The sequence below is a fragment of the Actinia tenebrosa genome, unplaced genomic scaffold (genome assembly GCF_029948245.1).
Source record: "Actinia tenebrosa isolate PJP-AT-01 unplaced genomic scaffold, QUT_ActTen_1.0 PGA_scaffold2__45_contigs__length_23673736, whole genome shotgun sequence".
NCBI classification, from domain to species: Eukaryota; Metazoa; Cnidaria; class Anthozoa; order Actiniaria; family Actiniidae; genus Actinia; species Actinia tenebrosa.
Genome location: NW_028292579.1, coordinates 547,797 through 618,630, shown reverse-complemented (window position 1 = coordinate 618,630; position 70,834 = coordinate 547,797). Strand labels below are relative to the sequence as shown.

General features: G+C 38.0%; 9 protein-coding genes across 9 annotated transcripts in view; 8 read left to right on the top strand and 1 right to left on the bottom strand.

Annotated features, from left to right (window-relative positions):
* Positions 1-2,621, top strand: part of LOC116308209 (uncharacterized) — a 9,004-nt gene extending 6,383 nt beyond the window's left edge. Inside the window, exon 7 of the mRNA XM_031718591.2 lies at positions 1-2,621. This exon is cut by the window's left edge and continues 2,331 nt beyond it. Within this exon, the coding sequence (XP_031574451.2) occupies positions 1-2,084 (2,084 nt within the window). The 3' untranslated portion in view covers positions 2,085-2,621.
* A 9,942-nt stretch (positions 2,622-12,563) lies between these two features.
* On the top strand, positions 12,564-23,266 carry LOC116292568 (endonuclease/exonuclease/phosphatase family domain-containing protein 1-like). Its single transcript, XM_089034434.1, has 9 exons — positions 12,564-13,584; positions 16,167-16,218; positions 16,744-16,851; positions 17,267-17,395; positions 18,790-18,870; positions 20,363-20,421; positions 20,492-20,541; positions 20,957-21,109; positions 21,884-23,266. The coding sequence occupies exons 1-9, from the start codon at positions 12,674-12,676 to the stop codon at positions 22,057-22,059; spliced, it is 1,719 nt and encodes a 572-aa protein (XP_088890560.1). The 5' UTR covers positions 12,564-12,673; the 3' UTR covers positions 22,060-23,266.
* LOC116292548 (uncharacterized) lies at positions 23,075-24,639 on the top strand. The gene is made up of 2 exons (XM_089033642.1): positions 23,075-23,083; positions 23,378-24,639. Exons 1-2 carry the CDS (start codon positions 23,075-23,077, stop codon positions 24,626-24,628), a joined length of 1,260 nt encoding a protein of 419 aa, XP_088889768.1. The 3' UTR covers positions 24,629-24,639.
* A 10,227-nt stretch (positions 24,640-34,866) lies between these two features.
* On the bottom strand, positions 34,867-37,316 carry LOC148908936 (uncharacterized). Its single transcript, XM_089033641.1, has 3 exons — positions 36,881-37,316; positions 34,929-35,841; positions 34,867-34,876 (listed from the first exon to the last, which is right to left on the bottom strand). Exons 1-3 carry the CDS (start codon positions 37,314-37,316, stop codon positions 34,867-34,869), a joined length of 1,359 nt encoding a protein of 452 aa, XP_088889767.1.
* A 134-nt stretch (positions 37,317-37,450) lies between these two features.
* Positions 37,451-38,857, top strand: LOC148908935 (uncharacterized). The gene is made up of 4 exons (XM_089033640.1): positions 37,451-38,169; positions 38,531-38,604; positions 38,708-38,791; positions 38,854-38,857. The coding sequence occupies exons 1-4, from the start codon at positions 37,789-37,791 to the stop codon at positions 38,855-38,857; spliced, it is 543 nt and encodes a 180-aa protein (XP_088889766.1). The 5' UTR covers positions 37,451-37,788.
* Positions 38,858-39,042: 185 nt separating this feature from the next.
* LOC148908934 (uncharacterized) lies at positions 39,043-39,946 on the top strand. The gene is made up of 2 exons (XM_089034610.1): positions 39,043-39,256; positions 39,342-39,946. The coding sequence occupies exons 1-2, from the start codon at positions 39,053-39,055 to the stop codon at positions 39,720-39,722; spliced, it is 585 nt and encodes a 194-aa protein (XP_088890736.1). The 5' UTR covers positions 39,043-39,052; the 3' UTR covers positions 39,723-39,946.
* Positions 39,947-41,359: 1,413 nt separating this feature from the next.
* Positions 41,360-46,942, top strand: LOC148908933 (uncharacterized). The gene has a single exon (XM_089033636.1). The coding sequence runs from the start codon at positions 41,360-41,362 to the stop codon at positions 46,940-46,942; it is 5,583 nt and encodes a 1,860-aa protein (XP_088889762.1).
* A 424-nt stretch (positions 46,943-47,366) lies between these two features.
* Positions 47,367-56,245, top strand: LOC116292547 (uncharacterized). The gene is given in 8 exon segments (XM_089033634.1): positions 47,367-48,009; positions 48,736-48,905; positions 49,320-49,358; positions 50,107-50,179; positions 50,992-51,377; positions 51,617-52,353; positions 52,355-55,352; positions 55,354-56,245. Coding segments are annotated over 8 exon segments (5,064 nt in total). The 5' UTR covers positions 47,367-47,639; the 3' UTR covers positions 55,645-56,245.
* Positions 56,246-58,167: 1,922 nt separating this feature from the next.
* On the top strand, positions 58,168-67,407 carry LOC116292565 (endonuclease/exonuclease/phosphatase family domain-containing protein 1). Its single transcript, XM_031699909.2, has 9 exons — positions 58,168-59,215; positions 61,761-61,812; positions 62,325-62,432; positions 62,827-62,955; positions 63,874-63,954; positions 64,950-65,004; positions 65,074-65,127; positions 65,534-65,686; positions 66,458-67,407. Exons 1-9 carry the CDS (start codon positions 58,392-58,394, stop codon positions 66,631-66,633), a joined length of 1,632 nt encoding a protein of 543 aa, XP_031555769.2. The 5' UTR covers positions 58,168-58,391; the 3' UTR covers positions 66,634-67,407.
* The last annotated feature ends 3,427 nt before the right edge of the window (positions 67,408-70,834 follow it).

The following is a 70,834-nucleotide window of genomic DNA, read 5'->3' as shown; positions in this document are numbered from 1 at the left end:
TTCCTGTAATCATTCTTGCAGACATTAATGAATTTCCTGGGGCTGAAGACAGTGACATAACAGCATTGTATGGAAATCTTTCAACTGAAAAAGTATCTTGTCTTCTTATGCACGTTGTGCATCGCCATTATCAAGAAAGGAAACAAGAATCAAGTGAAAAAGACAACTTAGCAAAGCCCTTGATAGAGGATGAAAGAGGTCAATTTGTTAAAGTTTACAGTTTGCAAAGTCCAGCAAAAAAGGCAGAACTAAATAGAATGAGGCATGAGGACGAGGAATTGCAAATTCCTTTTTACTATGGTTTGGTCGCATTCGAAGAGCAGTTCAAAGGTCTCAGACCATTCGTCAGTGATTGTTTACAGGGGCTTAATGATTGTCAACGAAATGTTTTGTGCTTCCTCAGTATGGCTTATCATTATGCACAAATGGATCTTCCCTTAAGAGAATTTGCCACCATTTTCAACCTCAAGCCTCGACAATTAAATTCCATCCACGACATTTTAACACCTGAGTCAATCGAACTTCTCATTGAAGAAGATGGACGTTGGAGACCTCGACACTACACCATTGGAAAAGAAATTTTACGTCAATTGTTGACTGTTCCTTACAATATTCACGCAGAAAACTGGCAACGGAATTTAGCAGATAAAACAATAGAATTTGTTTCTTACATGGAAGAGGAAACTACAAAAGCTGTTCTTTTGAATCGCATTGCTGACGAAAAAACGTACAAAAGGTTTTCATCGCTAGTAGAAGATATTCCTGAGGGGGATGATGTCCTTAGAGTCTTTGAAAAGGCGATCAGTTTTTATCCAGGCGATCCCTTTCTTAAGGCCCACCTTGGTCGCTACTATAGCGTGCGAAAAGGAGTACTTGGATTTGAAACAGCTCTTCGCTATACTGATGAAAGTATACTTCTTGCCTATGACAAGCCCAAAAATATCCGTGGTCAACTTACACAGATGAAAGGGATGCTATACAGACGACAAGTTAGGAACCAGATTCATAGGAAAGCAGACTATAAAGACATATTTCACCTAGCTGACGAAGGAATGAAGGCCTTTACGAGTGCTGCCAGTCTTTGCCTAGAAACGCTTGAGAAATTCTACATTCCCCTGGTAAGAATGATGTGTGACGTTTTCTGGCACATCAATAAAACCTTTAAAGGTGGAATTTTTAATTACCTGCTGTCCTCGGATGCTGATAAGTTTATCTTAGACAGTATATCAGAAACTGGTGATATCCTGGAATCTGTATCAGATAGCCCCGACTATCCTGATTTGCGCCGAGATTTATTTAGACTCAGAGGGCAGAGCAAATCTGAGAGTAAGGCAGATCTTGTAAAGCACTTCCGAGAGCTGAAGAAAACATCTAAAACGAGCACGGCTTCAATAAATCGGCAGATTGTACTCCTACAGCTAGAACTCTTCAAAGAAAGAGGCAAGCCAATTTCCGAAATCACGGAAGAGTTAAGTCAGCTTTTAGAAGAGGCACTAAAGTATGACAACAAGGTCGATCTTACCATGCGCCTTTGGGTAAGAGTGGCGCCACACATTCCGGTGGAGCTGCAAGCTGCAGAGAGCAAGATAGCAGCCTGGTGCAATAAAGGAAAATCGGCTCTGGCATATCTCTACCGCTACATTATTACATGCATTCGCATTCTCGATGGTGGTAGGGATCAACGGTTTGAGGACGACAGAAAAATTGCTCGTGATGAGCTTATCAAATCTGTTCACTCAATGAAACGTCTTACCTTGCTTCATCCAGATCGTCCAGTAGTGTTCCTTGGAACTGGCAAAGGCATGGGTCAGCTTGTCACTGTAGAAGAAAGCGTGACAAATGTCAGAAAGCAGCGTTGGATTCCCGAAAGCTTAACGAAACGACTGCGAAGGTTCACGGGTATTATCATGAAGACTGGCAAAGTTGGGCAAATAAAAGCCGATGGTCTTACTGTCTTATTTCGTGCAGATTTATGCCAGCCTCCACTCACTGGGCAGTCTTACTTGAGTAAAAAGGTCGCCTTCTATATCGCCTTTACTTACTTTGAAGCAGATGCATATAATGTGAAGCTCATGGCCGAGTAAACATGAACTGAACTGTTTGAATTTTGCAAACTTATAAACTTATATTTTACAACCATCACTCCCCTTATGGGGGTTTCCGTGATGTTTGCTCCACTCGCACTTCCACTACATTCTATATTTACGACACACAACACACTCAATTCATATGTTGATTTTATGGAGGGAGGAAAACAAGCATGTTTACTACTGACAAAATGCGGAAATGGTTATGTACTGAGACCTTTTAACGCGCTTATTGCTATGCTCCCAGATGCAACTAAAGTCCCACTGTAAACTTGAAACTGTGAACACGAAATGTACGACTAAGCCTGTGCCTTATAGGTTGCTATCAATAGACGTCACTTCCGGCAATAAGCAATTACCGTGTCATATTTTGTAGGGCTATCTTATTTGATAAAGCCAACTTTATTTTGTAAAAAGTAGCTGTATTTTCATAAAGACTGAAATCGAGTATTTTTTCTGCATGAGACAAATGTCCTATGTATTTTTTGTTGTATTTAGCCGTTAGAAAGTTTATAAGTTAGAAAGTTTACTGAACACTGTAGTTGATTGTAAATTTTAATTTAGTAGGACATTCACATTTAAAGAATTTGGCTAAGGCTAGTTAGCTAATCTGATGATAATTACTACAATGTATGTCGTTTTTCAGTCAAGTTTTCTGGTATCTCGCGGCTTTTCTGCAAATGGTTGATCTTATGAAATTTTCGGAAATGTAATATTATTTTCATTTCCGTGTTGAGAATTCAAGATATTACTCAGTAAAAAGTAAAATAGGAACTAAAGTTGAATCTTTTTATCAACACGCATTCCTAGCCATGATTATTTGAACCTATGATATATCGAAGATAATGATCCTTATCAAATCTTTAATCATATGCAGGTTTCCTAAAAGAACGAACGTAGCGTTTTCACTCACCTGACAAGGGGGCTATATTGGTGTACCAAACAAAAGAGTTTCTGCACAATTTTTGCATTAAAATGGAGTTCAATTCCCCTAGGATAGAAAATGTATTGTTTTGGAACACCACTATAGCCGCTGTGACGTCAGTGAAATAGCACTAGACGATTTTCGAATTCGTAAACTACCGCTGTGTTCCTTGACTAACAGATTCATTAACGGAGGTGTTAGCCTCATTTTACAGCGCTTCTCAATCACGCGCGTTTTGCAGACATAACAGAGTTTTGGTGTTTCCCTGCATTATCAGAAAACATAAAACTTTTTAGGCCTATGGAATGTCATGGAAACATTGATTGACGTCCACCAAAACCTACTTCGTCACGATGGCAAATTGTACGATTACAAGCGTGTGATTGGGAAGCGCTGTAATGCCAAAATTTTCACCAATACCAGGGGCTTAGCATGGATTTTCCACAGGGGAAGGACCTAAAATTCATTTTTAAAAATGTTTTTAAATTAGTAGGTACTAGCTAGATCTATGTATACTTTGACTCGGCTGTCATTGGCTCCTGTGTTTGAATATATAAACTTACATTCTAGTCATAGATTTGCACATTGAAACTAAGGCCCCGTCCACACGTATCCCGAACTCCTTTGTATCCGCAAATTTTTTTTTTGCGGATACGAAAAATGTTCGCGTCCACACGCAGCGAAGTCGAATCGTTTCACTGTCCACACGTATCCGGAAATTTCTTGATGCATGCTAGTGCCTAGTCCATTTGACGGATAGTCTTTCTTATTGAGCATGCGCAAAATCGTGTTTACGTCATCGTATTCGAAAATTTGCGGATACGACCGTCCACACGTATCCGTATTCGGAGCGTATTCGAAAATTTCCACTCTGGAGACCGCTTCCGAAAATTTCCGAACACGTGTGGACGGGGCCTAACATAAAAAACATAGTGAATAACTATATAACATATTTTCAGTAAATGCATCATAACCATATTAACCATCATTTTTTGATGGTCAACATTTTTTGAGCTGAAATGTTCTGCAGCCTACAAGACTATTGCTTTTGTCTGTGTTACTATTACTATTCAAAACGTATAATCATCGTAAAATAAAGTGTTTAGCTTCACACATTGAGTTGCGAATGTAGTCAGTTTCCTCGGATAACTGATAAATAACGCAGGTGTTCATAAATAGAGGTTTGATTCCATTGCGTTTAAAAGTACCAGAAGTTCTATTGCTGGTTTTCAATCATTCCTAAGAGAATGAAATAACAAAAGACACGGCGGCCATGTTGGATGATATAACAAAAGAGACTGACGAATCTTTTGTTAAATTCATCCAACATGGCGGCTGTGAAAACCAGCAATAGGCTCAAACACAAGATGCAAGTGTTGTTTTAATAAAACGCACAACAAACAAAATATGAAAAAAAAGTGGAAGATATCTCTTTTTGAGTGTGGAACCGCAGCAACATGGATGCACTAAAGAACCTCGAGTTTGCCTAAGTTGCATTTCCGAGGGTCTCGATTTCAAAAAATGTCCGGAGGCTATACCTCTGAACAGAACCCCTAGTTAGTCCCGACTTCGGTGGCCGTTAGTCCCCCTCCCCTCCCCCCCCCTTCCCAATCCCCAATCAGAATTGCGAGCTGATTCGAGCTACGTTTTAAGGCTCTCCTATATATAACACATTAATTATTTCAAGATCCCCCTTTTTCAGGGCCACTACAGTTTCAAGGTCCCACCATTTTTCTTACCCATACTCTCCTTCAATAAATAATGAACGGTCCCTAATTATATTTTTTCTTAACGTGAAACTGAAATTTCTTTTGTGAGTTTTTGCACTTTGAAAACTCGGTAAAAGACGGAAAACTTTGGGCTGGAGATTGCGTCGTCTCTTATATCCAGTCTCCGCTCGGTCTTTACAGTTCTTTAACGGTCAGCGGCTAACTAAACTAGTAGCAGACCTTCCTTTTCTCTAATTTTATTTTTAACTTATGTAAACCATCTCTGTCACATTGTGTCGTAGCCAGTGGTGCATTGAAGTTATTGTTTTCAAGAGTGAAGAGGGATCCTTAATTACACTGGGGAATAAACAGTTTTCAAGGGAGACGCACAAAAGCGGACCATTATTCATAATCCAAACCAGGGCGGGAGGAGGGAGGGCGTTGAAACGGGCATACATCTATTGGCCGATCCGTGATGCGGAGAGGAGGACTGGGCACTACTCTGACTGTCAACAATGGCGGACCGTTCGTAGAGGAAGTTCGGCTGACAAGAAGATCTTTCAAAGGTAAATTTAGGCTTGTTTATCTATGTTTTTAGCCAATAAAACAATTTTATTGGTGTTAGAGAATACCCAAAACATAAAAAGAGTTTTTTATTACGAAGAATTCGCTGGTTTTTGTAGTCAAAGAACCATTTTAATAAGCGACTGCCTATGGTTTTTATGCTAGATTTTATATAGCAAATGCGGGCGCAGGGCATTTTTGGCTTTGTTACAATGTTTTCCAAAACCTAGTTTATATTTTTTTGAAATGTTCATATAGTGTTCTACTTATGTGAAAAAAATCAGACTGAGCAAATTTGAGCAAGATTGATTTTTTTACATCTCAAATTTTGATCAGCAAAGCGCTAGAGAATTTATATAGTATGTACACCTTCCAATGATGTAGACAAAATCAAAATTGACCTGAAATCGACATACAATTTGTGTCTATCATGCTTTCCCGCCATAATTACAGTGAGCTTGAGTTTGATTTTGGGTTCGTAACGGTGAGTTTTAAGCTTCAAGATGAGTTTCAATAAAGAATCAAATAAAAGACCCCTCTTGACTCCTAGAAAACCACCATCCAAGAAAGGAGCGTATTTTAGCACGCCTGTGAAAATAAAACAAAAATTGAAGGAATTACAGCTTCTTGGAAGCCTAAACGAAAGTTTTAAGATTGCAAATTATAATTCAACATCAAAAACATGTGGTGAAGCGTCAAGTTTAGTGGATACTGTAACAGTTTGTGATGAAGAACGAATACACGAACAGGTCAAACCGATAGATGTTGGAACTACAAATACTACTAGCACACTGCCTAATTTAGATGTTTCTGCCTCGGTGCATGATTTTAGGAATGGAAGTCCATTGCTTGAAGTAGAGTTGCTACTTTATGCACTTGTCAATGTAAGCTTTCCCGAAAATGCTTTCAATTTTAAAGCTAAATCTGCAGAAAAATATGACCCCATCATTCAAGTCATCGATAGAATTTATCAGGTGCAGTTCAAGAATCACGATTTAAGGAATTATTTTCATCGTGCCTATCATAATCTGGTGAAAAACTTTGGAAAAATGAAAGGAATTCTTAGATGGGTCTTTTTCAAAGAAACAATATCAAGAACTGTTGAAAAATTCAATCCCCTTCTAAAAAGTCTTTTGTCTGACAATGTTGGCACACACAATAGCATTGATGAATTTAAAAAGTTTTTGGAAATGGAGTGTTTGCAAATATTGAATACTGATCAGTCGAAAAATGAAGATATTTGTAAGGGTGATCATGATACCTCTCTGGAAATGTCTCAAAATGTATTTACAGTTGAAGAAATTCCTGAACTGCACATCTTTGAACATTTTCCTAAGTGGAAAGCAAACTACAGTCATGACAAAAAGACATGTCATCTGTTCTTTTTTTCTGGAAATGATGGTTATGCTAAAGTTGAAGTAATTATTAACAGAAGTCTAACCTGGCTTATAGCAATAGAAGGCCAAATTAAGTACACAGCAAACTTAGAATGGGCTGATGTCTCAAATTATATCACCAATGTTACTGAACTTCAAAAACTCATGTTAGTAATTGAAAGTTCGAAAGTTTGTAGAGGTTGTCCATTTGAGCCTTTTGAAGGAACTATACCAAAGGACATCAATCAACCAATTTTTTACACAAAAAGTAAAGAAGCTGCAGCATATGTTGAAACAAATCTCTCTCAATTTCATCAAAAAGTAATCAGATCAACAGGTTGTGTTATATTTCTCCCTGGAGCAGATGAAGTGGTTTGCAACAGTGTATGTGATTTGTGTATGAAAACAGAGCATTATTTAAGGACAAAAAAATCCAGGCTTAATAAAAAGGAAGACAAAGAGAATGTCTCACCTCAAAGTTCACATCTTAACTTCGTTTACATGAATAAAGAGGAATTACTTAGTGTTACTAGAAAGCAGGCAGCAGAGCTAAGAAAACTTCATAAACAAGTGCTACAACTTGAAAAATATAGAGAAAAGATGAGTGGCGTTGGAGAAAAGACTGACAATGACCTAAAATTTATGTTTAACAATCTTAACAAATGTTTAATTTCAAAAAGAGAAAAACTAAACAATCCGGTGTGTCAATGGGAAGGATGTTCTAGTAAAGAGTTTTCAGATGTAGAATGCTTATATAGCCATGTAAAGGAACATATTCCTGAGACTGACAGCACCATTGCTCCCATTGATCGTGTATATACTTGTTTGTGGAAAGAATGCCAAAAAAAATTTTCAAAGAAAAAGCTTCTATTAAATCATATTCGAGACCATACAGGCAGTGCACATGATCAGTTTTTTGAAATTTTGTTAAAGGATCAAGCAAAATCACTGACAATGCCATCAAAACAAATGCGCTGGCATCCTTTGGTAATCAAGTGGTGTTTGAGAATGTATAGTAAATCACATGCTTTGTATGATGATATTAGAGAATCTGGATTCATCAAATTACCAAGTGGCAGAACTTTAAGTGATTACAAGAATTTTTGTTCCCCTCAATCTGGGTGGAGTACAGGTAAAATTGCTGCAATGAAAGATAAGATTGAAAAACTCAAACTAAAGAAGTCTGCTAGGATTGGTGCACTAATATTCGACGAAGTGAAAATTAAAGAAGGGCTGGTATTTGACCCCTCCACATGGGAGCTGATTGGATTCACTAACCTTGATACTGATGATGCTATTGACAATGAACGTCCCCCAAATAGCCAGCCAGAAGAAAGACTTGCAACACATGTTTTACAATTTTATTTCAAGAGTTTATTTGCAAAGTTTGAGTTTCCTCTGAGCTATTTTTTAACAAAATCAATCACTGCCCAGAAGCTCAATAGGGTTTTCTGGCAAGGTGTAAGCTTGCTACATGGTTTTGATTTCACTATTTTGCTTTCAATTTGTGATGGAGCTTCTGAAAACAGAGCATTTATAGCAATGAATGGGAACAATGCTACAAAGAGTCAAGGCTGTAATCCCTTTTCAGGCAGGCCTATATTTTTCTTCTCTGACCCACCACATCTCATAAAAAAGCTAAGGAACAATATTTTCAATAGTGGATTTAAAGAAAATCACACACGGTATTCAAGAACACTCAAACTGAACAACAAATATATTTTATGGGACCACATATATTCAGTATATGAACGAGAAAAAAGAAGGTGTCTTTATGCAACACCATTGAGAAGGGCTCATGTTCAGCTTGACAACTGGAGTAAAATGAGAGTAAAACTGGCTGTTAACACACTATCTAAAAAGGTTGCTGAGGAAATGAGAGCTCATGAAAATAATGCAACAGGATCAACACAGGAATATATATCCATATGCCATGATCTCTGGGAAGTATTTGATAGTAGGCAACCACTTGCATCTATTCATGACAATCGAATTACTAGATTAGACAATATTTTATCCTTCTTTGATAACTGGAAAGCCAGTCTACAACAAGTGTTTCCCACCAGATCTGAAGTATCTAGTCATTTTATAACTTGGCAGACAATGTTTGATTTACAGGTAGATCAACAATGTTCTTCAGTTGTGTAAAATATAATTAACAGGAGATTAGAAGAAAAGCAAACACAAAAACATTGACAATCTTTGCTTTGGTAATAGTACAAACAGTTAATCCATGAAACACTAATTACGAAATAGTTGAAAATAGTACTAATTAAACAATAGAAAACAATGGAATTTGCATGAAATTGTGCTATTTAGTATTGCTAAAGAAAGTTCCACGATTTAATATATTGTTTGCACTCTAAAGTACTGAAGTGATGGATGTTTTTGTGGAATTTTTGAATAATTTTAATATGTCTTCTTGAAATAAGAAATTGGGTAAAAATATAACATTGAAACTGGACTTAATAACATGTAAGCAAGTAAATGTAAAATTGTCAGTTTGTTTTAGCACTGAATCATACTTGCAAAAACATTTACTCAGTGGTAAAGGGGAAACATGTTATTTTAGACTTAAACACTAATTATCTTCACAACTTTTAACATGCAACTATGCCTTCTTGATCTATTTAACTTATAATTACATTTTCAAAACTACATGTAAATATGTCAAATATACGGTTATCATAAATCCTTGATGTCACATACTTATGCACTTCATTTGTAGAAATAGTACTTTTATTACAAGTAGAAAAATTCCAGTTTCATTTTCTTTTTTTCTTTTTCTTTTTACAGGTAACCATTAATGCACTTAAAGATCTTCTTCAATATATCAACAGTGCTGCATTTAAAGATGAATTTGGAAATGACCTTTATCTAATTTTAAAAAGATTAAATCAAGATTGTGTTGAGTCATTCTTCTCTGTCCAACGTCAAATGTGTGGTGGTTCTCATAATATGACAGCGTACACTTATGGTTACAACCTGGCAGGCAATATCTCCTTCACAGGGTCAAAGTTAGTGTCAAGAAAGCAAACCAATGTCTTTGAAGTAGAAGAATGTATGAACGTTGCAGCCAATTCAGGCACCTTGCCTAAACGTCAGATGGGTGAAAGTATTTTCAGCAAGATTGTGTGGCCTGTTACATTAACCTGATGTTTGTACATGTAATCATCACTCCCAGGCACTCAGCTTCAGTTTAAAGCTGAAAAAAAAGGAAACACTGTTATGTTTTCATATAAAAAGCAGTGATACTGAATGGATGAAACTAACAGATGTGAAGAGAAACTATATGAAACATTGAAATCTGTAATTATTGACCATTCAAATCTTTACTTAATACGAAAAACAAAGAGTGTGACATGCCAATATGCCTAAATTTAGCTTATCAGAAGATGCTATTTATTGTTATGTATTGATTGGATGGGCATTCAGATTCACCAGTTGACAGTAAAAAGTTATTTAGTTTAGTACAGTTTTAAAACATACAATGTTGCATTTAAGACCAGATAGTTAATAACATAACTTATAGTACACTCAACAAAATTACTCGACTCTGATTGGTCGAGAGGAGTACAATTATAGCGTTAATTGTACTCCGTAGGAGTACCGAATTAAGTCGCTATGGAAACACGGCCAAACTAATGTCAACAGCAGCAAAAAAAGCTGTAAAAACTAATAACAACCAATCTTTTTTATGCATTTCAGTTGTGCCATGGACTGAAAATCGGCCCCCAAATAGACAAAGATGAACGGCGTCGCTTCGCATTTTTTACTGAAATTTTGTTGAGTGAACTATAAACGAAATATCGCCTAAAGGCTCGTGTATTAAAGAACTTTCAAAACATTACGAGTGTCTATTAATTTCCAAATTGTACGGGAAGATCATGCGATTTCCTATACAAATGCTTATAATAATAGTGACAAGCAGAGAATAACCTTATACCATGGACTGACACTATACCTTTTAGAAAATCATTTTGAAAATCATGTCTTAGAAAATAAAAGCTGTTCAACTAATCTCTCCTGAATTCCTTTTTAAATAATGTTGGGTCCCTGTGTCTCTCTACCCTTATTTCATTTAGCAGCTCTAGTACAACAATGCACAACAAATATATATACCTTCTCTGGATATGGAATGTTTAAAGGAAAAGTCTACCTTATCACTGGTAACAGCACAGAAATTTGTTTCTCTTTCCCTTTTCCATCAAATGCAGGTTTTCCTAATGCTTTCAAAAGTTTTGACAATTGTTTCCCAGTCAAATTGTTAAGCAGCTTATGTGGATCAGCAGATTTGCCAATTTCTTCCAAACAATGTGACACAGTGTCAGGGTTACTGAAACCTTCTCTTAATTTGATAATTATTTCGGGTGTTTTGTCAGCTGCACATGCTTCTTTTTGTTTGCATTTTCCAGATTTATTTCCTTTTGGCTTCTTGATTTCTTGCCTCAATGCCACACTTCCTTTCTGGGGTTTTAAATTCATCTTCTCTTGTACAATCTGCTGTTTCGACTTGACAAACATTGAACAAACTCTTTGCATGACAGACACTTGCACTGCCGCTGGGTAATCATTTTTGCAAATCTTCCCCCAAGCATCTCTCAAGGTCTTATTTTCAGACATGTTCTTTAAACAATCGATAATGCTTTGGTCATTAATTGCTGACACAGAGAAAAAGTTCTCAGTAAAATCATGTAAAAGAACAAAGAAAGGAATGACCTCATTGTTAATAACAAAATGGTATTCATCTCCTACTTTTTCATCAGTTCCAAGAGTCTTGATTAACTCTAAAGCTTTTTGTGGTTCAACATATACTTCTGTACTGTCATTATTACTTTGCTTCAAAACTAGGTTACAAGAAGATTTGACGAGGTCTCTTGCTCTCTTCACAGCCCACCCTCCGTGGTAACGAATTGCCTGCAATTCACTTTCATCAGTTGCACCGGACGTTGTAGTAATTATCAGAGGATTGTTAGATGTTTTACCTTTAACGGTCCAAAAGTGAAAAAGAATGTGCTGAAGAACAGTGTGTGTGTGTTTGTCTGGAGAAATGCCACAATTTCCGATTATTTCGTTCCATTTTTGTTCAACGTCTGCCCTTTCTGGTGAGTCACTTTTCAAAAAGTTTCGTTCGATCCTTACAGAACGTTCCTGTTTTTTCTTAAGCTGGACACCATAAAAAGATGTAAAAGCTGACCTAATGCTCTCAAGCAGCGAAGACACTGTAGGATGAGGTCCTGCATTTTTGATAAAGTTCAATACTTTCTCCGCAACAAATAATTCACGAGAAATGTTCGATTTTTCATCCGATAGTCGAGAACATATATCAACTAATTCGGCTAAAGAGACCTGATCGAAACGCTCTTCACAAAGTTCAGTCGAATCTTCCTCAATATTCACAAATTCTTCAAGATTATCCTCTGCTAAATCATCCGTCAAGTCAAGCGCAAGGAATTCTAAATCCTCTAGCACAGCTTCTGCCATCTTATAGAATCACAAACTCACCGATACTATTGTTGATACTGGCGGGAAAGGATGGCAGAAGCAATATTGTATGTAAATTTCGCTAGTCTAAATTTGAGATGTAAAAAAATCAATCTTGCTCAAATTTGCTCAGTCTGATTTTTTTCACATAAGTAGAACACTATATGAACATTTCAAAAAAATATAAACTAGGTTTTGGAAAACATTGTAACAAAGCCAAAAATGCCCTGCGCCCGCATTTGCTATATAAAATCTAGCATAAAAACCATAGGCAGTCGCTTATTAAAATGGTTCTTTGACTACAAAAACCAGCGAATTCTTCGTAATAAAAAACTCTTTTTATGTTTTGGGTATTCTCTAACACCAATAAAATTGTTTTATTGGCTAAAAACATAGATAAACAAGCCTAAATTTACCTTTGAAAGATCTTCTTGTCAGCCGAACTTCCTCTACGAACGGTCCGCCATTGTTGACAGTCAGAGTAGTGCCCAGTCCTCCTCTCCGCATCACGGATCGGCCAATAGATGTATGCCCGTTTCAACGCCCTCCCTCCTCCCGCCCTGTCCAAACGAGTTGTGTTTTAGTTCACGGAGGAATCAAGAAACGAGAAAAGCAATGGCTTTGAGTAAAGCTTCTGTGAGTGACCTGGAACACATTGGAATACGTCCTGAAATAGCTGAAAAACTAGTAGAAGGCAAAGAGAAAGGAAGATTAAAAAGCCTCAGCGACGTTGTGGCTACTTTGGAGAAGTCTGGAGCTCATTGTCAGGTCAAGTTTGAAGATAATTTTAAAGTAGCGCTTGACGAGAAGGGGGAGGTCGAGCTTCATGTTCGCAAGGACCCTGAACGAGAACAGAAAAAGGCGAAGGAAGAAAAATGGACTAGGCAATGGAGTCAGGAGAAAGACGAAGGGTTGACGTCTGATGGGAACAAACCGACTGCTGCAAAGAGGAAAGGTCTACAGACAAAAGCACATGGAATGAAGAGAAGAAAAGCCCTAGGAGATGAAGACTGGAATCCTGTTGAAGAAGAATTAAGTGAGGAAGAATGTGAAGAAAGCGAAGGGAAAACGAACGTAAACACTGCAAGTGAAGAAGAACTAGAAGAACTTAAAGGAATAGGTCCTTCTCTCGCTCGAAAAATTGTAAAATACCGCGAAGAAAATGGCGATTTTCGTCGAGTTGAAGAACTAGCAGCTGTCAGAGGAATAAGCAAAAGGCTAGTCAAGGAACTTGAGGAAGTGCTAACAGTTGGAGAAATACCAGAAGAAGAAAGAGGTTTTCATTCCAAGCTTAACCCTGTACCTATTGATGGATGCCTTAAGTATAAAGGTCGGGAGGTGATACGCGTCATGTCTTGGAATCTTCAATGCTTCAGTGATGAGAAGGCTGCAAATAGAGGTGTCTTGGAAGTCATTTGCAGAACGATATTAGAAAATGGGTATGTTATAGAACCTTTATTACTTATATAGTCATTAACATAGGTTGGTAAACAACAATTATCAGCATCTTCTTTATGAATAATTTGATTTGATATGAATATTTTGATTTAATTTGAACAAAGCCAAGGAGCTCTGGGTATGAGAATGTCATAATTTAAGGTAGTTCCAGACCTTTGCTACTGCGCATCTATTTTGTGCATCTCGTTTTTTACCATTTATTAGCGTTGTTTTGAAAATTATTTTGACTAAATTTCTATGATCTAACAAAAGACTTTGTAATTTGATGCAAATTTTGTGGTAAAATTGACAAATATATGACTTCGTAAAAGGTTTCAAGGTTTTTATTATTTCCCAGAATGAACATTTTATACTTTACATATCACTTTTAAGACATGAATGAACTAAAAATTATTTTGACCTCGTTAGTTCCAAAGTCTATTTATAATAGGTTTTATGGTCCTTGGAGATTACAAAGACAATTTCTGGAGTTTCAAGGGAATGTAGAAAGTACTAGAACCCAGGTCCATGCAGACAGGTATTGTGATTTTGGATAGAAAATTGGAATTATCCCCTATTACGATCACTGATAACTTGAGAACCAAGTCTGTGACCCCCACTTCCCCCCACTTTTTTGAATAATCAACTGACGATTTTTAAATGACTAGATTTTAAAATAAATTCATATATGAAATCTTTCTGTTCGGTACTACCTTAGAGTATCACAGACAGCCATAAGAAGGAAGTGAGGGTCACCTTATTTAAGAAATAACAGCTTTTTACATGCTACATTAGTAAATACAGCACACATGAATGAATGACAGGTCAAGTGACCCTACCCTCTTAAAACAAGTAGATGCATGTGTTAAAATGAACAAAAGAAATGAAATTAGTAAGAGGGCAAAGTTTCAGCTCATAATGTTGTCTATTGCTGGCTTTCAATCAGCTGACAAAAGCCTTTGAATCTCATTATCTGCTCCAAATGGTGATCAAACACTGACCACCATGTGCTGTCAACCAGAAAGAATTCTATTGCTAGGTTTCAATCAACTGATTAAAGTCCTTGCATCTCATTATCTGCTCCAAATGGTGATCAAACACTGACCACCATGTGCTGTCAACCAGAAAGAATTCTATTGCTAGGTTTCAATCAACTGATTAAAGTCCTTGCATCTCATTATCTGCTCCAAATGGTGATCAAACACTGACCACCATGTGCTGTCAACCAGAAAGAATTCTATTGCTAGGTTTCAATCAACTGATTAAAGTCCTTGCATCTCATTATCTGCTCCAAATGGTGATCAAACACTGACCACCATGTGCTGTCAGCCAGAAAGAATTATATTGAAAACTTGGGATTCAGCTGATGAACATTTCACATGAGACAGGAAATGACATCAAGTGAAACCCAGCAATAGGAGAAATGGTATAAAATATTATAAGGATTTGTATGTGAAAAGTGTTGGTTGGTAAGACCTTTTAATTTCTGTTGTTTATTTTGCTACAACTGCACGTTTTATTTAGGGGTATTGTCATGGGACCTGTTAGTGCAAGTCATCCATTGACAAAAGCTTAAAAGAAGTGTATTGAGAGTGTTTTCACATTGTGCTACTTGAAAGTTTCATTATATCAATATATTAATGTAAAATCTTGCATCAAAACATTTGAAGATTGAGCTTTCTTTATGAGCGCAGTAAAGATCTGGAACTCGCTTCTGGAATATATCAGACACATTGACTCTTTTGATAAATTTAAGACTGCAATAAATTTAAGACTGGTATATAATTCAATATAGAGTGCAAACAATTAATCCATGAAACACTTATTACTAAATAGCACAAAATAGTGCTAGTTAAACAATAGAAAACAATGGAATTTGCATGAAATTGTGCTATTTAGTATTACTAAAGTTTCACAGTTATATTGTTTGCACTCTAGTATATGATTGTTGTAATTTATTGTTCAAATTAATTTCATTGATTTTTTTACAAGTTTTCAAGAGCTTCAAGATTTTATAGGAAGCCCTAACATCTTTTTCTTATATGCATATTCTCAAGTATTACCAATAAACGTAATATCAATTCTGGGATAGACATATATTAGATTGATACATTTTCTTAAAATAGGAAACATTACTACCAGATAAAATTGTCTATGCCTCAGTCATTATGCCTCAAAGTGCGCAAAGGGTTGTTTGTCAATGCGAACAGTTACTGATACCCGTCTCCTATTTCATAATATCTCATGGTTATCAAAATGGCAGCTGGTGACCAAACGAGACAATGCCGATTTCACATACTTTTGTTGCATTTATACTTTGTTCTCATTAATTTCAATTGCTGATAGAGTAAGAGGAAGCTTTTGTGGTCAGTTTAATATAGAATTTTTCAATGTAAAGTTATATTTCAGGACATATTTTGAGAAAGTTGACTCGAGATATTACACCATTTTGAAATTCATCATGAAACTTTTGGTGATGCAACAAAAATGCTTCTGATTGGTTAATAAAACCTGGAAGTGCGTGCGCAAAATCACCTGGTTGTCTAGATCTTTAATCACTGATGAAATTTTTTATTTGTTGCAGAATAAGTGTTGCTGTATTTCAAGAAATTGGAGATGAGAAAGCATTACACTTGGTTTGTTTTAGTTTTCTTTCATATATAGCGCAACCCGGGGGGGGTACTCCCCTACATTTGCTATACAGGGTACATGCCACCAAACAGGGTATAGTTTCAGCGATTCTACTCTGGAACAGGGTATATAAAATCACGCTCACTCTGGGACAGGGTATATGAAATCACGCTTCTCTCCTCTCTGGAACAGGGTGTCTATTTTCGCAATACCGGAACAGGGTATGATTTTTCATTGGTCTTGCTCTGGAACAGGGTATGAATTTCAGTGATTTTACTCTGGAGCAGGGTCAGGGCTCAGCGGCACATCCCTACCCTAAACGGGCAAGAGTACCCCCCCAACAACCCGTCAACTTATCTTTTTACTAGTAAGCCACTCACATGAACTTACTCTGTGTGATCACACAGATTTAAATTTATTTCATACTTCTTGCAACAAAAACAAGCATATCTTAGCACATGACCTCCATATGACGTCCACAACATCCCAGAAATGAGCAATTGGTTGATGCGTGGTTGTTTTTTTTAAAGATTCAAGATGAGCTCAACCGTCCAACCCTGAAAAAGATAGAACAATTAAAGAGACCCAAGAGTTATTGGGAGTGTGTGACCTCCGACGTAGCTGGTCCAATGTATAGGGTAAGTTTTTTTTCCAATGTTTTTTATTAATTTTATTTCACCATTCATTTATTCCCATTTATTTTTGTTTTTTGTTTTGTTTTGCATTTGCCTCATTTTCCATCCCTTGCTTTGTTTATTACATAAATTTGCTTTTCCTTCTTCCTCTTCTTTTTCTTTCCTTCCTTCTATTCCCCCTCTTTTTCCTTTTTATTTTTTCAACCCTTGGCAAAGAGGATTTTCTCCAGGTTTTCCAGTTTTCCTTCCTCCGTAGAAATCAACATGTGAGTTGAGTGTTGTATGTTGTAAATATAGAATGTAGTGGTAGTGCGTGTGGAGAAAACCTCACAAAAAAGCCCTTTATGTGGAGTGATGGTTGTAAAATATAAGTTGTTTTTATGTTATTTATTGCTAATCTGTGTCTGCCTTCTTTTAGTCTAAAGAGTTCAATGGCTTCTTATTTGACTCAAGTCGTAACATTGAGCTGAAGAGTCATGATCTTCTGGAGAAACCTTTACAAGGCAAGAAACAATTTGCAAGAAGACCATTCATTGGCTTCTTCAAGGTGTGTGTATGTGGTTTTGAAGATATGTTTTATTACAGTGCAATGTTCAAAAGTATTACCATATTATGTACAGGCTTTTGGCTAACAAACAACCTTTTACATGCCTTATTTCATTCCAGCAAGCTTTACATCAAGATGGTGTAACGTTGGCTTAACATATGAAAGCCTGTGCATTGAAGTACAGTAAAACCCCTCTATACCGGACAGTGCTGGGACCGATAAAAATTTCGGGTTTAGCAGGGGTTCCGGTATACTGAGGTTTTTACAAATTAGTTTTGTTTTCGATTTGAATAGGTGCGATTTGGTGTCAGTATAAACAAACATGTAAATGAAAAGTTCAAGTATAAATATCAACAATAAGGTCAAAAACTAAGCAAATTTCTTAACTTTTTTTTTCAAAAGAACGCCAAGAAGAAACATTGTAAATACAATCTGAACAAAATCACCGGTAAAATGGACTGGGAATGACCCCAAAGCCATGTGACATGAAAAAACATGGCGGCCGCAACTTCGCGAACCATTCGATCTTTAGTGTTTCTCAACACTATTAAACCTTCCTTATGCATTCTGTTTGAACATTCATATATTGAAAACAATTAATTAGTCTTTATATGTCTATTTGTGAACAAGATTTACTATTTAAAGAAAATTTTCGATGATTTTGTGAGTTTAGAAGTTGTCCCTGTAAACTCAATTTATACACCCGCAAATACACTAGTGACGGTAGTTCCGAAACAAAGGTACGTTATTCTGGACTAGCGGGGTTGAATTCTATTGTCAAATAGCGTTTGGTACCGAAATTATTGTCCGGTTTCCGGAATAGAGAGGTTCCGGTTTACTGAGGTTTATTTTACAAAAGATATATGGGAAAAATTTCCGGACCAAAACTTTTGTCCGGTTTAGAGAGGATTCCGGTATAATGAGGGTCCGGTATAGAGGGGTTTCACTGTATGTGAATACATTAAATGTGGTCATACTTTTGCACTCTGAGCTGTAATTCAATCTAATCAATTCTATAGCAGTTAAAGAGGTTATTATATAGATATTGATGAAATACCAGGTTTTCTCTAGTGTCGAAAACTTTATATCCTTCACTAGTGGAAGATACCATATCTTTCACACCTGAAGATATCGCTGTTGAATTGGCTTGCTATTTTGATAAAGAAATTTTGAGCTTTTGTTTTATTTAAGTTCCATTGATATCTATATAATAAACAGAACATTACATGGCCACTTGGAGATATGAATTTTATATTCTCATGTTCAATTTAGATATCTTAAATATCAATTGAACACTCGAAGATAAAATTCGTATCTCCGCGCTCCTACGTAATATCCTCTATATATTACATATTAATTCTCCACCTTTTGTCTTGCATGTAATGTAACATCAGGCCAAAAGATTTGACTTTGTTGTGGTCAGTGTTCATCTCAAAGCAACAGGACTTGATAATGAAGATCTCAGCCGATTACAGGTACGACACTATCCTTGGTTTACAAGAACTCTTTTTGGGTTACCTGTGGTCTCACCCACAGGCAACCCATAAGAGAAATACTGTGTCCCCTTTAGTTCTCTTTCGTATCTCATCCAATATGTCCCATTTTTATAGCTCTATGGGTCACAGTAGTATACAATCATTACTGGTAATCATCTACACTGATCTGAGTCAGAGAAAACACAGCTCACCTTGTGCGTAATGTTTTCCTAGTTCAGACCATGCATTTTTCTCTTGAGAATAAGATTCTTTGATTGAGTTGTATTCACATTCATGTGTCTTCCCATGTGCAACTGTAAAACAAAGAAATTATACTCAAGAGAATGACATATGGTTTAAAATGGAAAAGCATTATGCCTAAGTTGAAGAAGTGTATTTAGCATGTTTGGTGAACAAACTAACTCAAGTCAAACTCTACCCGCTGAATCCAGGATTCAAACCTGACACTGGACTAGAAGTGTGAGGAAAGTTAACTGTCTCTTTGCAACCATAAACCCACCTAAAATTCTGCATTTTCATTTGGATTTTTCACTATTTCTGGGTTTCAATCAGTTGATAAAAGTCTTTGTATCTCAATATATATATGGAGATTTATTATATAATTACCGATGAAATATCTATTTTTCTCTATTTCAAAAAATTGATATCTTCACACGTGAAAATAACATGTTATTTTCACGTGTGAAAATAACACCATTGTGATGGCTATTCAAAATTACACGGAAAGAATTGCCTGAAAAAGCCAAAACATACTTCATTGATAATTATATAATAAACAGAATATTACATGGCCACTTGGATATACGAAATTTATCTTCTCGTGTTGAAAATCTCTCACTCGTTCGCTGCGCTCACTCATGAGAGATCTTTTCAACACTTGAAGATAAATTTCGTATCTCCGCGTGCCCATGTAATATCCTCTATTTATTTATTTTATCTCAGCCAGAAAGAAATCTATTAAGAACATTTTTTGTATTGTATATATCAAAATGTAATTACTGTTTATAATAATAATCATAATAATACTAGTTATTATAGTAAATTTACCCTCGTAATGACGTCCAACGATTTACATGCAGAAATATTCTTTGGGCATTGTTACTCAACTAGATTAGCTTTATACTTATTTTGAGTAGCATTTACTTTAGTTTTGTATTAATTTTCTATTGTGCAGTGTAAATATTTAAAGTACAAGTAATAAAAATGATTGATTGATTGATTCAGCTGATAAACATTCTGCACAAGACTAAATAACGTCAAGTGAGACCCAACAATTACTAGTGATCTCACCCCTGCTTTTCAGTTCACTTGCATTTTGCAGCTGCATAAGTTGCTTGGTATAATGCGAGGATCAGCTCAATTTGATACATTACAACTGCAGTACAAAAATGTATTTCATATTTATTCTCATACACATATATTTCAATTATATTGGTTATATCACTAACACTCTTCACCGATTGTTTTCCAGGAAGAATTGGTTCGCATTCCAGACATAGTGACAGCAGTCCAGGAACAAATTCCAGGTTTGTTGGATATTGAAGACTGAATCCCAAATGAAATCATTGTAAAATATTTATCTAATTTTGTTTCAGGGGAGAGAGGACTTGGCCATCGTTGGTGACTTTAATCTGGAACCTGATGAGAAAGGTCAAACATCTATTTCATTTTATATTGTATTTGTAAATATTTTAGCATTCAACCTGCCTAGACTATTAGGCTGCGTTCATAATGTATGGCAGAGGGGAAGGGGGGAGGGGGCGGGGCAGGTGAAATTGAGGGGGGATTGGAAAAATGTTGGTAGGAAAAAGGGGGGGATGGGCAAATTTTTATCAGAAAAATGGGGGATGCACAATTTTTGGAAGAAGCTACAAGCCTGGCTTTTTTTGCATGACTTTAGGGGGGGGGGGTGGTGTTAAGAATTATTCTGGACATTTCAAATTTTCACCTCCCTTTCTTCCATACATTAAGAATGCAGCCTTAGTAGGTTGGTTTACAGCCTAAATACAACTTATGATAAAAAATTTTCTACTAATTTTGATTGCTTTGTTTAATCTCTTTATAGACTTTGATTCATTCCGCAAGGCAGGTCTGAATAGCCTGATTCCCCATACATCATTCACCAACATCAGCACTCGTAATATGGATGGTTCTAAGTGCTATGATAATATATGGATCAGCAATCAGATTGTGGGTCATTACTCTACTGGACGTGCAGGTATCAATCTATGAATACAGAATAGTCCTTTTTTGAGTTCCAAATTACTGCTGTGTTCCTTGATCACAGACTCATTCACGCAGGGTTAGCCTCATATAAGTGTCGTGTCGAAATTACTGCTGTGTTCCTTGATCACAGACTCATTCACTCAGGGTTACCCTCATATAATCAGGGTCATGTCCAAATTACCACTGTGTTCCTTAATTGCAGACTCATTCACTCAGGGTTAGCCTCGTAAAATCAGGGTCGTGTCGAAATGATTGCTGTGTTCCTTGGTCACAGACTCATTAACTCAGGGTTAGGGTAAGGGTTCATATGGTTATTTTGATGGGAGCTAAATATCCATCTGTAATACAGTTTGAAGGTGTTTACTTAAATTCTTCCAAGGAATTTCATTTAATACAATAGTTTTACAAAGAATAATTAGTACTAGATTTCTTCTCTGAGCTTTTCATACTTTTCTAAACTCTCCCTACCCCATCCCGCTACCCCTTCCTCCTGAGCAGAGACAGAGAAAGTTATTACATGATCCATTTCTAAAACACAGTTCCCTGCAACATTTTGAAAGGTAACTTTGCATCAAAGCGAGAATAGAAGTGACCTTGTAATGATAGAGACATGAATAATTGTCCAAGGTGTTAAAAAAGGTCTTTATCATTCCAAGGTCACCTAGGTCCTTCTTCAATGCCCCAGCATAATTACCTTTCAAGACGACGCAGGGAACTATGAGGGAACTATTCAGCAGATGAGTATTGATTATGTTTTTTTCTGCAGGTGTTTTTCGTGACGGTATGTCACACCCATTTATTCCAGATGGTTGGAGGATGAATGGAGTGGTATCAGACCACTGTCCCGTGTGGGCAGAGTTTTACTGTGATCGTGATGTGGATAAGAGTGCTGATGATGCAGATGTCATAGACATCATCATCAACACCAAGTCAGAAATCTAGATGGGAAGGGATTGAAACATGGCCGCCCAATGATAGCCATGGTACATGCACCATCACGTGATGGCAGTCATGAAAGGAGGCACGACAATAGTCATTTCCTCTGGGAAACTGAATTCTTTCTCATGTAAATCGTATTAGACCAGATTAAATTCAGTGGTTGCTGGATCCTGTCATGGCTGCCATCATATGATGGTTCAAGCCATCTATACAGATATTTCAAAAAACGTCGGTTAAGGTCTTGTTGATGTTGCATACCAAGCCTGAAATGCACTATGGGTAATTTGAATGCAACCAGCAAAAGAACACAACGATATGAAAACATTTTCAGGACTTTTTCTGCACCTTTTCCCGGCATATTTTCTTCTGTGCTGACAATATTTACATATGAATATCATACATTGTAATCTTGGTATGAAACATGTAACAAAGCGTTCACCAACCTTTTTGAAATAGCTCTAAAACACCATTGATACATCTTAGTTTTTAACTTAATATTTTTCTATCATAAACACACCAAACTATCGTACCACATTCTAAAAAGCGCCTTCAAAAGGCTTCATTCACTCCAATCTTTCAAGTCTCGTAAGGAGTAACATAACGGTTGTCTCAACTAATAATGTCAATGATCCAAATATTTGTTTTTTAGGAATTTTAGGAATATTTTTATACCTTTACAACGGCGTGGGCAATTTTTTATTCAATAGCCATAAATTATAAACATATATTTTACAATTTTAGTTTCAATATTTAAGCTAACGTATTAAAAATCATGTACTCATGAGTCTCAGACTATAAAATGGCATTTGATTGATGTTAGGCTTTTGTCAAACGTCGAACTTCATATGAGCCGAACCTAATGATGACCGCCTTGTTATCCATTGTTTCAATTAGGTTTGGCTCATGTGAAGTCTATTGCCGGATTACCCTGTCGCGTCTTTTGTTTGAATCAGTGCGTTGAATGCGCAATGAAAAGAGAAATCTCTACTACTATAGATTTAACACTAAGACTACATACATGACTAACGTGAACTATTTACGTGTTGTTGTTACGTTACGTAAAATAGAAACAAACGATGGAATATTTATTCAATGAAATTATTTGCTGCAGGCGAGCATGGTTGTTTCAGGTCCCACACACGGCGTATAGAAAAAAAAGCGAGCGAAATGTGTTCGGCACCCCTGTTTTAATAAAACTTGCGATGCTGTTGGTGTTGTCAAAAAAAAGTAATAATATATAATAAATCACGATGGCTCTCATAGGGGAGGGGGGTTGCAACCCCCAAAACCCTAAGTTAACATTTAAGTTAAGTTATCTAAGTTAACATCCTGTTGTGATTGTAACTTTTCAGGAGCAACTACTTTTAAGCCAAGAGATATTTTGTCATTATGCAACCGATGGCAGAATTGGGGAGAAAGCATACCAGTAATTAATCGCGAACTTTGCCTGGCCTTAGCTCGTGCTGGACACCGCGTGACGTGTTTAGTTCTTACCTCTACGGATTTCGACAAGGAAGATGCTAGAAAGGGAAACGTGGAATTGATTCAGTGTTCTGATAAGCCAGGGATCAAGAGAGACGATCCACAGCTGTTGTATGGCCAGCAGATTAATTGCCATCCTGATCTGGTGATTGGACATGGAAAACTTACAGGACCAGCTTCAGTGTTTCATGCTGATAACGCATCGTGCCCAAGACTCCATGTCATCCACGACCTTCCTGCTGAATGTTTAAAGTTTGATAGTCTTACCGAACAGCAGTGTAACGAAGAACAACTTGCCAAGAATGCAGATTTTGTGGCAGTAATTGGTAGCCTTCTGAAGGAAAAATGGAGCACAGTAATAAATCGGAATGTGATTGAATTGATTCCGGGTCTTCCAGAACTAACAACAAGAAATCGTATTCCTTCTCCTCAGTGTCGTTGTTTTGTACCCGCCAAGTTTTCCGCTCCATTCGCAAGTGGACTAAGGCTTGCCATCAAGACTGTCGACTGTTCTAGTAAACGTGAAAGTTCACCGCGAAAAACCACTCTAATTGCTTGCAACACAGATTCAAATGGATCAGTGAAGCCTGCGAAGAAAGTTCTGAAAGATGTTAATAAAAGTTTGGTTGATCTAAACGAAAGGTCCAGCATTAGTAGTCAAGAGGTCCACTTTGACATTCAGGGAGCTACGGTGTATCTGTCACCTGCAAGAGTGGAGGCGTTTGGAGTGACTGCTTTAGATGCAATTGCGATCGGAATTCCAGTTATAATTAGCGCACACAGTGGACTTGCTTACACGATTCGTCAGTACTTTGATGAAAAGTTCCACTCCTGTATCAAAGATGTATTCCTTGATCGTGACGGAGCAAATGCTGAAGGTGAAGAGGATGACGATGCCCATGTATGGGCGATATCGATTGATAAGATATCTTTGTACCGAGAAGAAGCTTTTGATCTAGCAGGTGACCTCCGTTCAGAATGGAAAAAGAAGTTTACCTGGGATTCAGCAGTCCAGGAACTTATGCATCCCATTACTGAATCCGGCAAACTTCATTACGATCTCCAAGATCACTTCCAAATTCCACTATGATGGAAAGAGAAGTACCAGAAGCTTGTTTAAACTTGGTCAAAGGGCTCAATATATTCGATAGACGGCAAAAATTTGTCTTGTTCCTGTCGCCAGAAGATCCTCAATTCTTACAGAATGCTGTTCATCTGGGACTTGTTCAGTGGGCTGCAGTGTTCGACTTTGACAGTGAGAGTACTACAAAAGGCTATCTCAAAAGGTCGTGAAAGTTTTTTGGAAAACACTGGCAAACCAGCTTGTCGAATGCTACCTCCTCCAAAAGAAGACATAGGAAAGGAAAATCAGAACTTTACTCTGCCAAACGGCATTCCTTGGATCCTGCTTCAAGGTGTTCCAGACATGGAAAGGGATGTCGATCGTAACTTGGATTGGATTCAAGAAATATTTCATCACTTGAGGAAGAGACACTCGACCAACATCACACTTCTTATCATATGGAATAGTACAAATGACAACAAGCATCTTTGCAAAAAGCTCTATCAGATTCAACTACAAGTCCAAGCTTCTCCTTATTGGAAGAATGCAGTACAGCTAGTACTTCTTTCGACGTCAGATGAAGTTGACAGCAGACTCGATGACATTGCGGAAGAATGGGGCGTGAAGATAAAGGCAATTAATATCAACCATTTTTGTAATGCCCTATATAGCACAGCCACTGCTAACCCTCTGTACAAACTCGATCCAGATTTTTCGCTTCCAAAACGCAATGTTAATGGTATGCAACTGCGATATTGCACCAGCAACTCTTCCTTCATCCATGAGATGGGTAGATTCAGTACTTGAAGTCCTCTATACCTCCATTGGAAAAACTCCGGAATTTGGTAAAGATTGATGCACACTATTTCTATCGAGGTGGAAAAATCTCATGGTATGGTATAGAGATGGACTACGCTGTTGAAAGAGAGTCCTGGAAGCCTCTGCAAAAAGTCGTCGAGGAAGAAATGGAGTATCGTGGTGCCACCTTTCTCACACTTTTCCATCAGCGAGGAACTGGAGGAACAACCTCAGCAAGGAAGCTTCTTTATGACTTCCACCTTCGCTATCCATGTGTCTGCCTCAAGACAATAAATTACGAGACGTTCTTGGCAATCAAAGTGATCTGGGAGTTTTGTTCTCTTCCTGTCATCATACTTGCAGATATTAAAGAGTTCCCAGGGGCCGAAGACAATGACAGTTGAGGCGTTGTATGGAAACCTTTCAAATGAGAAAGTTTCTTGTCTTATTCTGCATATCGTGCACCGTCACTACCAAGTAGAGCCAAAGAGAGAAAAAGAGCCAAATCCGAAGGATATAATCTTAGCAAAATCTCTGACAGATAAAGAGAAAAAGAACTTTATAAAGGTTTACAGTTTGCAAAGCCCGACAAAAAAGTCCGAACTAGGAGCAATGAGACATGCCGATGAGCAGCTTCAAATCCCTTTTTACTATGGTCTGGTTGCATTTGGTGAACAGTTCAAAGGACTTGAGCCATTCGTCAGTGACTGCTTGCGAGGACTCAATGAACGTCAGAGAAGAGCATTGTGCTTCCTCAGTATGGCTCATCAGTATGGACGACTGGAGTTAAATTTGAGCACATTTGCAGGCGTCTTCAACCTCAAGACTCGGCAACTTCATTCAATGGAAGATGTTTTATCCCCAGAAGTCGATCGAGCTTCTTATTGAAGAGTATGGATGCTGGAGACCCCTGTCATTGTACTATTGGAAAGGAAATTCTGCGCCAGCTTCTGACAAGACCATACAACATTCATCCTGAAAATTGGCAGCAGGAATTTGGCAGATAAAACGATGGAATTCATCTCTTTATACGGAAGAAGAAACTTCAAAGGCTGTACTTTTGAATCGCATTTCTGATGAAAAAACCTATAAACGGTTTTCGTCCCTAGTGGAAGACATACCCGAGGATGAGGATGTAGTCAAAGTCTTCAAAAAGGCCATCACTGTCCATCCAAGCAATCCTTTCTTCAAAGCTCACTTGGGCCGCTATTACAGCGTGCGGAGAGGTCATGAGGGATTCGATTTAGCACTCAAGTATACTGATGATAGCATTCTACTTGCTACAGGGATGTCTAGAAATATTCGTAGCCAGCTAATGCAGATGAAAGGCATGATATTCAAGCGGCAGGTTAAAAGCCAAATCGAAAAAAGCGCAAACCTCGCTGATATCGTTTCTTTTGCCAAAGAAGGAGTGGCGGCCTTCACGCGTGCATGCTAGTATTTCCCCCGATAGACTTGAGAACTGCTACATTCCCCAAGTAAGGATGATGTGTGACATATTCAGGCATATCGATAAAGACTTCAAAGGTGGAATATTCAAGTATCTGCATTCAAACGATGTCGATCCTTTTATCCTTGATGGGATTTCAGAATCTTCAGATATTCTGGAATCAGTTTCGGAGAGCATCTACTATCCCGATTTGCGTCGAGATTTCTTCAGACTTGGCGGATTTGATCGACGAAATAAATCAAGTAGATAAAGCAGATCTGATCAAATACTTCAAGGAGCTCAAGAAGACATCCAGAACGAGTACAGCTTCATTAAATCGACAGATTGTTCTCCTCCAGCTGGAACTTTGTAAGGAAAATAATAAACCAATTTCTGAAGTTGCAGAAGAATTAAACCATCTTCTTGATGAAGCATTGAAGTATGACAAAAAGATTGATCTTACCATGCGCCTTTGGGTAAAAGTGGCCCCTCACATTCCAGTGGATCTACAAGCAGCAGAGAGCAAGATGGCAGCCTGGTGCAACCAAGGGAAGTCTGCAATGTCTTATCTTTACCGCTACATTTTTACTTGCATACGTATTCTTGAGGGTGGTAGGGACCAGCGGTTTGAGGACGACAGAAAGATTGCTCGGGATGACCTTCACAAATCTGTTCACTCGACCAAACGTCTTACCTTGCTTCATCCCGATCGTCCAGTAGTGTTCCTTGGAACTGCCAAAGGCATGGGTCAGCTTGTCACGGCAGAAGAAAGCGTGACAAATGTCAGAAAGCAACGCTTGATTCCCGAAAGTTTAACGAGACGACTGCGAAGGTTTACCGGTATCATCACGAAGACTGGCAAGGTTGCACAAATAAAAGCCGATGGTCTTACTGTCTCATTTCGTGCAGATTTATGCCAGCCTCCGCTTATTGGGGAGTCTTACCAAGCTAAGAAAGTCAGCTTCTTTCTTGCCTTTACTTACTTTGAAGCAGATGCATATAACGTGAAAATCGTCGCCGAGTAAACGTGAACTGAACTGTGTGAAATTTGCTACTAAGTGCATGCCTTAAGTTTACACAAACTTTTAAACTTATAATCTTATATTTTACAACTATCACTCTACGTTGGCTCTTCCGTGAGAGCTCGTGAGGTTCGCTCCACACGCACTGCAACTACATTCTATATTTACAACACACAACACACTCAACTCACATGTTGATTTTTATGGAGGGAGGAAAACCAACATGTTTTCTCACTGACAAAAAGTGAAGATGATGGTTATGTACTGCGTACCTAGTAAGCACGATTATTGCCATGCTCCCAGATACAACTGAAGTCCACTGTAAACTTGAAACTGTAAACGTGAACACGAAATGTACGACTAAGCCTGTGCCCGTATGGCAGGCTGTCAAAACAGTCAAAAATATAGTACAAGTGGAACTTATTAACGTATTATATTTTGTAGGGCTATCTTGTTTGATAAAACCAACTTTATTTCGTAAAAAGTAGCTTTAATTTCATAAAGACTGAAACCGAGTATTTTTTATGCATGAGACAATGATGTGCCCTAGTAATTTTTTGTTGTGTTTAGCCTTTAGAAAGTTTATAACACTGTAGTTGATTGTAACTTTTAGTAGCCATTCACATTTAAAGCAGTTGGCTAAGGCCTATTTAAAATCTGATGATAATTACTACAATATGTTGTTTCTCAGTCAAGTTCTCTGGTGCGGATGGTCATGGTTCAAGCTTCGGCCGGACCAATACTCAGGCTCTTAAAATAACTGAGAAGGTGCTGCCTTTATGATAATATCTGCAAAATGGTTAGGCCTTTAAGTCTTCTCGGATAAGGACTTAAAACCGTAGGCCCTGTCTCCCAACCCTTCCTGAACCTGCAGTAAAATGGGGGACATAAAAGAACCTGTTGAATTGTTCGTTAAGAGTAGGTGATTGTCTCCCGGTTCATCAACAGCCTATCCCATTCTACATTCTGGAGGCATAATACTGACATACTAACAAATCACTCATGATTGTAAGCTGCACGGCTGCTACTAGCGCCTTAATATGCAGCCCGTAAAGTCCTCCACTGATCTTGTAAAGCGCCATTGACCTCCTAGAAATGGCGCTATATAAATTCATCCCTTTACCTTAGGAGATCGAAACTGAAGCTCCCAAGTGCGGCACACATTCCACATATACCTATTTCAAGAAAGGTTGTCATCGTCAAAAGCGTTAGGCAATTGGCGATAGGCGAAAAGCATTAGGAGATAGGTCATGATAGAGACCTGTGAATAATTCTGCAAGGTGTTAAAAAGGTCTTTATCATTGCAAGGTAAGGCACGGCTACCTTTCAAGATGGCGCAGGGAACTGTTAAAGGGACTATTGACAATGTTCGCCGCTAAAACCAAGTCTCAATGCCCTTTGTGGCATAAAATTTAAATAATCAATTTACCAAAACAAATTAACAACTAAATAAATTCCGCAAGCTTCTCATAACCAACACATTTATTTCAAAGAAAGGGGGTGGGTCACAAAAAGAAAGATTTTGAAACATCGAGACTGGAAAACAAAACTATTTCCTAGTTCAAATCAACTTTGATTTTAAAATTTACAATCAAAAATACCAGCATTATCCTAGATATTTGACTAATCATAAAACATTGGCTTATATACTGTAAGCTAACAGCTCACCAATTTAAACGTCTCCAGATTATACTTCATCTATTACATAAACAGCGGTGAGGATGTAACATTTTGGGCCAAACTTTGGGAGGGGGGGTCATATTTTTTATGCATACTAAAAGGGGGTGGGCTAACTTGTAACTTGCAAGATTTAGGCTATGGGTAATTTCTATACTATCCGGGAGAAATCCCCCCCCCCCCCCCCTCATAAATAATGACCGGTCCCTAGTAGAGTGCATTCAGTCAAAATGTTGAATAGTTGACGTCACCTAAATTAAATAAGTTAGTTACTATTTTAGCTGACGTCACATAAATTTGAAACTACGAGTAAACCGCTACTGAGATCAGGGAGGAAACGCCGTTGATACAAATGAATGTCTATTCACTCATTCTCTGGTAAAACAACCCCCCGGATTAGCATGACTGTTATTTGGCGAGGTTTTACTATTTTAGGTGACGTCACTGCCACTAAATAGTTATCTAAGTTAGATTGTCGTGTCTTCGTTGTAATTTTCGCGCGCTTTATAATGTATGCGGATATCATGTATGCAAATTGTGTTGTAAGAGCGCCTCGTGGGACGAGACGGGCTAGGATACCGCAAATTTTTTGTTTCGGCCCTCAGGCCGAAACAGTCACTACATTCGGTTTGCCGGACCATAATAGTCTCCGTGCGTGTCATTTAGCTGTCAGAGTTTTTGACCTAATCCAATCATATGCCGTTTCCATCATAAGCAATGGGAAAATGTAAAACATTTCACCATGCGGAGTATTTGGGAGGGTTGCGTGAATCTTCTCTGAGGTAGTTGTGTAGACTAAAGTTATGCCCTTTCGCATGACGCCATTTTTTGGGAAAAAAATAAAATATTGATAAACCCTACGACAATGCGTATTTTATTCCTAAGTCAGTATCTAGGTCCAAGTCGCCAACTAGGTAAGTCATTGAAAAGTTATCCAAAAGCTTTTGTGATTGTGCGGCAACAGTCTCAGCTACCTGTGAGCATAAGCTGAGAAAGCTGGTGAGTTTATCTATGTAACTAACAGTTGATGCATATATATTTTGTGAAGCAAGATTCCGATATGTTGTAGCTTCGTGCGCATCTGAGGACATGATTTTGCTATCAGCTATTATTTAAATTAGGTCCTATAAACAAACAGTGCGTACTTTACAACTTTAAAGATAGATTTCTATAAAATCATCAGTTTTCATTTATTAATACTCTGATTTAAAGTATAATTTCTTGGATTCGGTAATATTTTTGAAGCACCAAAAGATGTAAATTTTGAGTTGATTGGTGACGGCGCACTGGTCAAAGACAAGCCTTGTATCTATTCGTTCGAATTGAGACTTTCGCATTTTCTTCAAGCTACGATATAAGAGCTAAATACATTTACCATAAATGTCAAAGAGCAGAATGAAGGTTTAAAAAGTATCCTACATTCAACATAGCGCGTACAGTAATGCTCATGTGCCAAAATATTTTGCACCAAGTACTCTGCTCTCTGCGATATACTCAATCATTGTTCATATCTATTGTCGGATCTCTCATTCGTTCGGCGAGACGTTATATGTACGTACGTTGCCCTGTTTTCCCCCAAAACACTACGATGTTTCAAAGCAAGAACCACTAAAATCTCCAAAAAACTTAATTACGATGTATTTCGTCCAAGAGAATTTTATAAAAAATGTTTCCATCGAAATTTGCGTAAGACTTTGCAACGTGAAAGCGTAGCGCGAGATCGCTCTTGTCTGCCATTTCCAAAATACAGGAGACCCAATCATTACCACAGCAAGACCAAAATTCTTTATTCAGCAATGCCACACAATAAATAGATAACGGGCCGAAACATCATCGCTTTCGAAGCGATATAGGCTTGTTAGTTTTATATTTTTTCTATTCTTTTCTTGGAATAAAGTTGATTACTGTAACCACATTTCCTAAAAAATTCGTATAAGTACTCAAGGATACCGTGGTCAAGATTCGTGTGGAATCAGGACAGGATTTTGCCGTGTTTTTGGTTGGAGATTTCTTCGTGCAAGGTTTATAATTTGTTGTGGATGTGAAATGTCAACACGTCGTTCGACGAAGAATATCAACGCCTCAGAGGTTTCTGAGAGGATTATCGCTCTTAAGAAGAGCAGAAGTGGCCATCTCGGTGAGATAACAAAGATTTATAGACGACTTGAGGAATATTTCAAGGATTATAAGTACACTAGCGAAGTTCGCAGTGAGAAAGACCGTCTTTCAGGTCAGTGGTATCGTTATTTAGAAATTCACTATGAAATACTCGAACAATTGACTGACGAAAAAGAAATATTGATCGAGACAAGCAAACACAAGGAACATAAGGAGAAATATCAGCATTTTATAAGGTCAATAGATGATTATTTGTTGAATACAGAAGCCAAAGAAAAAATTTCAATGCACGGGGCTTCAGGAATTTCAAGAATGTTATTGGACGAGACAGGAATCCCAATGCGTAAATTTAGAGAAGTGGACGACGATGAGCTTAGTGTTGGTTCTGGATTTTCAATACGATCTAATTTCTCAAGAGCTAGTTCAAATGCGAGAGAAAATTCAAGGCTAGAGAGGATTTTGGCTGAAAAGAAACTGAAGCAGTTGAAAGCAAGCAAGGTAAGGAGGATGAAGGAAGAACAGCTGAGGTTAGAAAACGAGATAGCTGACGCCGAAGATGCTGCTGAATTACACTCGACGAAATAATGGATTTGGTCATCATATGTCCGCTTGGCAAATGTTGGGCAAATATGGTGCTCTATATTTGCCCATACATTTGCCTATGCAGGCAAAGGTCGGGGTAAATTTCTAATAAATTTGCCATTGCTTTGCCATACATCTGAACACATGGGTAAATATGTTATATATTTGCCCTTAGTTTAGACGCATTTACCCAGTGGGGATATATGATAACCGTTTTTGCCCTATATTTGCCCTATTGTCAAATGAAGGGCACATATGAAATCAACTTTGCACTAGGCTTTGCCCCATATTTACCTGGGGAGCAAATACAATACCCCAAACTGAGTATATCCGATGTGAGGTTTCCGTTTCAATTTATTGCAATCAAAACTTTTCAAAACAACTCAATAATTTTTCAACTGAATTATGATGGATGTTGGCTTGTTTTTACGACTTACGAGGGGGGAGTGCATGCAGGTCCATCTCAGTCATATGTGTCAATTTTTTCTCCTAACGCATGACATCAATGTTGCGACCACATTAATTCAATCATTGTTTTGCTTTGATGTCATGAAAGTGAGGTTATATGCGTTGATACACACAGGAAAAAACGCGGACGATGTATTTTTAATATGCGTAAGTCGTACATGCGTTTTTTCCAGTGACAATAAGAAAACTCATTAGCCCATTAACCTCAGCTGCATTTCAAACCGCTAACATCTGTAATATTATTTGAAGCATCAATTTTGTTTAGTCTAAACATATGAATTCATCTTTTTTATTGGCAATATATGCAATTTCATTCATAATTATTTTAATTCATCTAATTTTAAACTCATCAAAGAATTCATTCAATTTTCATTTTGACTATCTAGTTACTGATGCACAGTTCAAACAGTTTATTTTTGATAGCTTTGAATATTTTTCCTGGATGATACTTTACTGTCATCTCCATCATCCGTACAATTTACGTTGTAAAGGACAAACAATTAATACTCTTTCTTTGTCAATAACATCGTAAGCAGCAACAAACTGGCTGTGTATCCTTTGTATGGGAATGAATGTAGAGGGCCCTTCCATTTCAAACAAGTTTCTGCACCAAATTTCATGTGGTCTGCCAATCCTGTGTCTTTCTGGATGTCGCTGATACCATCGAACCTTTGCCATACACAATGATTCCTGCTTGCCATCAATTATAATGGTTTGTTTAAGAAAGAAATCGACAACACCGGGGCGCAAGTCAAATGAATCGGTCTCAATACTGCCACTATATTGGCCACACCAACTTGCAAGAATGAAGGAAGAACGTTCCAGTCTAGAGTCAGAGGACCCTAGCTTTGTCCCCGAATATCCAATGGTACTAATTCTCTCAAACGTATCGGTAACACATTCAATGACCGAGTGTTGAGGTAAAATTGTTTTATAAGCTTTAAAGAGATATTCTGTATAGTCATCATCAAGAACATCAATGGATCGAGGTGAAAAACATGAGTATGCATTCATATTGCTCCACTCTAAGCAACGTAGTACTTGACCAACTGAAAGATTAAGTGTTGATGGTATTGATGGGATGCTTTCGCCAAGTGTTCCTACTTGTTGTGCCTCCTGAAGAAGTTGAAATACTGGTTGGAAAGTTTCTCGAAATCTCTCTGGTAAAGGGATATCTCTTAGTTCATGCTTTTGGAGAAATTTTCTCATGATTTGTATTTCAACAGATCTATTGTTAGTTCGAAACGCTCCTAAAATCCCATTGAAACGTTCGAAGCTGAAAAGCCAAAATGAATATACAGGCCCGTAATCTAAAATACATTGTTTGAGGTGCAGGTGTAGATGCATGTTTGGCGTAACACGTTCCTTTCCATATCTTTTTTCAAACGATTTACAAAATTCCACTAGGTAATCATGTCCTTCTTGTAGCTCTTCAGTTGTAATAAGTGGAGAGCAAAGGTGAAAGCAGGACAATACGAATAACCTCCACAGCTCCAAATCATCTGTTGGAACGATATTCCAAATGCAGAATACAGAATACAAGAGAGTCCATGTTTTCCACTGATCAGCAGTAAATCCTCCAAACGATGTTGATATCTTTTTCGGGAGACGCCCAATAAATGATGGTGCTTTGACGTCATCTACCTTTTCCTGGATTTTATTCAAATTTTCTTTAGAAATAATTGGCGTTTCAGCATTTAGCCATACATTTTTCATTAAATGTTTTGCTGTCCCTAAAAACAAATTGTGCATAGGATCAACAACATGGTAACGAGTACAATCGAAGTAAGGCAACTGTAAGAGTTCAGAATATCTTGTTCCAGTGGAAGTTTCAATTTGGTTTCGTTCATCAGCGGTTGTTGCATTGAGTATTTTCTGAGCCTCTCTTCGATGCTCTTCATTTGTCCTTGGTGTATCGTCATCTTCGAAACCTGAAAAATCCATGCTACTAAAATCTCCGGGAAAAAATCTTGTGCACTTTGAGCACCCTCGGTGAGCAGTACATCCTAAGAAACCGCAAACTTTTCTTAGTGCAGGAATGTCACAAGCAATACAAAGGAGGGCAGCTCGAAAACATCTTGCTGTTCTACTCCCATGAGGCCGAACTTGGATGCCTTCGTGCCACAATAAGTTCAATTCGGCTACAAGTGGTTGTAAGTACGTATTGATATTCAATTTGGGCTCGTGTGGACCAGGTATTACCCCAACTATTATTACGTTTTCCTCTTTGTACCTTTCTTTTCTCGGAAGATTTAGGAGGACCATATATATGACTCCAACGCTATAGACACTGTGCTTAAAAGGCTGAAACCAGTCAACATTCAGCATAAAAGCATAATTATTAGGCTGGGCAAGGAAAGGAGTGCCGTTAAAATATTGCCAATCTTTCCACACTTGGCCATCGTAAATATCAACTAAAATATCGTCCGGTACATTCCGATTTCTCCAAATCTCACATTTTTGTACAAAGTCTGGTCGCTTAATAAAGTGAGTTAGAGTGTCTCTGATGCTTTTATAACAATAAACTTTATGTGGGTACAATTTTGTCTGTCCATTTTTCAAACGAATTTCCTTAAGCAATTCCGCTCCACAAGGTGTGCGGCGAAACAATTGACGGTGATTCGGAAAAGCAATGTGAGAACATGGTTTAGCAATGACACGCCCGAATCTTGTTGTTATGCAGTCTTGAAAACGGTATAGGGTGTCGCATTTCGGACAAACAACATACTTTGAATGCTTATCTTTAAAAGAAAGATAATTTTTCAAGAGTTTGAAGGAGCTCGGGAAAACCAATACTGCGGTTGGGAAAATGATTGGCGAAAGCTCACACAAAACCTCAAAAATCGCTTTAAAAAAGGCGAGGAGAATATCAATGCCTCGGTCTGGTACAGAAAAGTATGCAGACCAAAAGCACACAAACAAGGCAATCCAGTTAATAAGGGTCACTCGGGAACTTGCTTCGACGGCAACGCTTATTTCTGCACTAGATTGTTCAAAATCTCTTTCTACGTCTTCGATATCAATATCCCAAGTTTCAACCAATCTCCTTCTTTCATTTCCTCTTATCTCTTCATGGTCAGATTCACTGTCCAACTTGTCATCCCAAAACACTTGATCTTCTTCCTCAAAGTTATTTATTCCGTCTCCTTTAAACATAAGCAAATACGATGTATTTTATTCATTCGGCATTGTATAACTGCAACATAGTATAAGATAAAGTCTGAAACCATTATAATACTAGAAAAAAAAATGTCAGTAAAAAAAACCTCATGGGCTAAGGGACCGGTCATTATTTAAGTTGGGGGGGGGGGGGGGGGGAGAAAAAATTGGGGGGGGGGCCTGAAATTTTTGCTAGTGAAAGTCTTGAAATTTAAAAATGACTTTTAGGGAAAATTTTTAAATTTTTTACTACAATCCATGGGGGGTTTTCGATAAACTTGGATGCCTTCAAAGGGGGGGCCTTGAAATTTTTTTGCGTCACTGACAATTTCTCCTCCACCCCCCCCCCCCCCTACCTCCAACTTAAATAATGACCGGTCCCTAAATGTATAATTTTGACCCAAATTTTGCTCTGAAAATAAATGATTTCCATTGAAAATAAAATATAAATTTCTAAGTCAGCAAAACAACAATTTATAATTCGTGAAAGAAAAATGATAAATCGAAAATAAAAAACCCAAGAGACATATTAAATAAATTACTTATAATTGTATTTCTCTAACTTGACAAACATGTTTTGCCGGATACCATGCTATCTCAGGATGACCACAGTCATGAATTGATTTGGAGACAAAAATGTACAGCAATATCCATTTGAACATAGTAAATTCTTTTTGGCGTTTTAAATGAGTTATCTCTAGCTATGATTTTATAAACTCTTTGAATGAACCTTTCTGAATGAACACTGAGGTTTTAATGGCAACCATAAGCCGATTACTTAATAATGCACCCTTCTTAAAAGTAACGGTGAAAACGAGGCTAAGATAGAAATAGAAAAGAATCATTTGTACCTCTAACTTAATCTCGCTTCAATAACACTAATGCTTGGTAGTAAATCCAATAGGGGAGCTAGATCATGTGCAAATCAGCCGCTTGTTAAAGATTCAGTCTTTTATCTATGCAGTTTGACTTTAACATTTAAAGATTATATAATCTAATCATCAAATAAACGTATAACATCAATACCTTTTTGTGAAGTAGCTGGTAAGAATTCGTCACTTGATGGTTGGTTTGTATTTGGCACATCAGAGGAGTCTTGATCAGTTTGGTCCAAAACGTTTATCTCGCTGTAGTCATTAGAAGAAGTGTCGTTCTGGCCGTCAATCTCGTGAGTGAAAATACTATCATTTGAGTCTTCGTCGTCATTCCGCTGTAATTGCCATTGATTTGTTAAAGGATCATAAAATTCTTCTTTGTGACGGCAAAATACTCTGTAATGTAAATCTTCGTTACAATGAAAGCAATGATAACGCTTTGACATCGCAGAAGACATTTTGTTTTCCAGAACTATATAATTAAAAAGACGGTGTGTATCATTGGGATAATTACTCAAAATCCAAGCATTTTGAATGGCTAACAGCCATATTCCAGCGTAATAAAGTTCCACGTCCATCAACCACATGCCACTGGACAAAAGCACGCCGGATCTTTATTACCGCGCCCTTTTCCTTAGAGCTGTCACTGTTGGCGGCAGATAATGGTACGATGGTTTTAGAGCTAGAAGCTAATCAAGTTTATTGCAATGATATTTCGTGAATCTAGGCTTTAGAAAAAATTTCATAACTTTATAAAATGGAGCAAATAGCTTTAAGATAATAAATATATTACTTAACATGAATCCTGGATACAACTTCAGCATTTTTATAAGACAGTTATTCCTTTTTTTATTATTAGACTTCATTATATGAACGTATATGTCATCACAAGTCACGTGATACGCCGTGATAGATAGGGGGTAGATTTGTTCGGTGGATGTGCTTATTCGTTCATTCGCCTTTTGGTCACAAACAGGTAACAAACTCTGTCGGTCATCTAGTTTCCCGCACATTCTATATCTTTGCTTATAAATTGCGTTCATTCGTCGCGATCAAAAAATGGGAAGAACATCTACACCTTTACCAGGACGCCCAATGCCAATCCATTCTGTTACTGCAACTACCAGTACAAGCAGTACCAGTAGACATACTGAAAATGGCGCCAATTCTCAAAGGCTTAACATACTTATTCCCTCTGTCCCTGGTGGTAACGAGGATGTGCTAAGAGAACACAGAAATCGCCTATTGCAAGCAACAAGCGAGAATGAGAACGTTGACCCCGACAGCGAAAAAGAAGAAATTTCTTCAAATTTCGAAACGATTGTGAAACAGTTTAAAGAACTGCAAGCACAAAACCGCCAAATACTAGCCGCCTTAAAAGAAAGCCAGCAGAACAAGGACAACAGCAAGACCAAGATTACTGTCTCAAAGGCTGTTGCAGTAAGTAAAGTGGCAATATTTAAAAAAGCAAGCTATTTTTATTGATAATTTTACTGGGAATTCTTGGCGCGAAGAGTAGTTGGTATAATTATGCAGCGGTATAATTTATGCAATGCTAAAATTGGCGGGAAACCCGCCATGGTAGTGGTTAATGCTACCAAACTTTATTATTGATTTCCAATAACAAGACACTGAATGATAATGATAATTTCCTTTTTTGTAAAGGAATTGATTTGATTTCGATTTTTTTCCCAATATTATACAATCACAGCCATACAAATAATGAAAACATTATTACTATGTCTAAGAATAACTTAAGGTACATCTTATGATTTTAATGAATTATATTATGTTATTACAGTCTGAAGTACGCTTGGTAGCAAAGAAATTACGGGACAGGGAAGAAAACCCTCTTATATGGGATTTTACTAAAGCGTAAGTATGAAAATTTAATAAAAATGATCTTGTCTGAATCATCCATAGTTTCTTTCCATATTAAGTTTCCACTTACCACTCAAATATGCCATTTCCTAATTAGTTTCAGAGATGACGTCAACGAACATATTAATAACGCAATAAGGGATAGAGTTCTGAATGTTCATAAGGATGTCTCTGCCGTCGAGTTAGAAAGTATTTATGAATTTTATATTACGAAGTGCGAAAGGCCTTATGCACCTATCAAAGTTAACCCGGGGGGGAGGGGTGAGGACAAAGGGTGGTGGTGGTCGGGGGGGGGGGGGAGGGGGGTAACGAAATCCTTTTAGAAATATTCAAATGCCGAAGGGAGGGGAAGCAGTTTGAAATAAAATAACATGAAAAAAAAAAAAAAAAAAAAAAAAAAAAAAAAAAAAAACCGAAACAAAACAAAACAAAGCAAAAACAAATGGATGCTAAAGGAGTAATTGTCGGCCAAATGCCAAAATTTCTAACAAATTTTGTCTCAAGTTTTAATATATGGGTACTTGATATAATTTCAGCTGCCCTTAAAAGTCACTTTCTGACGAGAAGAAAGAGAAACAAAAGAGAGCGTTCAGGGGCCCTTGGAAGGCATCAAAAGATGCAGCGGAAAACACAAAGAAAACAAAATGTGAGTAAACTGAATTTGCAACGATTATGACTTTGTTTAATAAGAAACTTTGACTGACGGTGGTTTTTTTTCTTTTTTCTTTTAGCTCCTAAAATCCAGATCCAAGGCAGCGGACTTGTCAACCTCGCTATCACCAGGGGACAAAGAGAAAGTCAAGGCAATTATGAAACTGGAGTATATGTCATCAGAGGAGTCGATGTCAGAGGCGGATGACCAGGCTGATGACGATACAGCGGACAGTGGCTCTAATAACGAAGGGGGCCCTACTAAGCAGAGTAAAGTTTTAATAAAACACCCTCTGCCATGGAGAAGCCCCCTAGCTAATCAGTTCATGGAAAGCATGGACCGAAAGGCAAAAAGGAGGCTGTCAGAGCGCAGTCTCACCATGCTTTTGAAGCGGAAAATCGGGGAGCCGTCAAGACGCCCAAGGCCATCTGGAGGTCCCGAATGGGCATTGAGAGCCTAAAGGTTTTTATCAAATCAAGGGCACTGGGACACCGAACGTGGTTGGGGTTTCTACGAGTTTTATGAATTAAATCTTGTGTCACTGTTCCTCCGTTCCTTTGGCCTGATTTCTAGGGTTTTCGTTCTTCTTTCGATTACTTGAACGTTATACTCGTTTACTTGAAGAAATCCAAAGGTCAAACGGTATAGCAGCGGCTATTTAAGCCTATTGACCTTTGGATTTCTTAAAGTAAACAAGTATAATGTTCAAATAATCGAAAGAAGAAGGAAAACCCTAGAAATCAGGCCAAAGGAACGGAGGAACAGTGACACAAGATTTAATTCATAAAACTCGTAGAAACCCAACCACGTTCGGTGTCCTTAATTAAGTTTTTGCAGTTATAAATGAAGTGTACTACTACAGAATATCTAAAAAGAATCGTACATAAGCCACAGATCGATTGACAACTAAATATATTATGATCTCCTTTCACAAATTCTGTCACAAGATGAAACAAACACCTGTAATTAATTTACAGAACTAGCATTTTCAATTAGTTGTAGTTAACAAATTGTTCATAGTTAATCAGTCGTCAAGAAAAGGAAATTCACAATAAAAATGTTTCAGTATGATTTATGTCTTTTTTCCTGCTTCTTAGTATAGGTTAGCTATGTTTAAAGTATGAGGTGGTTGTCACGACATATATCGTTTCTATTTTTTTTGGCCTGCCATAAGTGACAATAGCTGAAGACTGATAATATAGTTAAATTTAGCAAATATGATGAGCATAATTCAACTGAGCAAATATGGCTAAGACGCGCTGGTACATCTGAGGCATTAAGGGGGCATTAATCACATATACGGTCAGAGCATATCGCATGGTATATGTAAGGCATAAATCACATATACGGCCTGGAAAAATACAGGGTATATGTAAGGCATTAATCACATATACCGCCTGGGCAAAGACAGGGTATATGTAAGGCATTAATCACATATACGACCTGGGCAAAGACAGGGTATACGTAAGGCATAAATCACATATACGGCCTGGGCAAACACAGGTTATATGTAAGGCATAAATCACATATACGGCCTGGGGAAACACAGGGTATATGTAAGGCATAAATCACATATACGGCCTGGGCAAAGACAGGTTATATGTAAGGCATAAATCACATATACGGCCTGGGCAAAGACAGGGTATATGTAAGGCATAAATCACATATACGGCCTGGGAAAATACAGGGTATATGTAAGGCATTAATCACATATACGGCCTGGGCAAAGACAGGGTAAATGTAAGGCATTAATCACATATACGGCCTGGGAAAATACAGGGTATATGTAAGGCATGAATCACATATACGGCCTGGGGAAACACAGGGTATACGTAAGACATAAAACACATATACGGGCTGGGCAAATACGTGCACATATCAAATGAGCATTCACATTTACTACCGGGTAAATGTATGGATGATATGATATCTGCTATATATTTGCCGTTTGGGATTTTACTGGGCCATACGGACTTTGCCATCTGTGCCCATGGGATAAATGTGTAGGTACATATCATATACAGTCATTGGGCAAATATTGTTTACTATTAGTCAAATATGATATTTGCCCATATATTTGTCTATATGTTTGCCTACATGACAAATCCATTTTTTCGTCGAGTGTTAGCGAGAACTAAAGAAGACTTCTACACGTCAGAGAGTGACGACGAAGAAAGGCACCAGCAGGGCAGTAAGAGCGCAGTGAAGACCGGACCGGAACAAGACGAGTCACGTGACACGACTACAAACATCAACGAAACCAAGCAAGAAGAGCAATCACCCGATAATAAAGCCGAGTACGAGTTGGAAACACTGCAAACTAAGAGAGTTGAGCACTCAGCATCAAACGCAGGAAGTGCATCGAAGCAGACCGTTCAAGTTTCCGGACAAACAGAGCCGCAGAATCCCGAGCCGAAGATTAACGAACCAAGTTCGACGTTAAACACAAGGAGTGTATCAATCCAAGCATCACCAATTTACTCATCTACTCCTGCGCGAACGCAACCAGAGAACACTGAGTCTAACTTAAACGTCAGCGCCACCCCATATACCCCGACATGGTTTAGCACCACACCCGCCAAGGTGACCTATCAATCTATGCCACCAAGCGCTACAGAAACCGTGATAGAAAGAATTACCTCAGGAATTGATTCTATCGTGACACGCTCCAACTTACCGCCACTAGATGTTGTCAAGTTTTCTGGTGAACCGCAGGAATATTTCAGATTCAAGGCACGCTTTCACGAAATGGTCGAATCCCAAAATATCTCTGAGGTACAGAAGATGTCGAGATTGCTGCAGTACCTGGATGGCCCAGCAAGGCTTGCGGCTGCAGGGTTTGAAGGAGTGCCAGGCGGTTTGAGGAGCGCGCTGAAGTTATTAGAACAACGGTTTGGACAGCCCCACATAGTAGCCAAATCTTGTGTCGATACGTTAATAAACGGACCGAACATGTCAAGCACGGACAGACAAGGGCTTCAAGAATTTGCCGATCGTTCGAGAACGCTGTATGAAACTCTAAAGTCAATGGATGCCCTGTCTGAGATGAATATGTCCAATCTAAGCAAGATGTCGAGCAAACTACCGATCTCCCTGCAGGTAAAATGGAGAGACGAAGCCCAACGTATAAGAGAAAGAGGGCAGTTTCCTAATCTCAAGAACTTAGTCAACTTCATAGAAAGGCAAGCCGATGCGGCTAATGATCCGATATTTGGAAGGATTGGCGAGTCCTACAAGAGTATCCCAAAGCCAGCAGCTAAGATAAATAGACGATCTACACCAACCACTGCCTTGTCGAGTGGAGCAAGGGTAACAACAATGTCTACGCAAGTAGAATCACCAAATCAGCGAAGTAAACCCAAGGATAACAAGAATACGTCGAGTACGTCAGAATCAACTCCAGCGAAGTGTTACATATGTGGTTCAGCACACAGGATCGAGAACTGTTCTGACTTTATTAGTAAATCTGTAAGACAACGATGTGTCCATGCAAGACAAAAGGAACTTTGTTTGAACTGTTTGAGAAAGGGACATTTTGCAGCACAATGTCAATCCAAGTTTCGGTGTAAAGAATGCCAGCTACCGCACCATACTTTGCTGCACAAGGCAACGGAGGATAAGGATACAGGCAGCGCACCAAGTAAATCAACAACCACGAGTGAATCCAAGGACGTCAGTAAGACTACTGAGACTACATCGGTCAACAAGCCATCACCTAACTATGCAAGCACGTCTTCGAGTGGAAGAATTGCATTACAAGTTGTAACAATTCAAGTCCTAAGCAAGGAGGGACACTCTGTCAGCACTTATGCTCTTTTGGATACCGGAAGTGAGGAAACCTTTATCTCAAAGGACATAACCGACAAGCTCAACATAGAGATCAACAACTATGATGACTTAGCTGTTAGTACACTGGCTGGAGAGTCTAGTGTCAAGGTTGGGCGAACCGATCTGAAAGTCAAGGGCGTCGGCGAAGAGTACGACACCTTTGTGCAGATAAAGGATGTAAAGGTAGTGGAGAACCTCAACATAAACACCACAAGACCAAAGGACATTTCACGATGGTCACACCTGAAGGACATAATAGTTCCTGACGTCGATGCAAAGCAAGTGTTGATGCTGATAGGAGTGAATGTACCAGAAGCACAGATACATCTAGAACACCGTACGGGAAGACACGGAGAACCCTATGCAGTCCGTACCTCTCTGGGATGGGCGATACTCGGTCCAATAGATAGTGCGAACATTCATTTCTCGCATGTTAACGTTAACTTTGTGAAGAACGGAAGTGAACTATGTGACCAGCAGATGAGTCAGTTTCTGAGACTCGAAGATGCAGACGTGAACAAGAGTTCAAGGCAAGCCATGTCCATTGAAGATCAAGAGTCACTAAAGAGATTGAAGGAGTCAACGCGTGTAGTGGGCGGCCACTACGAAGTAGGAATGTTGTGGAAAAGCAACGATCCATGGTTACCTGACAACAAGGGATTAGCTGAAGCAAGGCTACAATCGCTGAAGAAGAAACTCAGACGCGACGAGAGTTTTCATCAGAAATATAGAGACTTTATGAACAATTTACTAAGTAAAGGCTATGCAAGGAAGCTGACCGAGGAGGAAGCAAGCTTACGAAGCAAGAAAACATGGTACTTACCACATCACGCGGTATTTCATCCCCAAAAGAAGGATAAGATTCGAGTAGTCTTCGATGCTGCTGCGCTATACAATGGCTTTTCGTTAAACAACCAGTTGAACCAAGGACCCGATTTATCCAACAGTCTGCTTGGTGTCTTGTTACGATTCAGGCAAGAGCGCATTGCGTTGGTTGCAGACATCGAAGGAATGTTTAATCAAATAAGGGTCCTACCTGAAGATGCTGATGCATTACGATTCCTTTGGTTTGAAGACGGCAGCCTTGAAGAAGCAACAGAATATCAGATGACATCTCATATAATCGGAGCAGCGGACTCGCCTAGTTGCGCAAACTATTGCTTAAAAAGAGTCGCCGAGGATAACAGAGGTAAAGCTAGTGAGGCAGCTTTAAGTGCTATCGAGAACGACTTCTACGTTGATGACTTGGTCAAATCAGTTGGAACTCCAAAGGAGGCTAAGATGTTGGCGAATGAGATAACAACCCTACTGGGCAAGGCCGGTTTCAGATTGACGAAGTGGATGAGTAACTGTCGAGAAGTGCTGGCGGCGATCCCCGAAGAAGAAAGAGCCAAACCCACACTTGATCTCGATCTTGACGATCTCCCAATACAGAGAACACTCGGCGTACATTGGAATGTGGAAGAAGACGTGTTTCTCTTCAAGGTCAAAGATCCTGACAAACCACCAACGAAGAGGGGTATCTTGTCAGCAATCATCTCATTGTATGACCCCATTGGGTTTGTGTGCCCAGTGTTGCTAGAAGCCAAGAAAATAATCCAAACTCTTTGGAAGCTAAAATTGGATTGGGATGACCCAATTCCGGAGGATTTGCAACGCCATTGGAATAGATGGAGACAAGAGTTAGCATGTCTGTCAAGGATCAAGATTCCACGTGTTTACCTGATAAATGAGACTGATATTGTCGATGTATCAGTGCATCTGTTTGCGGATGCTTCAGAAGATGGGTACGGCGCATGTGCCTATCTTAGATTTGTTCAAGCCAACGGTCTGATCACATGCTCGTTTGTGCTCGGAAGATCTAGAAGTTCACCTGTAAGGCCAGTATCAATACCTCGACTTGAGCTACAAGCAGCAACCTTATCCGTACGCATATACAGAATATTGGTGGATGAGCTAACATGCAAGATTAACAGAGCAATTTTTTGGACAGATTCTCAGACGGCCTTACAATACATCAAGAACGTAATGAAACGTTTCCAAGCTTACGTCGCTAATCGCGTCACAGAAATACGCGAAGTTAGTTCTCCGGACCAGTGGAGACACTGTCCAGGACGCCTTAATCCTGCAGATGACGCCTCGCGAGGGCTGAAAGCCCAGAAACTATCAAGCCAACATCGATGGTGGAGAGGACCCGAATTCCTGTGGCAGCCGGAAGACACCTGGCCTGATAAGAAAGTAGAAGAAGTTCCTGATGATGATCCGGAAGTGCGCAAAGAAGTGAAAATTCATCAGGTCAGCGTCAAGAAGAATGACATTCAACAACCTGTTCCGGATTCAAGCAGTGCTAAGGATAGCAGTCGTCTGATGAATGAGATCGTAACCAGATGGAGTTCGTGGTCGAAACTGCAACGACGAGTTGCATGGATTAGACGTTTTTGTCGATGGATAGCTAGTAAAAGGACTGCCTGTAATACAGGTATATTGTCACTTGAAGAACTTAATGAAGCAACTAATGTCATTGTACGAAGTGTACAGACTACGTGCTTTTCTGATGAGCTGTCAGAACTGAAGAGAAAGGGTGAAGTGAAGAAGACAAGCCCAGTTGCTGATTTAAGACCGTTAGAAGTCGACGGTGTATTACGCGTCGGAGGAAGACTGCAAGCAGCAGAAAACCTGTCGTTTGATGAAAGGCATCCCATGATCCTGCCAAAGCGACATCACTTGAGTGAGCTGATAGTTCGCCATTTCCATGAAGTAACAGCCCATGGCGGAAGAGAACAAACGCTATACGAGATGAGAAGAAAGTTTTGGATCGTCGCGGGAAGGAGTCTCGTGAAGGACACCGTCAGAAAATGCATCAAGTGTCGCCGTATGAATGCTCGGCCGATGCAGCAGGTTATGGCTCCCCTCCCAAAGACACGCGTAGAAGCTTACCAACCGCCGTTTACTTATGCCGGGGTGGATTTGTTTGGCCCTATGACAGTCAAATGGGGCCGCGGCACAGCAAAGAGATGGGGGTGCTTATTTACCTGTTTGAATACGCGAGCGGTCTATTTAGACGTCGTGCCCTCGTTAGAGGCAGACGACTTCATTATGATCCTACTTCAATTTGTAAGCCGCAGAGGACCACCAAAAGAAATTTGGTCCGACAGAGGAACTAATTTCGTAGGCGCCAACAACGAGCTTAAGGACTCTATTGCTCAGTGGAATAACGAAAGGATCGCGAAGGACTTACAGCAGAAGGGAATCAAGTGGGTCTTCCAGCCTCCTGCTTCACCACACATGTCCGGAGTCTGGGAAAGACTGGTGCAGATTACAAAGAAACACATGAAGGCTGTAGTCGGCGATGGATTGCTGAATGATCTTGAGCTAAGAACACTACTTGCTGAAGTAGAGTCAATTGTTAACAACCGCCCTTTAACAGCTGTATCGGATGATCCTAAGGATTTTACAGCATTAACACCAAACCACTTCCTCATGCAGCGAACTGCCCAGCTCCCACCTGGAGTCTTTGTAAAGGAAGACAAGTTCTCTAGAAGACGATGGAGAAAGGTTCAATATCTCGTGAACCAGTACTGGCAGCGCTGGATTAAAGAGTATCTCCCTAATTTACAGAGAAGATCTAAATGGCTAACGTCAAGGCAAGATTTGAAACCAGGAGATTTAGTCCTTGTGGCCGATGATAATATCGCACGTAACAGATGGCCTCTGGCTAGAGTGACCGAAGTCTTTACAGGAAGAGATGGCCGTGTACGCTCGGCAAATGTCAAGACAGCGCAAGGAACTCTACAGCGCCCAATTGTGAAACTGTGCTTATTGGAGGAGCATGATGCAAGTTCAGATGATTAATCAGGAAGATTACACAGAGAACATTATAAACGTTGAATTATTGTTGTTATAAGGACACTCCAAGACATAGGACAAACGCGCATGTGTAGAGCCCGTTTGTGGGGCCGCGATGTCGTGTCTTCGTTGTAATTTTCGCGCGCTTTATAATGTATGCGGATATCATGTATGCAAATTGTGTTGTAAGAGCGCCTCGTGGGACGAGACGGGCTAGGATACCACGAATTTTTTAGTTATATATTTTTTCTATTCTTTTCTTGGAATAAAGTTGATTACTGTAACCACATAGATTTATCTAACTATCCAACAGTGACTGAATGCACTCTATGTACTGCCTATACAGCTAATCAATAACCTAAATATGATGAAATCAATTCACTTTTTATTAAAAATGTAAATTTCAAGGAACTCATATATAGACTAGGTGACGTCAACTATTCAACAGTTTGACTGAATGCACTCTACTAGGGACTTTTTTTCCTATGCGCTTGCTCGTTAAAAAGCGCGGGAAAGGGGGTTCCCCACTGATCTCGTACGAAATTGGGGGTTCCCCTATACCAGCAGTTCTCAGAATTCGAATCTATGCAAGATGTCAGCCGTGTCCAACCATGGCATAGCTTTGGTTGTCTTTTCTTTGCGGAAAAAACTCCATATCTTAAAAAAATGTAGTACGTAGCAGTAAAATAACATTACTGAGAAGATGGCTTCACGGTACAAAGAGCTTTTGCTCAACATTGCGCGAGAAATAACACGCGAGGAATTGGAGGAGATGAAATTTTTGTCTGACGAGTTCCTTCCAGACATTAAACCAGAATCTGTACTTAAAAGGGAGATTCTTACGTTTTTTCGTGGGCTACAGAATGCGGACCGACTTGGTGAAAATAACTTGGACTGGCTGGAATATCTACTTGAAACTGTAAAAAGAGGTGATCTTGTCTCAATGTTAAAAAATTTCCAGTCTACGAATGATGATGCGAAGCAAGGTACAAATTTACCAAATGGACCACGTCAATTACAGACTGAAAGTGAAACCAACAATCTCGATCAGAGTCAATTTCAAGCTCGTGAAAGTAAGCTTAGAATAAGGTCTTATCGTTCTTATTGCTTGACATTTCACTAGAAAACCTTTCTTTGCCATCAGTGGGCTCGATGGCTAAGTGAGACTGCAAACAAGTGTAAAATTTTGTATTTATGAAAATATTTTTAAACTTTATAAAATAAAGCTTGAACATATTTCGATCGCACAAAAATTTTTTTTCAATATTTTAATTTATGTTTGCAATTAGATATTTCTAGTATCTGAGTATAGAAATGATGAGTATGTATTTTATTCCGGATGGTGGGCAGTAATTACCATATTTTTTAATTTTCTAAATTTTGACAGTAGCCTTATATTTTATATTGTAATGGCCTCTGATATATTTAATCTGGACAAAAAATTGGCAACGGGCCGGTGGAAGCCATACATCTACTCTATGAAGTTAGCACATTTTTTATCTCCATTAGATTAGTTGTAAGCTAGTTAATTTTATTTTTGAAATTTTGATATACATTTTATACTCCTTCCTTGTTATTTTTTAAAACTAAGAACAGGATATATACCAAAAGAAAATGTAGATGAAATCTGAAACTACCTCAAGTTTTACAAAAATCTTTGGAATAAATGATTTATTGTGTCCAAAGTTTTAGAAAGTTAGAAGCATAAGGTGATCGTTAAAAATATTGCTAAGATGATTGCTATATGATGTAAGCAACTAAAAACATTAACAATTATTATTCGTTTTGTGTACTGTCAGACAGTAGCATAAATAAGGAGGACAACAAGGACAAGGAGGACAACAAGGAGGACAACAAGGAGGACAACAAGGAGGACAACAAGGAGGACAACAAGGACAAGGAGGACAACAAGGAGGACAACAAGGACAAGGAGGACAACAAGGAGGAGTCAAACACTAAAGCAAAAGAGGTTATCAAAATAATTTTCAGATCTTGATTCACTTAGTGTGTTTAGAATAACCTTATTAGATGTTTTTATGCATAGTAGTGGTCATTAGAGTGAAATCACTAAACCTGTGAAATAGATGTTAGACTAACGAATACACATTAGTAGACCCTAATTCAATTGTTTTCTGCTTTTGTGTCTATTTGACTATAATTTAGACATTGACTAGTATATTTTATTTTACCAGTTAATTTCCTTAACTCTATTATGTAAATTTGATTAAATTATTAATGTTGACATTCAGAATCCTGTGTAGTTGTTCCAAATTAATTAATTAAATTATTACAAATATTTTCATTTCAAGTTCACCTCCATAAAAGAAAATAATTATTTTGCCTATATAATTGGTTTCTTTTTTTTTTTTGTTCTACGAATTAGGTACAAAAAAAGGATGTAACAGATGAAGATGCAGCCAAGGTAATTAAAACTGAAATTTTAATATTGATTTAAAATGAAGTGCAGGTATTTGCTTTGATTTTTATAAATGGTGTTTCAAGTACTCATTTTCATAACCAGACCCTTCTTATCTGAAAAATCCAAATTTTTGTTTGCAAACTGAGAAAGGTCTGGGTACAAGAATGGCGTCACTCTGAAACTTTAATAATACTACTAACCCATAATGCCTTGAGATTCAAGATGGCCGTCACATCGTCAATGTTGTCCTTTTGTAAAATAAATGCCAGGATATTTTTCTGATATGTGGGATGATGTCATCACGCCTACGTATTTTATGACGTCATATTCTATAAAAGATTAAAAAACAAGCGTGCTTGGTCGGCTTGACCCAAAAATGAGCAAGATTATAGCTGAGATGAATTAGAACAACGTTAAGCATGGCTTTTACTCTATATTAAACGATTGGCTAACAGATCAAAAACAGTTTTCCGTGTTTGATACTCTGATCAAAACACGCGGGATGTTGGGAGAACACGAGAGGAGCATAGCGTGTGTAGTATCCCAATTATTTTATAAAAAATATTCAAATCTAAAACATTCAACATGACTTCGTAGCCTGGCCTTTTCACCGTTTTCAAAGATAATCCTTATAAAATGGGATCTAAGTATCGTCATGTGACCAGACTTTGGGATTCTGGGCACATGTTTGGCTAGATAAAACGTAAATAATTAAGTAATAATAATAAAAAATAAAATTACTTTTTTTCAGAAAAGGAAAAGAGAGAAGAAAAGGAGACAAAAAGATAAAAAGAAGGCTACCAAAAGCCTGTCTAATGACAAAGGTAACATGAATTATCCATCCTGCATTAATGGCATGCGGTTTTTTTTAAAAGAAGGGGTAGAGAAGTAAAAATCTAAAGGTGAATGCTATAGCTTCATCACTAATGATCAGTCATAAGTAAATAATCTTTTTGGTGTTGGGTGTGTGAGGGCTGCAAGGCTATCCTGGGAAAATTTTCATATTCAAGAAAGGATTTTTTGATTGGGTGGGTTCATTTAAGATCCAGGGTGGCTTGCATTTCCACCATTCCGAATTCTTTAATCTCTTCTTATGCTTGTTACCACATGGGGTATGAAATGTCATGCAACTTGGTCAAAGTACAAATTACCAACATTTTAAAATTGAGCAGCCTTACAAGGGCTTTTTAAATGCGGCTTATTCACCTATTGGGCACTCTTAGTCCCAACGGGATTAATGAACGCTTTGCTTTCACCTAACCCTTTCTTTTGTCTTTTGATTGTTTGTTTTTGTTTCCTTGCCTACCTTGTTCCTATTGGTTTCTTTTGTCTTATTCTATCATATAAACACTCCTTTCTACCATTTCTTTCTCTCTTACTCCGACGAAGGACTAGCGTCCGAAACGTCACTAAGTTTTTTCATCTTTTGACGGTGTATAATTTTATATAATTTTTATCATTACTGTTTCATTAGAAACACCGACGCAGCTCACATTAGTTTTTAGCTAGTTATATCTTAGCCTTCGGGGTTGTCTTGAAGTTCTTGTTAAAACCTTTGGTTGAACACTGATTTGTACAGCGTCACGAATTATCTATAAAACTTTATATCTTATTTTTTTAATCAATTGAATCACAGATGATCGATCAACCAATGAGCCTTCGGCAACTGTTGAACAAGTCAGCCTCGAAGAGCATCAAAAAAACCCTGAAAAAACTGGACAAGAAGTTCCAAAAGATCAAGAACTAACTACTGAAGGAGCAAAAAACCAGGAATTCTTAGATGAAGAACGGTATCATGGAAAAGAAAAACGAGAAGTCCCTGTTGAACAGAAACATGGTGTAGAGAAAAAAGGAGAAATTCCTGGAAACTTCACACAAAAAGGCCATCCTCAAACTGCTGAAGAACCGGAAGGTCAACCTTTAAGAGATAAGACAGAGGACGCTAAAAAAGAGAGTCAAGCAGTAAAAGATGATAAAATTATAATGGACTCAGCAACGAAAAAGGAAAAATTGGCGCAAAAGGTAAGCATCTTATTTCTTTTTTTATTTAATCATATTTTTTTCAATATTTTACTTAAGCATTTTATTAACGATTATTTTATACCTAAAACCTGTTTTCTTTGTTATTCATCTCTGTTGTTGTATATATGATGCAAACCCAATAAATGCATTAGTAGCAGATTTACATAAGTACTGTTAAATGGTCTATTTTCAACGTCACACTAACGCAGCATATTTCAATGTTTGTAGACTGAAATAAGAAACAACGATTGGACCAAAGTGAAAATGAAGAGGAGTTGGCCATGTCTGCAGATTTTACCGCTGCTGTTGGTACTTTATTGACAGAGAAGTGGAGTGCCTTGATAAATCGGGACGTCATTGAAATCATCCCAGGACTTCCAGACCTAACTACGAGGAACCGCATATCTTCGCCCCAGTGTCGATGTTTTGTGCCGGCTAAGTTCAGCTCACCAATCGCAAGTGGATTGAGAATAGCGCTTATGGCCGTTAATAATTCCAGCAAACGAGACGAAGAACGACCACGAAGATCTACAATCATTGTCAGAAACACAGATTCCAGTACTACGAAAACGCCTTCAAAGATTTTGAAAGAGTGCGACAAAAGACAAGTCGATTTGGTTGAACGACCAGGAAATAACTGCCAAGAGGCATACTTTGATATTCAAGGTGCTACGGTCTTTTTGTCGCCAGCAAAAGTAGAAGCATTTGGTGTTGCCGCCCTAGACGCCATGGCAATTGGGATTCCGATTGTTATCAGTGCACACAGTGGTCTTGCCTTCACGATCCGTAAACATTTCCAAGAGTTCCATTGTTGCTTGAAGGAGCGAGGCGAGGATGATGACGAAGATGCTGATATATGGGCAATAGAAATTGACAAGGTAGCCGTGAAAACTGCAGAAACGTTTGCTGTTGCAGATAAGCTTCGCTTGGAATGGAAAGAAAGGTTTACGTGTGACATGGTAGCAGAACAAGCTCATGACTATCATAGTTAATTCTGGTAAAATCTCTCCATCTCCAGCGGACCAGCTAATCAGTGTCCTAACTAGACATGTAGCGCCTTCGTGTCTTGATTTGGTAAAGGATCTAAATCTCTTCGATAAGCGACAAAAGTGTGTCTTGTTCTTATCACCAGAAGATCCTCACCAGTTACAGGAGGCTGCTCATCTGGGACTTGTTCACTGGGCTGCTGTTTTCGATTTTGATCGAGAAAGTGCCACAAATGGATATCTAAAGAGCTGTGAACCTTTACTTCAAAGCATTGGCAAGCCAGCATGCCGAATGATACCTCCGTTTAAGGAGGAGATAGGAAAGGAAACAAGCCAAAACCAGACCTTGCCAAATGGCATTCCGTGGATCCTGCTTCACGGTTTACCAAAAATGGAGATAAATATTGGCGGTAATCTAGACTGGATTCAAGAAATCTTAAATCTCGTGAAGAAGAAGTATCCCAATCCTATTACCATTCTTATCATTTGGAAACCAACTGAGGAAAATAAGAATCTTTGCAAGGTGCTCTGCAAAATTCTAACCTTGGTGCAAGCGTCTCCTTCTTGGAAAAATTCAGTCCAACTTAAAATCCTGTCCACAACAGATACTGCTGACAGCAGGCTTGAGGATATTGCTGATGAGTGGGGTGTGCAGTGTAAGAACATTAACATCTCGCAATTTTGCAAAGCCATATATAGCACTGCGATTTCCAATCCTCTGTATCAAGTTGATCCGGATTTTTCGCTTCCAAAAGCTAATGTCAACGGTACCACTGGTGATGTTACTTGTGCAACTCTTCCTTCTTCCATGAGATGGGTAGATTCGGTGCTAGAAGTTCTCTATACCTCTATTGGGAACACCCCTGAATTTGGAAAAGATGATGCTTATCATTTCTACAGAGGAGGGAAGATCTCGTGGTACGGAATAGAAATGAATTATGCAGTGGAAAGAGAATCATGGGAGCGTTTGAAAAATAGCATCGAGGAAGAATTGGGATATGCAGGTGCCGCCTCTTACACACTTTTCCATCAACGAGGGACGGGAGGAACCACTTCAGCCAGGAAGCTTCTTTATGACTTCCACCTTCGCTATCCGTGTGTCTGCCTCAAGACCATAAATTATGAAACGTTTTTGGCTATTAGTGAGATATGGAAATTTTGTTCGCTTCCTGTTATCATACTTGCAGATATCAAAGATGTTTCTGGATCAGACGACAATGACATACAAGCCTTGTTTGGAAACCTTTCCAATGAAAAGGTATCTTGTTTAATCCTGCACATTGTTCACCGCCACCAAGTCGACAGAATAAGTGATAAAGAACCAAGGAAGAAGGAAGCAAATATTTTGGCAAAACACTTGACAGAAAAAGAAATGAGAAACTTTGTTGAAGTGTACACTTTGCAGTGCCCTCTGAAAACCTCAGAACTAGCTAAATTGAGGAATGCTGATCGTCAAATGCAAATTCCTTTTTACTATGGGCTGGTGGCCTTCGAAGATCGATTCAAGGGACTGGAGCCGTATGTAAGTGATAGTTTGCAAGGACTCAATGATGCGCAGAGAACTGCATTATGCTTCCTCAGCATGGCTTATCAGTATGCCCGCAAAGAGTTGCCTTTGAGTGCGCTTGCTCCCATCTTCAAGCTTAAACCTAGGCAGCTCCATTCAATTGAAGATATTTTAAGTCCAGAGTCAATTGAGCTTCTTATTGAAGAAGATGGATGCTGGAGACCTCGCCACTTCACTATAGGAATGGAAATACTACGCCAGCTGCTAACTGTACCATTTAAAATTCATCGCGATAATTGGAAGCGTAATTTGGCAGACAAAGCATTAGAGTTCGTTTCGTGCATGGAAGAAGAGATCACTAGTGAAATTCTTCTAAATAGAATTTCTGATGAGAAAACGCAGAAGCACTTTTCGTCCCTAGTGGAAGACATACCAGAGAGTGAAGACGTGGTGAATCTCTTCAAAAAGGCTATCAGTATCCACCCAAAAAATCCATACTTCAAGGTCCATCTTGGTCGTTACTACAGCGTTAAAAAGGGAATCGAAGGCTTCAAGGAAGCTCTCCAATATACTGATGAAGGTATTCTACTTGCTTCGGGAAAGTCGAAGAATGTCCGTAGCCAGCTAACTCAGATGAGAGGTATAGTTTACAAAAGACAAGTTAAAAACCTGATAGACATAGAAGCAGACCTAATGGAAATCATTTCATTGGCCGAAGAAGGAGTCAAATCCTTTACAAGAGCTGTCAGCATTTCTTCCGATAAACCCGAAGATTTTTACATCCCCCAAGTAAGAATGATGTGTGATGTTTACAGATATATCAATCATATTTACGAAGGCGGAGTCTTTGAGTACTCAAGGCTGCCTAATGCTCATCGCTTGATCATAGACGGAGTTTCAGGTGAAACTTCTGATATTTTGGAATCTGTTTCCGAAAGCATTTTCTATCCCGATTTGCGACGAGAACTATTTAAGCTTGGGATGTACCGTGCTGGCACCAATAGAGTTGAAGATAAAGCAGGTCTTATCAAACATCTTCAAGAGCTCAAGAAAACATCCAAAGCAAGCACAGCGCCTATTAACCGGCAAATCGTTCTCATTAAACTAGATCAGTGCAAAGAGAAAAATAAATCAATATCTGAAATTGCAGAAGAGTCGAAACAACTTCTCGAGGAAGCATTGAAGTACGACAAAAAGATTGATCTGACCATGCGCCTTTGGGTAAAAGTGGCCCCTCATATTCCAGTGGATTTGCAGACAGCAGAAAGCAAGATAGCAGCCTGGTGCAATAAAGGAAAGACGGCTCTGGCATATCTCTACCGATACATTTTTACGTGCATTCGAATACTAGAGGGTGGTAGAGATCAGCGATTTGAAGATGAAAGAATGTCTGCTCGAGATGATCTTTCAAAGTTAGTCCGTGATACTAGTCGGATTAACTTGAGGCACGCAGACCGTCCAGTAGTTTTCCTTGGAACAGGCAAAAGGAATGGGTCAGATTGTGACATTAGAGCGAGAAAGTGTGAAGGAGGTTAGGAAGCAGCGTACCATTCCAGATACCAACGCCAGCCAACTACGCAGACTGACTGGAATCATTATCAGCACGGGCAAAGTTGGACGAATTAAAGCTGCTGGTCTCACCATCTCATTTCGTGCAGATTTATGCCAGCCTCCCCTCGTTGGAGAATCCAACCTCAACAAGAAGGTCCGTTTCTATCTCGCATTCACCTATTTTGAAACAGATGCTTACAATGTAAAAATTGTGGCAGAATAATAGCATTGCCGGTATTAATTACTACTAATCGATGCTAAATAAAAAACAAGATAGACTTACTCGGGATCGAAATCACACGACACGCTACCCTTTAGCATACATTGGAATAGAGTTTGGCCAACCCTCTTGGAAAGCCATCCCTGCCGGGAGACTCTACATACCAAGACCATGTACCACTTGGCACGACGAAGTAAGTGAAAGAAATTCATCATAAAAGAAAAATATCAGTGGTGGCAAGAAAACCCAAACAAAGAAAAAACCATCAGAAAAATGGATACTTTTGTTCAGTTATAAGTCTTAGAAATTGAACTCTCAGAAGCTAGATTTGCTAATTTTATATATGTAGTATAATTACCAGTTGCTAGTCATAGATTTGCACAAGTAAACTAACATTTGTAAAAAAAAAAATCATAGTGAAACACTATATAACATTTTTTCAGTGAATGCAGTATAACCATATTAACCATTATTTTTTGATAGTCAACATTTTTTGAGCTAAAATGTTCTGCAGCCTACAAGACTATTGCTTTTGTCTGTATTACTATTACTATTCAAAACGTATAATCGTAAAATAAAGTGTTTAGCTGCACACATTGAGTTGCGAGTGTATTTCCTGGTAATTGGTTGATAGTGCCATTGTGTTTAAAAGTACAAGAAGTATATGTTCCAACACAAGGTGCAAGTCTTGTTTTAATAAAACGCATAAACAAAATATGAAGAAAAGTGGAAGACATCTCATTTTTGAGTGTGGATCAACAACACAACGCGGATGCACAAGAGAACCTCGAGTGCCTATTGCCTATTGTCGTTTTGAAATACACATCCAGAGGCCAATCATGTGCCACGTGAAAGAAATGATGCAACGTTTCTGGCGACAAATTTAGTTTTTGGGGTAAGGCTAAATTTAGAAACTTCCTCATAATACAAAACTATAAAACATGAATTACACTTGACTATTCGTCGATAAAAAATAAAAATGATTTTCATGGAAAACCAATCATTCATCGGCAGTATCTGGCTGAAAACACCTGCATTCAAGGTTGCAACAAGAATATTTGTTGTGAAATGTGATTGTCCAGGTGAGTGTAGTCTTGAGAAAGACTGTTGTTGGTGGTGACTAGACTTTCGCAAAGTCCGCTGTGTAATAGACAACGAAACCCCTTTTTATTGGATTATTTGTTTTTAGTTCCTGTTTAATGTTTGTGTTTGATTTGTAATCTGATTCTTTAGCGTCCCCACGCGCATATAAAAGTAATTTAGCATCGTTCTATAATAGTTAGTTTTTCCTAGTTTTCCTAGTGTTTTGAGTGTATTATTGCGTGCGTTAAATTCAAAAGAAGCGTAGCCCTTGGCAAACGGGACCGATATGTAAGTACAATTTTATTAGTTTTCTTAATTAGCAAAGTTTCATAACCCATTTAGTATATATACAAATATTGATCTGTTTTAATAGAAATCGAATCTAGAGTACCTTTTAGCCCTTCACAGTGGTAGCTTTAATTTGATTCAAGATTATATAGTGATTTTAAGTGCTTCATGAAATGTATTCAAATATTTAGTAAGTTTCGCTCTCGTATTGTATTTGCAGTTTACGATCATTCTACATTAAATCACGAAAGAGATTAGAACCTTGCTCTCCGTGGTACTATTGTATTGATCAGTAAAGTATCCCCGAAAGTTCTTCAGTCCCTACCACATGATCTGGTCCCGAAATTCGAGACATGTCATCCTGGTAGTTACACGCTGCCCGCTTTGTTTTGTTCTTTGTTTTTTTTTACTGGGCGTACGACGGTCGACCTCTCGCGACTTCGTCGCTTGAATTAAAAAACTCCGGGAAGACAAGAGAGGTCGACTTGTCGACAACCTGAGCGGAAGTCATCTTCAGAGTCCAGTGGGAAAACGAGAGATAGTCGATGACCTAATCATCGTTGGTTCCCCCAATCCCTAATCAGAATTGCGGTCCCTGATTCGAGGTACGTTTCAAGGCTCTTCTATACTGTTTATAACACAATAGCTCAGCGCAATCCGTGACATCATAAAAACGAAGGCAAAGGCGAAATTCGGACGAACAAACTTACAAGTTTACTTTCAGCAGATAATTTTCACAGCCGATCGCAGTTGATCCTAGTTTGCATGCGTTATTATTGTAACTTAAAATGATAAAGATAATAAAATCGGTTCGTATAATCCTCGTAGCGGTCAATTAAATAGAATGCAAAGTTTGTCCGAATTTGTAAGCTATTTTTAGAATCAGTGCGCTGCGCTATTATTTCAATATCCCCCTTTCAGGCCACTACAGTTTCAAGGTCCCACCATTTTTCTTACCCATAGTCTTCTTCAATAAATAATGAACGGTCCCTAATTATATTTTTTCTTAACGTGAAACTGAACTTTCTTTTGTGAGTTTTTGCACTTTGAAAACTCGGTAAAAGACGGAAAACTTTGGGCTGGAGATTGCGTCGTCTCTTATACCCAGTCTCCGCTCGGTCTTTACAGTTCTTTAACGGTCAGCGGCTAACTTAACTAGTAGCAGACCTTCCTTTTCTTAACTTGTGTAAACCGTCTCTGTCACATTGTGTCGTAGCCAGTGGTGCATTGAAGTTATTGTTTTCAAGAGTGAAGAGGGATCCTTAATTACACTGGGGAACAAACAGTTTTCAAGGGAGACGCACAAAAGCGGACCCATTATTCATAATCCAAACGAGTCGTGTTTTAGTTCACGGAGGAATAAAGAAACGAGAAAAGCAATGGCTTTGAGTAAAGCTTCTGTAAGTGACCTGGAACACATTGGAATACGTCCTGAAATAGCTGAAAAACTAGTAGAAGGCAAAGAGAAAGGAAGATTAAAAAGCCTCAGCGACGTTGTGGCTACTTTGGAGAAGTCTGGAGCTCATTGTCAGGTCAAGTTTGAAGATAATTTTAAAGTAGCGCTTAACGAGAAGGGGGAGGTCGAGCTTCATGTTTGCAAGGACCCTGAACGAGAACAGAAAAAGGCGAAGGAAGAAAAATGGACTAGGCAATGGAGTCAGGAGAAAGACGAAGGGTTGACGTCTCATGAGAACAAACCGACTGCTGCAAAGAGGAAAGGTCTACAGACAAAAGCACATGGAATGAAGAGAAGAAAAGCCCTAGGAGATGAAGACTGGAATCCTGTTGAAGAAGAATTTAGTGAGGAAGAAAGTGAAGAAAGCGAAGGGAAAACGAACGTAAACACTGCAAGTGAAGAAGAACTAGAAGAACTTAAAGGAATAGGTCCTTCTCTCGCTCGAAAAATTGTAAAATACCGCGAAGAAAATGGCGATTTTCGTCGAGTTGAAGAACTAGCAGCTGTCGGAGGAATAAGCAAAAGGCTAGTCAAGGAACTTGAGGAAGTGCTAACATGTGGAGAAATACCAGAAGAAGAAAGAGGTTTTTATTCCAAGCTTAACCCTGTACCTATTGATGGATGCCTTAAGTATAAAGGTCGGGAGGTGATACGCGTCATGTCTTGGAATCTTCAATGCTTCAGTGATGAGAAGGCTGCAAATAGAGGTGTCTTGGAAGTCATTTGCAGAACGATATTAGAAAATGGGTATGTTATAGAACCTTTATTACTTATATAGTCATTAACATAGGTTGGTAAACAACAATTATCAGCATCTTCTTTATGAATAATTTGATTTGATATGAATATTTTGATTTAATTTGAACAAAGCCAAGGAGCTCTGGGTATGAGAATGTCATAATTTAAGGTAGTTCCAGACCTTTGCTACTGCGCATCTATTTTGTGCATCTCGTTTTTTACCATTTATTAGCGTTGTTTTGAAAATTATTTTGACTAAATTTCTATGATCTAACAAAAGACTTTGTAATTTGATGCAAATTTTGTGGTAAAATTGACAAATATATGACTTCGTAAAAGGTTTCAAGGTTTTTATTATTTCCCAGAATGAACATTTTATACTTTACATATCACTTTTAAGACATGAATGAACTAAAAATTATTTTGACCTCGTTAGTTCCAAAGTCTATTTATAATAGGTTTTATGGTCCTTGGAGATTACAAAGACAATTTCTGGAGTTTCAAGGGAATGTAGAAAGTACTAGAACCCAGGTCCATGCAGACAGGTATTGTGATTTTGGATAGAAAATTGGAATTATCCCCTATTACGATCACTGATAACTTGAGAACCAAGTCTGTGACCCCCACTTCCCCCCACTTTTTTGAATAATCAACTGACGATTTTTAAATGACTAGATTTTAAAATAAATTCATATATGAAATCTTTCTGTTCGGTACTACCTTAGAGTATCACAGACAGCCATAAGAAGGAAGTGAGGGTCACCTTATTTAAGAAATAACAGCTTTTTACATGCTACATTAGTAAATACAGCACACATGAATGAATGACAGGTCAAGTGACCCTACCCTCTTAAAACAAGTAGATGCATGTGTTAAAATGAACAAAAGAAATGAAATTAGTAAGAGGGCAAAGTTTCAGCTCATAATGTTGTCTATTGCTGGCTTTCAATCAGCTGACAAAAGCCTTTGAATCTCATTATCTGCTCCAAATGGTGATCAAACACTGACCACCATGTGCTGTCAACCAGAAAGAATTCTATTGCTAGGTTTCAATCAACTGATTAAAGTCCTTGCATCTCATTATCTGCTCCAAATGGTGATCAAACACTGACCACCATGTGCTGTCAACCAGAAAGAATTCTATTGCTAGGTTTCAATCAACTGATTAAAGTCCTTGCATCTCATTATCTGCTCCAAATGGTGATCAAACACTGACCACCATGTGCTGTCAACCAGAAAGAATTCTATTGCTAGGTTTCAATCAACTGATTAAAGTCCTTGCATCTCATTATCTGCTCCAAATGGTGATCAAACACTGACCACCATGTGCTGTCAGCCAGAAAGAATTATATTGAAAACTTGGGATTCAGCTGATGAACATTTCACATGAGACAGGAAATGACATCAAGTGAAACCCAGCAATAGGAGAAATGGTATAAAATATTATAAGGATTTGTATGTGAAAAGTGTTGGTTGGTAAGACCTTTTAATTTCTGTTGTTTATTTTGCTACAACTGCACGTTTTATTTAGGGGTATTGTCATGGGACCTGTTAGTGCAAGTCATCCATTGACAAAAGCTTAAAAGAAGTGTATTGAGAGTGTTTTCACATTGTGCTACTTGAAAGTTTCATTATATCAATATATTAATGTAATATCTTGCATCAAAACTTTTGAAGACAGAGCTTTCTTTATAAGCGCAGTAAAGATCTGGAACTCGCTTCTGGAATATATCAGACACATTGACTCAATAATTCAATATAATAGAGTGCAAACAATTAATCTGTGAAACCCTAATTACTAAATAGCACAAAATAGTGCTAATTAAACAATAGAAAACAATGGAATTTGCATATAATTGTGCTATTTAGTATTACTAAAGTTTCACAGTTATATTGTTTGCACTCTATAATATGATTGTTGTAATTTATTGTTCAAATTAATTTCATTGATTTTTTTACAAGTTCGCAAGAGCTTCAAGATTTTATAGGAAGCCCTAACATCTTTTTTTTATATGCATATTCTCAAGTATTACCAATAAACGTAATATCAATTCTGGGATAGACATATATTAGATTGATACATTTTCTTAAAATAGGAAACATTACTACCAGATAAAATTGTCTATGCCTCAGTCATTTTGCCTCAAAGTGCGCAAAGGGTTGTTTGTCAATGCGAACAGTTACTGCTACCCCGTCTCCTATTTCATAATATCTCATGGTTATCAAAATGGCAGCTGGTGACCAAACGAGACAATGCCGATTTGCATACTTTTGTTGCATTTATACTTTGTTCTCATTAATTTCAATTGCTGATAGAGTAAGAGGAAGCTTTTGTGGTCAATTTAATATAGAATTTTTCAATGTAAAGTTATATTTCAGGACATATTTTGAGAAAGTTGACTCAAGATATTACACCATTTTGAAATTCATCATGAAACTTTTGGTGATGCAACAAAAATGCTTCTGATTGGTTAATAAAACCTGGAAGTGCGTGTGCAAAATCACCTGATTGTCTAGATCTTTAATCACTGATGAAATTTTTTATTTGTTGCAGAATAAGTGTTGCTGTATTTCAAGAAATTGGAGATGAGAAAGCATTACACTTGGTTTGTTTTAGTTTTCTTTCATTTATAGCGCAACCCTGGGGGGTACTCCCCTACATTTGCTATACGGGTACATGCCACCAAACAGGGTATAGTTTCAGCGATTCTACTCTGGAACAGGGTATATAAAATCATGCTTGCTCTGGAACAGGGTATATAAAATCACGCTGTCTCCTCTTTGGAGCAGGGTATCCATTTTTGCAATACCGGAGCAGGGTATAATTTTCAGTGATTTTACTCTGGAACAGAGTCAGGGTTCAGAGGGCTCAGGGGCACATCCTTACCCTAGATGGGCAAGAGTACACACCCCCAGGTAGTGCAACAACCCAACAAATTATCTTTTTACTAATTACCCACTCACTCTCATGAACTTACTCAGTGTGATCACACAGATTTGAATTTATTTCATACTCCTTGCAACAAAGACTAGCATATCTTAGCATGTCGCCTCCATATGACGTCCACAACATCCCAGAAATGAGCAATTGGTTGATGCATGGTTGTTTTTTTTAAAGATTCAAGATGAGCTCAACCGTCCAACCCTGAAAAAGATAAAACAATTAAAGAGACCCAAGAGTTATTGGGAGTGTGTGACCTCTGACGTAGCTGGTCCAATGTATAGGGTAAGTTTTTTTTTCAATGCTTTTTATTAATTTTATTTCACCATTCATTTATTCCCTTTTTTTTTTTTTTTTTTTTTTTGTTTTGTTTTGCAGTTGCCTCATTTTCCATCACTTGCTTTGTTTATTGCATAAATTTTCCTTCCTTCTATTCCCCCTCTTTTCCCTTTTTATTTTTTTCAACCCTTGGCAAGGAGGATTTTCTCCAGGTTTTCAAGTTTTTGTTCCTCCGTAGAAATCAACATGTGAGTTGAGTGTTGTATGTTGTAAATATAGAATGTAGTGGTAGTGCGTGTGGCGGGAACCTCACACAAAAGCCCTTTATGTGGAGTGATGGTCATGAAATGTGAGTTGTTTTTATGTTATTTATTGCTAATCTGTATTTGCCTTCTTTTAGTCTAAAGAGTTCAATGGCTTCTTATTTGACTCAAGTCGTAACATTGAGCTGAAGAGTCATGATCTTCTTGAGAAACCTTTACAAGGCAAGAAACAATTTGCAAGAAGACCATTCATTGGCTTCTTCAAGGTGTGTGGTTTTGAAGATATATTTTATTACAGTGCAATGTGCAGACTGAAGTATTACCACATTGAATGTATTTGCATACCTCAGGCCACTAGCTTTTGGCTACCAAACAAGCTTTTATATGCCTTATTTCATTAAAACAGCAAGCTTTGCATCAAGATTGTGTAACAGTGGCAGATCCAGGATTTTTCAGAGTTTCTTAAACTGTATATAATTCTCTCTTTTGTTTAGTCAATGTTTGACAAAAAAATTGGCTCTAATCACCTAATTTGCTATCTAGTAATAGACTAAGCTATAATAACACGACCCAACGCAAAACTACTAATATTTTTTAATTAAAATTTATATAAGACATATTTCTATTACCTAAAATATCAAACCTTCAAGGGGGGTTCCGTGGAACCCTTCCACCCCCTTGGATCCGCCACTGTGTAATGTTGGTTTAACCTACGTAAGCCTGTGCATTGAAGTATGTGAATACATTAAATGTGGTCATACTTTTGCACTCTGAGATGTAATTCAATCTAATCAATTCTATAGCAGTTCATATCTTATTATATAGATATCGATGAAATACCAGGTTTTCTCTAGTGTCGAAAACTTGATATCTTTCATCAGTGGAAGATACCATATCTTTCACATGTGAAGATATCACTGTTGAATCGGCTTGCTATTTTAATAAAGAATTTTTGAGCTTTTGTTTTATTTAAGTTTCATCGATATCTATATAATAAACAGAACATTACATGGCCGCTTGGAGGTACGAATTTTATCTTCTCGTGTTCAATTTAGATATCAATAAATTGGGATATCAATTGAACACTCGAAGATAAAATTTGTATCTCCGCGCGCCTATGTAATATCCTCTATATATTACATATTAATTCTCCACCTTTTGTCTTGCATGTAATGTAACATCAGGCCAAAAGATTTGACTTTGTTGTGGTCAGTGTTCATCTCAAAGCAACAGGACTCGATAATGAAGATCTCAGCCGATTACAGGTACGACACTATCCTTGGTTTACAAGAACTCTTTTTGGGTTACCTGTGGTCTCACCCACAGGCAACCCATAAGAGAAATACTGTGTCCCCTTTAGTTCTCTTTCGTATCTCATCCAATATGTCCCATTTTTATAGCTCTATGGGTCACAGTAGTATACAATCATTACTGGTAATCATCTACACTGATCTGAGTCAGAGAAAACACAGCTTACCTTGTGCGTAATGTTTTCCTAGTTCAGACCATGCGTTTTTCTCTTGAGAATAAGATTCTTTGTTTGAGTTGTATCCATATTCATGTGTCTTCCCATGTGCAACTGTTAAACAAAGAAATTATACTCAAGAGAATGACATGGTTTAAAATGGAAAAGCATTATGCCTAAGTCGAAGAAGTGTATTTAGCATGTTTGGTGAACTAAACTAACTCAAGTCAAACTCAATATATATATTGAGATTTATATTTATATCTCAGCCAGAAAGAAATCTATTAAGAACATATTGTTTATATTGTATATATCGAAATGTAATTACTGTTTATAATAATAATCATAATAATACTAGTTATTATAGTAAATTTACCCTCGTAATGACATCCAATGATTTACATGCAGAAATATTCTTTGGACATTTTACTCAACTAGATTAGCTTTATACTTATTTTGAGTAGTATTTACTTTAGTTTTGTATTTAATTTCTATTGTGCAGTGTAAATATTTATAGTACAAGTAATAAAAATGATTGATTGATTGATTCAGCTGATAAACATTCTGCATAAGACTAAATAACGTCAAGTGAGACCCAACAATTACTAGTGATCTCACCCCTGCTTTTCAGTTCACTTGCATTTTGTAGCTGCATAAGTTGCTTGGTATAATGGGAGGATTAGCTCAATTACATTACAACTGCAGTACAAAAATGTATTTCATATTTATTCTCATACACATATATTTCAATTATATTGGTTATATCACTAACACTCTTCACCTATTGTTTTCCAGGAAGAATTGGATCGCATTCCAGACATAGTGACAGCAGTCCAGGAACAGATTCCAGGTTTGTTGGATATTGAAGACTGAATCCCAAATGAAATCATTCTAAAATGTTGATCTAATTTTGTTTCAGGGGAGAGGGACTTGGCCATTGTTGGTGACTTTAATCTGGAACCTGATGAGAAAGGTCAAACATCTATTTCATTTTATATTGTATTTGTAAATATTTTAGCATTCAACCTGCCTAGATTAGTCTTACAATTAGGCTACGTTCATAATGTATGGCAGGGGGGGGGCAGGTGAAATTGTGGGGGCATTGGAAAAATGTTGGTAGGAAAAGGGGGGGGGATGGGCAAATTTTTATCAGAAAAATAGGGGGATGCACAATTTTTGGAAGAAGCTACAAGCTTGCTTAGGGGGGATCGTATTTTTTTGCATGACTTTAAGGGGGGGTGTTAAGAATTATTCTGGACATTTCCCCCCTCTGCCATACATTATGAACGCAGCCTTAGTAGGTTGGTTTACAGCCTAAATACAACTTATGATAAAAAATTTTCTACTAATTTTGATTGCTTTGTTTAATCTCTTTATAGACTTTGATTCATTCCGCAAGGCAGGTCTGAATAGCCTGATTCCCCATACATCATTCACCAACATCAGCACTCGTAATATGGATGGTTCTAAGTGCTATGATAATATATGGATCAGCAATCAGATTGTGGGTCATTACTCTACTGGACGTGCAGGTATCAATCTATGAATACAGAGTAGTCCTTTTTTGAGTTCCAAATTACTGCTGTGTTCCTTGATCACAGACTCATTTACGCAGGGTTAGCCTCATATAAGTGTCGTGTCGAAATTACTGCTGTGTTCCTGATCACAGACTCATTCACTCAGGGTTACCCTCATATAATCAGGGTCATGTCCAAATTACCACTGTGTTCCTTGATCACAGACTCATTCACACAGGGTTAGCCTCGTATCAGTGTCATGTCCAAATTACTGCTGTGTTCCTTGATCACAGACTCATTCACACAGGGTTAGGGTAAGGGTTCATATGGTTATTTTGATGGGAGCTAAATATCCATCTGTAATACAGTATGAAGGTGTTTACTTAAATTCTTCCAAGGAATTTCATTTAATACAATAGTTTTACAAAGAAAATTTAGTACTAGATTTCTTCTCTGAGCTTTTCGTACTTTTCTAAACTCTCCCTACCCCATCCCGCTACCCCTTTCTCCTGATCAGAGACAGAGAAAGTTATTACATGATCCATTTCTAAAGCACAGTTCCCTGCACCCTCTTGAAAGGTAACTTTGCATCAAAGCGAGAATAGAAGAGACCTCGTAATGATAGTGACATGAATAATTGTCCAAGGTGTTAAAAAAGGTCTTTATCATTCCAAGGTCACCTCTTTCCTTCTTCAATGCCCCAGCATAATTACCTTTCAAGACGACGCAGGGAACTATGAGGGAACTATTCAGCAGATGAGTATTGATTATGTTTTTTTTCTGCAGGTGTTTTTCGTGACGGCATGTCACACCCATTTATTCCTGATGGATGGAGGATGAATGGAGTGGTATCAGACCACTGTCCTGTGTGGGCAGAGTTTTACTGTGATCGTGATGTGGATAAGAGTGCTGATGATGCAGATGTCATAGACATCATCATCAACACCAAGTCAGAAATATAGATGGGAAGGGATTGAAACATGGCCGCCCAATGATAGCCATGGTACATGCACCATCACGTGATGGCAGTCATGAAAGGAGGCACGACAATAGTCATTTCCTCTGGGAAACTGAATTCTTTCTCATGTAAATCGTATTAGACCAGATTAAATTCAGTGGTTGCTGGATCCTGTCATGGCTGCCATCATATGATGGTTCAAGCCATCTATACAGCTATTTCAAAAAAACGTCGGTTAAGGTCTTGTTGATGTTGCATACCAAGCCTGAAATGCACTATGGGTAATTTGAATGCAACCAGCAAAAGAACACAACGATATGAAAACATTTTCAGGACTTTTTCTGCACCTTTTCCCGGCATATTTTCTTCTGTGCTGACAATATTTAAATATGAATATCATACATTGTAATCTTGGTATGAAACATATAACAAAGCGTTCACCAACCTTTTTGAAATAGCTCTAAAACACCATTGATACATCTTAGTTTTTAACTTAATATTTTTCTATCATAAACACACCAAACTATCGTACCACATTCTAAAAAGCGCCTTCAAAAGGCTTCATTCACTCCAATCTTTCAAGTCTCGTAAGGAGTAACATAACGGTTGTCTCAACCAGTAATGTCAGTGATCCAAATATTTGTTTTTACATTTTAGGAATATTTTTATACTTTTACAACGGGCAATTTGTTATTCAATATTCATAAATTATAAACAAATATTTTACAATTTTAGTTTCAATATTTAAGCTAACGTATTAAAAATCATGTACTCTTGAGTCTCAGACTATAAAATGGCATTTGATTGATGTTAGGCTTATGTCAAACGTCGAACTTCATATGAGCCGAACCTAATGACATCAAAGATGACCGCCTTGTTAGGTTTGGCTCATGTGAAGTCTATTCTCTAGTTTCACATCCCCATAATACTTTGCGTCTTTGGGGGGCAACCAGAGAGTAAAAACCCACTTATTTTGCTGAAGGCTGATCAGACAATGTTGACAATACCTTGTTTGGTATCCAAAAATAAAATGAAGAAGTAAAAAAGAGAAAAAGATAGAAGCTTGAAGCGTTTAAGGTAAATTTTAAACATTTTTTCGTAAGTCAATGCATTTCCTGTAAGACGAAAACTCTTGATGATCTGTACACGCAAAAATAACTTGGAATAAACTGATAATCAGTCTTGTACAGATAAAAGCAGGTATAGTATAAATTCAATTAAGTAACCTTTCAATTTGGGACAGTTTTTTGATTAGTTGCCCCCCAAAAACGCAAGGCATTATGGGGATGTGAAAGTAGAGAATTGCCGGATTACCCTGTCGCGTCTTTTGTTTGAATCAGTGCGTTGAATGCGCAATGAAAAGAGATTACTAGATTTAACACTAAGACTACATTCATTACTAACGTGAACTATTTACGTCTTGTTGTTACGTTACGTAAAATAGAAACCAACGATGGAATATTTATTCAATGAAATTTTGCGAAATCCTAAGTGACATTTAAGTGTTGTGAAATACTGACCTCCGAAATCATAAAATAGTTTCTCAAAATACTGAACTCCAGAATCATAAAATTTAAGTTTCGCAAAATACTGAACTCCGAAATCATAAAATTTAAGTTTCGCAAAATACTGAACTCCGAAATCGTAAAATTTAAGTTTCGCAAAATACTGAACTCCGAAATCGTAAAATTTAAGTTTCGCAAAATACTGAACTCCGAAATCGTAAAATTTAAGTTTCGCAAAATACTGACCTCCGAAATCGTCCAGTTAAGCGAACTAGGTGACTTTCAAATTCGTGAAATTAAAGTATCTCGAGAATTTCAGATAATGAGGTACAAGTAAGAACAACGGCTTAGCTAAATATGAATGGCAGTGGGAATAAATGGGAAATGATATTTTAATCACTGAGAAAATGGGATTTTAATGGGATGTTGCACGAGACGATTTTCAGCGCAACGTTGTGTTAAGAGTTGGCTTCGTGTAACATGGCGCGCGCGGCAACACAAATCGATGGCAACAATGCTGTGAGTTTTGAAGGTTTTTCAAAAACCTGCAACATGTTGCCGCAACAAAATATCGTTCAAAATCGCGCCATCTGCGCGCCATGTTACACGAGGACAACTTTTACGACCTTAATACGAGCGTTTGCTCTGCAAATTGCATCGCAATACTGTTGTAGGATTTTGTTATCCGTATTACCGCACCAGGTGACGTTACACGAGACTATCTTTGAGCGCAACGTTGTTGCGTTAGAAGTTTGCCTCGTGTAACATGGTGTGCGTGGCAACACAAATCGATGGTAACAACGTTGTGAGTTTTGAAGCTCGTTCAAAAACCTGCAAAATGTTGCCGCAACAAAAGATCGTTCGAAATCGTAACTGCGCGCCGTGTTACACGAGGACAACTTTTCGAGCAATATTGTTGCTCGAAAAAATCGACGTTACAATTCGTCTCGTGTAACACCATCTTTATTGGTGGGATTTAGGTCGCTAGAACCTTCACAAGGGAAATATGACTTATTTTCACAGGCATAAAACTCACTAAACATTGGTTGGGTTGTGAACCAATCAAAATGCAGTATGCAATGTACCTCATCCAATCACGATTCTTGATCATGGAGGCCATTCCATATATGGGTGTATATGGTACGTTTTCTATTATATCGAAATTTCAAAGTTCATTCTTTATGTATTTTATAGAGCTATTTGATTTTTGAGGTCGAGAGGAAAATTTCCAATCCAATACTTTTGTCTGAACAGACCTTTTCCCGCGCAAGCGTGCGAACACGACATGTTTCACCCCTCCCCCGAAATAGAACCGATTCTATTTTTAGAACCTAATTTTTCAATAAAGCCACCTGTACGAGCTCAATGTCTACGTTGCCGTTGCCATGGATACCGACTGTAATCTCATTAATATTGACTTTTTGAAAACCGTTACTAGTTTGTCAATTTTTGTCCCGTTTTATTTTTAGCTCATCCTTAAATCGAGCGAGAAGTGGTCGGTCGGAATATATTGGTTGTTCAAAGCTTAAAACTAAGGTCGGCAATCAGTCTTTTTTAAAAACTTTTTTTTTCACTTAAAAAATAATTTTATTTCAAAATCATAAATTATTAAAATAAATTTGATAAGAAGAACGAAATATTTTATATTGTTAATACAGAGCTAAAAATATTTACAACATTGTCTTCATAGTCTAAAATGTTTTGACACTACGAACACCAAAAAGAGAGGATTTATAAAAATGCAGTATTTATAGCACAAAATTATTGTTGACATTTAAAATCTTTTGTCATCTTTTCATGTATTTATTTAACTTTTCGTGACCAAACCATTTCATATCACCTCTCCCCCCACAAATATAAAAATTTCCCTAAGGGCTGGGGGACAGGCATTGGTTTGTAGTGATTCCGATCTTCCAAATCTGTTACGTCAAATGTTTTAGAGTTCATTTATAACCGTAGTTTTTTCATCTTTATTGCTGTTTCCTAAAACGTATAGCTTTTTAATTGTCTATCAATACTTTCTATTTTTTTGTAAGCAAAAATCTTTTTATATGCAATTTAGCTTCATATTTTTCTTTCTAACTTTATTCTATTTTCATTTCAATTTGTGCTACTATTTTTCTTTATTTCATTCGTTTTCCTATTTAATTTTATTCATTTTCTAAATATTCAATTTATTTTATCTCGTTTCGTTTTGATTCGTTTCGTTTTATTTTGGCTCGCCCTCCAGTACCCAGGTTCCCTCTTCTTATTGACATTCGAATTCTTAAGAACTGGGCTTCCTGTGTGAGACGCTCTCAAATTATTCTTCTTATCATGTTTGAACAGGTATACAAAGAAGCTATTTATGGATGGAGAGAAAACGGCCTTTGTTAACAGATGCTAAATATAGTGTCAAGCAAGCCAATGACACCGGTCTGTTTCCCTAGTAACGGTCACAAACATACCATCCAATGTTATTCTGAGCGACTTAAGTTACCAAGAAAAGACCTAATGGTCTCCAGATACTCTAGAAAATAGCTTTTTTATCAGGATTTTTTTGCTTAAAATGTCAAACCTGTCTCTTTATTGTTTACTTTTGCAGACATAAGAGACTGCAATTTAATTTTTCCTAAGCACACAGCGTAAATAATTTTCATCCCGACATCATCAGTCGCCAAACTCATCTTCCAACTGGATTTTTTTTTCCAGAGTGTATTA

Coding starts and splice junctions, on each gene's coding strand:
- LOC116292568 (XM_089034434.1), top strand. CDS start 12,674: ATGCCCGTTTCAACGCCCTCCCTCCTCCCGCCCTGTCCAAACGAGTTG. Junction 13,585..16,166: donor AGAACGATATTAGAAAATGG/GTATGTTATAGA, acceptor TATTTGTTGCAG/AATAAGTGTTGCTGTATTTC. Junction 17,396..18,789: donor CATTCATTGGCTTCTTCAAG/GTGTGTGTATGT, acceptor ATGTAACATCAG/GCCAAAAGATTTGACTTTGT.
- LOC148908936 (XM_089033641.1), bottom strand. CDS start 37,316: ATGTGGTTGATGGACGTGGAACTTTATTACGCTGGAATATGGCTGTTA. Junction 35,842..36,880: donor ACCAGCTACTTCACAAAAAG/GTATTGATGTTA, acceptor TTATGTTTAAAG/GAGACGGAATAAATAACTTT.
- LOC148908934 (XM_089034610.1), top strand. CDS start 39,053: ATGGATGCTAAAGGAGTAATTGTCGGCCAAATGCCAAAATTTCTAACA. Junction 39,257..39,341: donor AAACACAAAGAAAACAAAAT/GTGAGTAAACTG, acceptor TTTTTCTTTTAG/CTCCTAAAATCCAGATCCAA.
- LOC116292565 (XM_031699909.2), top strand. CDS start 58,392: ATGGCTTTGAGTAAAGCTTCTGTAAGTGACCTGGAACACATTGGAATA. Junction 61,813..62,324: donor ATGAGAAAGCATTACACTTG/GTTTGTTTTAGT, acceptor TTTTTTTTAAAG/ATTCAAGATGAGCTCAACCG. Junction 62,433..62,826: donor TAGCTGGTCCAATGTATAGG/GTAAGTTTTTTT, acceptor GCCTTCTTTTAG/TCTAAAGAGTTCAATGGCTT.
- LOC148908935 (XM_089033640.1), top strand. CDS start 37,789: ATGGGAAGAACATCTACACCTTTACCAGGACGCCCAATGCCAATCCAT. Junction 38,170..38,530: donor CTGTCTCAAAGGCTGTTGCA/GTAAGTAAAGTG, acceptor ATGTTATTACAG/TCTGAAGTACGCTTGGTAGC. Junction 38,605..38,707: donor ATATGGGATTTTACTAAAGC/GTAAGTATGAAA, acceptor TTTCCTAATTAG/TTTCAGAGATGACGTCAACG.
- LOC148908933 (XM_089033636.1), top strand. CDS start 41,360: ATGACAAATCCATTTTTTCGTCGAGTGTTAGCGAGAACTAAAGAAGAC.